The 72,089-nt window shown below is 42.4% G+C and overlaps 2 protein-coding genes across 2 annotated transcripts; both read right to left on the reverse strand.

Annotated features, from left to right (window-relative positions):
- Positions 1-16,569: 16,569 nt before the first annotated feature.
- On the reverse strand, positions 16,570-55,287 carry LOC130106606 (homeodomain-interacting protein kinase 1-like). The gene is made up of 18 exons (XM_056272783.1): positions 55,075-55,287; positions 51,981-52,717; positions 51,610-51,801; positions 51,264-51,445; positions 51,000-51,123; positions 41,175-41,294; positions 37,708-37,794; positions 37,214-37,398; positions 36,850-37,003; positions 34,715-34,901; positions 29,940-30,058; positions 24,469-24,603; positions 23,124-23,278; positions 22,502-22,573; positions 21,844-22,011; positions 21,224-21,438; positions 20,896-21,008; positions 16,570-20,023 (listed from the first exon to the last, which is right to left on the reverse strand). Exons 2-18 carry the CDS (start codon positions 52,713-52,715, stop codon positions 19,556-19,558), a joined length of 3,411 nt encoding a protein of 1,136 aa, XP_056128758.1. The 5' UTR covers positions 52,716-52,717; positions 55,075-55,287; the 3' UTR covers positions 16,570-19,555.
- Positions 55,288-60,513: 5,226 nt separating this feature from the next.
- LOC130132136 (calmodulin-binding transcription activator 1-like) lies at positions 60,514-70,346 on the reverse strand. The gene is made up of 13 exons (XM_056301742.1): positions 70,274-70,346; positions 68,619-68,767; positions 67,917-68,101; positions 67,744-67,822; positions 67,352-67,589; positions 66,184-66,674; positions 65,433-65,587; positions 64,783-65,014; positions 63,019-63,111; positions 61,625-61,811; positions 61,466-61,547; positions 61,193-61,223; positions 60,514-60,546 (listed from the first exon to the last, which is right to left on the reverse strand). The coding sequence occupies exons 1-13, from the start codon at positions 70,344-70,346 to the stop codon at positions 60,514-60,516; spliced, it is 2,028 nt and encodes a 675-aa protein (XP_056157717.1).
- Positions 70,347-72,089: the final 1,743 nt, after the last annotated feature.

Genomic DNA, 72,089 nt, shown 5'->3' on the forward strand with positions numbered 1-72,089 from the left:
TACCTTTTATACATGTAACCCACTCAAAAATAACCTACAAGCAGGGTTAGGTTATTTACAGTCTAATTTCCCATTTCTAGGTATATTTTAATTATATGTTTCATCTGCATATTATTTTAGTCCAGCAGAGGGCAGTAGTGGTGCTGCAGATAATGAAACCTACCGCAACGTTTCTCAGGGAGAGGAAGAGCGAAGTCGGAAAACAGCGGGGAGTAGTAAAATGAAGTTGAAACGCGAGCTCTAAGAAAAAATGGAATTAAAGAAATAGTTAGAGGGTTTTCTCCACAGAAGCCACCTCTAAGCAAATAACAAACAGAACGGGGTTGAAATTCTGACGGGGATTTTCGAGAATTGTATTCTTTTCTCCGGCAAGTGTCTTACTAAGTGTTCACCATGTGCGTTGCTAGCAAACATAGCATAATGGATTTGTTTCACAAGTAGATGAGCTGTACCAACGTAAGCAAAAAAAAAACAATCGGAGTTAATCTCAAGTTAAACTAACGAAAGTGTTATTAGAAGCTATTTCACATGTGCAGCGATTGAGAGAATCGAATGTATACCAATTGTAAGCTGCTATATGTTCGTGGATATGGATTTTTGAGTGATATTAGTGTCAGATCTGGTCACGTTTAGTTGATAAGTCATTGAACGTTGCCCTGCTATGCAGGTTGTTTTTTTCTTCTTGAGATGATTTGGGACAGTCCATTGAACCAGTCGCCAACGGACCCGCGGCAGACGAACAGAGGGCGTGAAGAGGAACATCTCGCCAGCAACCGGAACTGTCCTACTCCACATGTCTTCATTTCATCGGGCAGATAAGTGCTGAGATCTCACCACACTTACTACAAAAACATACTACCCGGGTAGATGAACATTGTTTACTTTTATTTTTTGGGGGGCTATTTCGTCAGAGCTCTGAAAGGTTTTTTTTTTCATTTTCTATTTTGTGTTTAATGTTGCAGTAAAATAAATGTCGGCCGTTGAGTAAAATGTAATAGGTGTTTTCGTTCCTCTACTCCTCTTTGAAAAGTACCTTAAACAAGCACTTGTAGTTTATTGTGTAACAATAGGAACTATTGTTAGGAACCATTGTTTAGTTCCTTGTTTACACAGGGGTCGTTTAGGTTGTTGCACCTGGAATAACGGACCGAGCATGATGCATAACCTTACGTGCCGAAGTTATTATTAAAGTTTATAGCCCCGTGGGGTTGAAACGAGTTGTAACGTCTCATTGGTAGAAGGTAACAACACACTTTAACATGGTGGCAGCGGCGGACGACTCGGTTTTAAGTTTGGTGCAGAAAAGTTTCTAGGAGCGGGAGAGCGGTTAGTGTTCCTAAGCAACGTTCAGTATATGTTAGCATTAGCTGCTAGCGTGAGACTGCCGTGTGACATGGATGGGCTTAAACCACCGCAAACGTTATGTCTGGACTCAAGCAACCTTTCGAGGACATGGAAGACCTGGAGGGACGAGTTTGCTCTGTATGTGGATTTAGCCATGGCTGACGCCGATGACAAACAGAAGGTGAAACTGTTCAGCTATCTTGTCGGGGAGAGCGGCAGGGAACTTATGGACACGTTACCGGGCGACACACCGAAGGATGCATGGACGTTAGATGACGTTATCGAGAAGTTTGATGATCACTGCGACCCCAGCGTTAACGAGACTGTGGAACGTTATCGTTTTTTTACAAAAACCCAGGGCACCAGTGAAAATATAGACCATTATGTCATGGAACTGAGAGTGTTGGCAAGAACATGCAACTTTGGGACAGTGAGAGACTCGCTCATTCGGGATCGGATTGTGTGTGGAGGTAACAACACAATCGTAAGAGAAAGACTGCTCCGAGAGAAAAACTTGACACTGGACACATGTTTGCAGCTGTGCAGAGCCGCTGAGCTCTCAAACGACAATGTGAAAACCATCTCGGGATCGATGGTGGAAGAGGTACATGCAGTGCAAGGAGCACAGTATCGGAAACAGACGAGCAACACTGTGGAGTGCAGATATTGTGGAAAAACGCATGAGAAAAGTAAACAAAAGTGCCCAGCGTTTGGGAAGAAGTGCACAAAGTGTGGAAGAGAGAACCACTTTGCAACAAAATGCAGAGTAAAACCGGAACTAAGGAAAAAGAAATATGTGAGTAAAATAACAACTGAATCTGAGAGTGATGAATATGAAGATATTATCACCTGTGTAAAAGAAACTGAGAAAATGAAGAAAACTCAGCTTCTCTATGCTGGCATGCTTCTAGGCAAGGACAGGATCAAATTCCAAATAGACTGTGGTGCCAGTTGCAATATCATCCCAATTAACCTGCTGAATCCAGATGCCAAATTAGAACACACGAAGAGTGTACTAGTAATGTACAATAAAACCAAATTAAAACCACTGGGAAAATGTAAAGTGAAAATAAGAAACCCGAGAAACAACAAGCTATATTGCTTAGAGTTCCAGGTGGTGAATGCAGCTGGTACAGTGCCTCTGCTGGGTAGGAGAGCCAGTGAGGCCATGAAATTTATAAAAGTGCAATATGAAAACATCATGACAATAGACAGTATTGTCACAACAGAAACAACAACAGGACAGTGGATAATGGGACAAATTAAAGATGAGTATGCTGATGTGTTCATTGGCGATGGCTGCCTCGAGGGAAAATACAAAATAGAGGTGGACAGCACAGTGAAACCAGTACAGCTGCCAAAGAGGCGGGTCCCAGTCGCCATGATGAAACCACTGAAGGACGAGCTACAGGACCTACAGCAAAGAGGGATCATAACACCTGTGGAATGCAGTACAGATTGGATCAGTGCAATGGTGGTGGTACAGAAACCAAGTGGGAAACCAAGAGTGTGTATCGATCCCAAGCCTTTGAACAAAGCTCTAAAGCGCAGTCACTTCCCACTGCCAACCATTGAGGACATTTTACCGGACTTGTCAAAAGCAAAAGTGTTCACAGTGTGTGATGTCAAGAGTGGATTCTGGCATGTGCAGCTGGAGGAGGAGTCCAGCTATTTAACAACATTTGCCACTCCATTCGGACGTTACAGGTGGCTGAGGATGCCAATGGGGATAAGTCCGGCCCCAGAAATCTTTCAGAGAAAGCTCACACAAGCGCTGGACGGTGTACCGGGCTTGTACATTATAGCTGACGATGTACTGATCACAGGCCAAGGGGAAACACAGGAGGAAGCTGAGCGTGACCATGATGGAAAACTGAGACTGTTTCTTGAAAGATGCAGACAAAAGAACATCAAGCTGAACAAAGACAAATTCAAGCTGAGACAAAAGGAGACCACATACATTGGACACCGCCTGACGGCTGATGGACTCAGGGCGGATCCAGAGAAAGTGCTTGCCGTTGAGAAGATGCCGGCACCGACTGATGTGAAAGGAGTGCAAAGGCTGCTAGGTATGGTAAATTATCTAGCCAAGTTTTGTCCCCACCTCTCAGACCAGTGCATAGTGTTGAGAGATTTGACACACAAAAACAGGGAGTGGAACTGGACAGCACAGCACGAGGAGGCTTTCCTCAAATTGAAAGAGACTATAGCAAAGGTCCCAGTACTGAAATATTACAACCCAGATGAGGAACTCACAGTGCAGTGTGACGCTTCAGACACAGGTTTAGGCGCAGCGCTCATGCAGATGGGTAAGCCAATAGCATTTGCAAGCAGAGCACTCACTCAAACAGAGCGTGGGTATGCACAAATAGAAAAGGAGTTCTTAGCAATGGTTTTTAGCATGGAAAGATTTCACCAGTACACATACGGCCGAAAAGTGACGGTGCAAAGTGATCACAAGCCGTTGGAAACAATAGTGAGAAAACCTCTACTAAGTGCACCCAAAAGGCTGCAGGGAATGATGCTGCGCATACAAAAGTATGATCTAGATGTAGTATATGTGCCAGGTAGAGACATGCTGCTAGCAGACACTCTGAGCAGAGCTTATCTTCCTGAGAGTGCACCGGATGCAGAACTAGAGACTGTCAACATGGCACAACACTTACCTATCGCAGCAGACAGGCTACATGATATACGATCTGCCACAAAAGAGGATGAAACACTGCAGCTTCTCATCAAAATGATGCAGCAAGGATGGCCTGACGATAAGTCAAAAACACCAAGGGAAATCAAGCCCTACTTCTCATTCCAAGAGGAGTTAAGCCACCAAGATGGAATAGTGTTCAGGAGTGAGCGCGCTGTCATCCCTGATTCATTGAGGAAAGACATCACTTGCCGCCTACACGCATCACATCTGGGTGTGGAAGGATGCCTACGGAGGGCTAGGGAGTGTGTCTATTGGCAGGGCATGAACGACCAAATAAAATCATATATAGCAAAGTGTGACATCTGCAGATCAATGGACATTAAACAACAAAAAGAAACACTAATGTCACATGATGTGCCAAGCAGGCCGTGGGCAAAGGTGGGCACGGATCTGTTCATGTTTGAAAACAAAGACTACCTCATAATTGTTGATTTTTTCTCAAATTTTTGGGAAATAGATTACCTGGCAGATACCAAGTCAACCACAGTGATACGGAAGCTGAAAGCTCATTTTGCCCGCCAAGGTATCCCAGATATTGTAATCTCGGACAATGGCCCACAGTATTCGTCACAAGAATTCCAGAAGTTCAGTCGACTGTGGGGATTTCAACATAAAACCTCATCACCAGGTTACCCGCAAAGCAACGGCAAAGCTGAGTCAGCTGTTAAGACAGCAAAAAGACTCTTGCTCAAAGCCAAGGCTGCTGGACGGGATCCTTATCTCGCCCTTCTGGACCACCGCAACACACCATCACAGGGTACTGATACCACACCAGCACAGCGGCTGCTCAGTCGCCGTACCAAAACACTACTGCCAACCAAGGCAAGCCTGTTACAGCCGAAAGTTGTGCAGGTGAAACAGGATTTACAAAATAACCAACAACGGCAGAGGGCATACTACGACAGGTCGGCTAAAGACTTGGACACGCTTGCCCCAGGTGAATGTGTGAGAGTTCAGCCTCTCGCACCCCACACTGGCTGGAGAGTGGGCAAGGTGCTGAGGCCGGTCGATAGGAGATCCTATGAGGTCCAGCTGCACACGGGTGGTGTCATCAGGAGAAATCGCAGACACCTCAGGCATGCACCAGGGGCAATCTTCACTGACACTATGGACATGGAGATCAGCAGCCCCAGTCAGCCAGAGAGTGTTGAACCCGGACATTCAGAGAGTGTTCCTTCTTGCAGTGTCTTAGCAGGAAACAAAACCAAGGACACTGGTGACAGGGCCAACCCTGTTACCACCAGATCAGGCCGCTCTGTTGTGCAGCCGCAGCGATACAAAGACTTTGTGACCTCACATAGATGAATGGATCTGTAGCACTAATGGACTTTGGGGGGGGCATGAATGAAAAAGAAAAAAAAGTGAATCACAAATGTTGTGCAAATGTATTAAAGGTTCTAAAAAAAAAGAGAAGAAACTGAAAAGAGAAAGGATGTAACAATAGGAACTATTGTTAGGAACCATTGTTTAGTTCCTTGTTTACACAGGGGTCGTTTAGGTTGTTGCACCTGGAATAACGGACCGAGCATGATGCATAACCTTACGTGCCGAAGTTATTATTAAAGTTTATAGCCCCGTGGGGTTGAAACGAGTTGTAACGTCTCATTGGTAGAAGGTAACAACACACTTTAACATATTGTATACCTATCAAGTGCCCACCTTACATACATGTATACCTTTTTATACATATTGTAGCGAATTCAGGGGGCAACCACAGGAACTGCCGCAGCCGGGACGCGAACCCGTATTTCCCTCACCGCGGACGACAACGTCAACCAGTCGACTAAAGGGTCCGACCGGTTAGCCAAGGGCTATGCATCCGTGATCGTTACATTGCCCCCTTCCTTCGGGATTCGCGTCCCCGCGAATCGCCACAGCCAGGATGCGAATCTGGGGCTCCCGCAGCACGGGCGACAACATTAACCAGTCGACTAAAGGTTCCGACCCGTTAGCCAAGGGCTATCGAGCCTATTCATCCGTGATCGTTACAATGTGTAACGTACATGATTAAGTACGGGTTAGACGCTATAGTCGAGCGGTTAGCGATATCTCCCGCGGCGCGGAAAATATAGGTTCGCGTCCCGGCTGCGGCAGTCAGTGTTGTGTAGTTGGTTCAGCATCAGACATCAACACACGAAGTAGGAGAGCATGTACTTTACTTAGCATTGTTTTTCAGCGACACGTTTTCTTCTTCTACTCCTTCTACACATTGCGTAACTCACAGTACCTGGAACATATAAACCACAGTAGTGCCACCTAGCGGTCTCCAACGTAAATAGCATTAGCAGAACACAATGTATCACTATGTACACTACCGTTCAAAAGTTTGGGATCACCCAAACAATTTTGTGTTTTCCATGAAAAGTCACACTTATTCACCACCATATGTTGTGAAATGAATAGAAAATAGAGTCAAGACATTGACAAGGTTAGAAATAATGATTTGTATTTGAAATAAGATTTTTTTTACATCAAACTTTGCTTTCGTCAAGAATCCTCCATTTGCAGCAATTACAGCATTGCAGACCTTTGGCATTCTAGCTGTTAATTTGTTGAGGTAATCTGGAGAAATTGCACCCCACGCTTCCAGAAGCAGCTCCCACAAGTTGGATTGGTTGGATGGGCACTTCTTTGAGCAGATTGAGTTTCTGGAGCATCACATTTGTGGGGTCAATTAAACGCTCAAAATGGCCAGAAAAAGAGAACTTTCATCTGAAACTCGACAGTCTATTCTTGTTCTTAGAAATGAAGGCTATTCCATGTGAGAAGTTGCTAAGAAATTGAAGATTTCCTACACCGGTGTGTACTACTCCCTTCAGAGGACAGCACAAACAGGCTCTAACCAGAGTAGAAAAAGAAGTGGGAGGCCGCGTTGCACAACTGAGCAAGAAGATAAGTACATTAGAGTCTCTAGTTTGAGAAACAGACGCCTCACAGGTCCCCAACTGGCATCTTCATTAAATAGTACCTGTTAGAGCCTGTTTGTGCTGTCCTCTGAAGGGAGTAGTACACACCGGTGTAGGAAATCTTCAATTTCTTAGCAATTTCTCGCATGGAATAGCCTTCATTTCTAAGAACAAGAATAGACTGTCGAGTTTCAGATGAAAGTTCTCTTTTTCTGGCCATTTTGAGCGTTTAATTGACCCCACAAATGTGATGCTCCAGAAACTCAATCTGCTCAAAGAAGTGCCCATCCAACCAATCCAACTTGTGGGAGCTGCTTCTGGAAGCGTGGGGTGCAATTTCTCCAGATTACCTCAACAAATTAACAGCTAGAATGCCAAAGGTCTGCAATGCTGTAATTGCTGCAAATGGAGGATTCTTTGACGAAAGCAAAGTTTGATGTAAAAAAAATCTTATTTCAAATACAAATCATTATTTCTAACCTTGTCAATGTCTTGACTCTATTTTCTATTCATTTCACAACATATGGTGGTGAATAAGTGTGACTTTTCATGGAAAACACGAAATTGTTTGGGTGATCCCAAACTTTTGAACGGTAGTGTATGTATATGGACACAACATCTTCCCCTTTTGAACAAAGAATACTTCTAGTACCTTAGATTAGAACTGACAGTAATACACTCTGAATAATGTATGTAACCCAATAACGTCATTCACTTTTTACATTTTCTTTTTCCTCCCCACATTAGTCAGCAGTATTTTTTTTCCACTTTCCCATGACAAAGTCATTGGTCCAGCTAGGTGGATTTCTAATCCTGGTAAACCTGAGCTGGTTAGCAGAGTTAGAGTCAGGTGGTTTATCAGTCTCTGGTTTAGTACAGTCCATTGCTCTGTCAGAGTCAGTATCCGGGATCAACTCTGGCAGTGCAGATAAGCGTGAGGCGTTCCAGATCCTTCCATCATCCAGCAAGTAAGTGTTTGGTCCTTTCTTTGTCACGACAGTCCTTATTTTTGTGAACTTCAGTTCTCCTTTCTTTACTTTCCATGGCTTCCTAATCCGTACTTTGTCACCGGACTGGAAGTCAGTTGATTTAGCGTGTCTGTGAGCATCTGTGTATTCTTTTGTCTTTACTTGTTTTTGCTTCACTCTTTCACGCGCAGCGTGTCCATCTTTTGGAGATACTGGTATCTCCATCACCTGTAGCTTTGTTCTCATTCGTCGACCATGGAGCAGTTCTGAAGGGGATACTCCAGTCGTAGAATGAGGCGTTGCTCTCTAATCCATCAGGTAAATTCTCAGGAATGATTTCCAGGGTTCTCTTTGGATTGATGCGGTCTGTAGGCAGTCTTTAAGGCTCCTGTTGAATCTCTCAACTTCTCCATTGGCTCTTGGATAATAAACTGAAGATCTCAGGTGTTTGATTTCCCTCTTTTTAAGAAAGTCAGAGAACTCAAAGTAGAGGAATTGAGGTCCATTATCACTGACCAGTTCTTTTGGATTCCCTTCTCGAGAGAAAACAGTGGTCAGGAACTTGATGACAGTAGCTGTGTCAGCACGGGGAGCAAAGGCTACTTCAGGCCATTTACTATAGTAGTCTATCAGTGTTATAGCATATCTGCAGTCAGCAGGTGCTATCTCAAATGGACCTACGATGTCCACGGAAACCCTTTCCCAGGCAGCAGCTGGTAGGGGAACGGTTTGGAGTGGAGCATCATGGGTTACAGTCAACTTATCATTCTGTCTGCAGGTTGTACAATTCTTAATCAATGTCTCTATCTGGGAGTCTTATTTTGGGCAACCAATACAGTTCTCTGAGGCGTTGTTTAGTGCGCACAATGCCTTGGTGGGTTTCATGAGCGATATGAGTCTTTTCTGCAATGACTCAGGCACCAGCAACCGATGAGTACCTCTGACAATACAGTCATCCATGACTGCAAGCTCATGGCGGATCAGGAAGAATGCCTGTAAGTCAGGCTCAGTTGCTTTCTTTCGTGAGGGCCAGCCCTTCCATATCTGTGCATGGAGCTTTGTGAGCACTGGGCAGGCACAGCACTCAGACTGGAAGTCATCCACAGACACAGCACTCAGATCAGTGAGAATGGTTGCAACGGACTCCACATTCTCTGCACATGCAGTGTCTGTCTCGGGAAGTGGGAGTCTAGATAGACAGTCAGCGACATAGTTCAAAGATCCAGTTCTGTATTCAACACCATAGTCTAACTCCATCAGGCAAGCCGACCATCTGGCTATCCGGAGACCAGCACGGTTATTGCCTTTGGTAGTCAGGAGTGTTTTAAGTGCTTGATGATCAGTGCGTAACAGGAATTTCCTTCCCCAGAGCCATGTACGCCATTTCTCAGCAGACCAGATGCAGGCCAGCGCTTCCTTCTCGACGATGGAATATTTTCTCTCAGCGTCCGACAGACTGCGAGATGCAAAAGCAACAGTCTGTTCCTCACCAGTACTGTCCAGCTGAGTCAAGATGGCACCTAGCCCATAGTCTGAAGCGTCTGTAGAGACTATGGTAGGCTTGTTGGGGTCAAACAGCACTAGAGCAGGGCTACTCACGATCATCTTCTTGACTCGGTCAAATGCAGCTTGAGCTGCATCATTCCTCTGGAATGAACTGTCCTTTCGCAGCAGAGCTCTCATAGGTTCAACAACAGTTGCGTAGTTGGGCACAAGCTTGCTGTACCATGCACTCAGACCAAGAAATGAGCGCAGGGTTGCAGGATCAGTAGGGGGTGGGGCATTCAGGATAGCAGTGACATGAGAGTCATCTGGCTGCAGACCTTCTGTACTGATCTTTTGGCCAAGAAAGCTCAGAGTAGTTTGACAGAGCTGACATTTGTCAACATTGAGTTTCAGTCCCGCTTCATTGATTTTGTGCATCATAGCACAGCGATTGGCCTCATGTTCAGCTTCTGAGGATCCGTAGATGATTACATCATCGAGGTAACATTGCACCCCTTTGAGGCCGCTGAGGATCATTGTCATCATCTTCTGAAATGAAGCAGGGGCAGAACTCAGTTCATAAGGAACTCTGCAGTATTGGTACAGGCCTTCATGCATAATGAAAGCGGTGAGCCCTCTGCTCTCTTCATGCAGCTTCAGTTGATGGTATGCAGATTTGAGATCCAGCGTAGAGAACATGACAGATCCACGCAGCTCAGACAGTATGTCCTCCATCAGTGGTAAGGGATGGCTGTCAACGACTACTGCTTTGTTAGGTTCCCTCAAATCGACGCACATGCGTATGCCACCTGTCTTCTTCTTAGTGACTACAGTTGGGAATACCCATTCAGATGCATCAATTTTCTCAATAATCCTATTTTCCTCCAGATTCTTGAGTTCATCGGAAACGGCATCACGGACTGAAAGTGGTAAGCGTCTAAGCTTTTGTTGTACTGGCTTCACTTCTGGTCATACCTTCACTTTGTGTACAAAGTCCTTTACACATCCAACGCAGCTAGAGTCTCACTTTTCTGTTTGCTGGTAGTGGCTGGAGCTTCAGTTTGGTGGAGTGTCGCACAGACATTGGCAGTCTCGGGTATTAACTGTCCTCCTTTGATCTGTAGCTGGAGAGCAGTCACCAGGTCCATACCTAGTATAGGTGTCCCTGTTTTCACTATGTAAAAGTCTGTGGAGGCACTCTTGTCATTGTAAGTAATGTCAGCTTTAAGACATCCTAGCACATTCAACTTCTCTCTGGAATATGTAACAAGCTGCATTCTAGTTTCACTTAGCTTACTTGAACCAAAATATTCACTGTAAACATTCTAAAGCAGTATAGAAACACCAACAAGTAACTCAACAGTGCATGCCTGTGCAGTAGTAGGTACAGTAATAGTAGCAGTACACTGGCTTAGCAGCTGTTTCAGTAGTAGAACTAACAGTTAAGACAGTAACATCAGGCACAGTCACTTCATTAACAGACTTTTGGGAGGATTTGCACACTCTAGTATAATGTCCTATCTTACCACAGGTTTTACATTTGCAGTCCTTCGCAGGGCAGGATTTATCGTTGGCTAGGTGGTCAGCTGAACCACAACGATAGCATGTGTGGGTTGCATCCGTTTTCTGAACGGTCTTTGTATTTTGGCTTGCGCGCCTTCTTTTGCACCTGAACGGCGGCGACGTGCTTTGTGTCACCATCAGCAATGACTTTTGCATCAGCTATGGCAGCTTCAGTACGCCTAGCTACATCCAAAGCTCTATCAAGTGTCAGGTCCTCCTCCATTAACAGTCTCTCAGGTATACGAGGATTTTTTGTCTTCTCTACGATCTGATCACGCAGCATTTCACTTTCCATATTGCCAAATTTACATTTCTTCACGAGCTCGCGCAGCGCTGCCACATAATGATCCGTTGACTCACCCACAGCTTGAGCTCGTTGCCTAAAGCGGTACCTCTCGGCGACAACGTTCAGTTTCGGTGTGAAATGAGCCTCCAAAGCCATCGTAGGTATCAGCCGTGAGCGGCAAGGTGCTGTAGATTCTTTGTCCCCCTGTTCCTAAGCAGTGAACAAGCAAGGCTCTCTTTCTCTCGGCAGGAAAGTCACTTCCCCCGATAGCAAGCAGGTAATCGTCGAACTTTTTCCACACAGCAAATGCGGTTTTCGGTTCACCTGGGCACTCCAGGAACGCGGCAGGAGGTCGCAAGGAGAGCAAAGCCATTTCTTCGTCACTACTACTCTCGTTGCCACTTTGTTGTGTAGTTGGTTCAGTATCCGACATCAACACACGAAGCAGAGGAACAGGGGAGCATGTACACTGCTCAAAAAAATAAAGGGAACACCTAAAAACACAATATAGACCTCGATGAATGAAATATTTCAGCTGAAAATCTTTATTTATTAGACAGAGGAATGTGTTTAGAGCAAAATAACCTAAGAATGATCAATGGAAATCAAAATCATTAGCCCATTAAGGTCTGGATTCAGAATCATACTCAAAATCAAAGTGGAAAATGAGAACATAGGCTGATCCAACTTCTGTGGAAATTCTTCAAGACGATTCAAAATGAGGCTCAGTAGTGTGTGTGGCCTCCACGTGCCTGTATGCACTCCCTACAATGTCTGGGCATGCTCCTGATGAGACGACGGATGGTCTCCTGAGGGATCTCCTCCCAGACCTGGATCAGGGCATCGGTCAACTCCTGGACAGTCTGTGGTGCAACATCGCGTTGGCGGATGGTACGAGACATGATGTCCCAGAGGTGCTCGATTGGATTCAGGTCTGGGGAACGTGCAGGCCAGTCCATAGCATCAATGCCCTCGACATACAGGAACTGCTAACACACTGGCCACATGAGGACGAGCATTGTCATGCATGAGCAGGAACCCAGGGCCCACTGCACCAGCATATGGTCTGACAATGGGTCTGAGGATCTCATCCCGGTACCTAATGGCAGTCATGGTACCTCTGGCTAGCACGTAGAGGTCTGTGCGGCCCTCCAAGGATATGCCTCCCCAGACCATCACTGACCCACCGCCAAACCGGTCATGCTGGAGGATGTTGCAGGCAGCAGAACGTTCTCCACAGCGTCTCCAGACTCTCTCACGTCTGTCACATGTGTTCAGTGTGAACCTGCTCTCATCTGTGAAGAGCACAGGGCGCCAATGGCGAATCTGCCAACCAAGATGTTCTCTGGCAAAGGTCAATCGGGCTGCACGGTGTTGGGCTGTGAGCACAGGCCCCAATTGTGGACGTCGGGCCCTCATACCATCCTCATGCATTCTGTTTCTCACTGTTTGAGCAGAAACCTGCACATTAGTGGCCTGTTGAATGTCATTTTGTAGGGCTCCGGCAGTGCTCCTCCTGTTCCTCCTTGCACAAAGGACCAGATAGCGGTCCTGCTGCGGGGTTGTTGTCCTCCTGCGGCCCCCTCCACGTCTCCTGGTGTACTGGCCTGTCTCCTGGTACCTCCTCCATGCTCTGGACACTGTGCTGGGAGACACATCAAATCTTCTTGCCACAGCACGCATTGATGTGCCATCCTGGATGAGCTGCACTACCTGAGCAACTTCTGTAGGTTGCAGATACCGCCTCATGCCACCTCTAGTGGTGAGGGCACTAGCAAAATGAAAAACTAACCAAAGATCGGCCAGAAAAGATGAGGACAGGCAAATGGTCTGTGGCCACCACCTGCAAATCCATTCCTTTTATAGGGGTTGTCTTGCAAATTGTCTAATTTCCGCCTGGTGGAAATTAGACAATTTACCAACAGGTGAAATTGATTCACAAGTCAGTGTTGCTTCCTAACTGGACAGGTTGATATCTCAAAAGTGTGATTGACTTGGAGCTACATTGCATTGCTTATGTGTTCCCTTTATTTTTTTGAGCAGTGTACTTTACTTAGCACTGTTTTTCATCGACATTTTCTTCTTCTACTCCTTCTACAAACGCGCAACTCACAGTACCTAGAACATATAAACCATAGTAGTGCCACCTAGCGGTCTCCAACGTAAATAGCATTAACAGAACACTATGTATGTATATGGACATAACAGTCAGCATGTGGGCAGTGGAGAGGTAAGAGCAGTAAGACCATTCATAAAAAAACGTGCTACTTTTTTGAGTATCATCACTGATGAAAATGGTCTGATCTTGGCCAAATTCTTCGAAGGATAAGACGGTTTTGGCTACTTTATGTCCTGTGTAACCCATAGCATTGCTTTTTTGTCTTCTTTAAGGTACACCTGGGGGGGGGGATCAGTTTCGGGTAAAGCCCATGTAGCGCTGAAAGCGTTTGTAAGGAAGCTTTTGATAACATCTATGTCCATGTTATAGAAATCAAAGCTATGCCATTTGGGCGTCATTTTGCAAATTGGCTACAGACGACTGCTGTTAGTCTGAGGGGATTTGCCTTTTTTCTCTTCAGTATTTATGTCCGTGATTGATTTTAAAACCTTAGATGCCATCAGAAAACCATCCTTAAGCAACCATAACGAGGGAGCAGTTGTATGAATATATGGTTGTTTGATAATAAACACAGGAGTCACAATTGTGGACTTGAAGTTACTTTATTGAAAACAGTGATTATGGATCATTTGAGCTGAAAGTACTTCCCTGAAACAATTAGAACTATCAGATGACATGTTGACTTCTAAAATGCAAGGATTAAAAAAAAAAAATCTAAAATTTTTAGACATGACAACACGCGAAATGATGCAAACACAACTAGGCAGGAATTATTCATTTATCTTCTTGGCTCATCACACTCTCTACGACTCGCCGGCTGCATTCTGGATTGTGGGAGGGAAATGTGTAGGCTGCTAGCCATAATTTATGACTGGACGTTTACTGCCCTCTACTGTTATGTATCAAATAAAAATGACCTGTGATTAGACTGTGGTGACACACACCACTAATAAGTACTACCTATAGCAACTATGCTGTACAGCCCATAGCATGTGAAAAATATCAATAAGGTAGATGACAATTATAGTATACTGCATTCAATCCATACTAAAGCGTGTATAAACAGCATCATATTGTTTTGACTGGTTGGAAAATTTGATGAGTCGACTTTGTATTATGTATTTTAACTCAACTCAACATGGCGACTTGTTTTGTTCGAGCTTGCTGTGTGTTAAGTGGACGGTACGAGGTATCAGTGTTATTTAACGTGTGTATATTTACCATACTGGTTACAGAGATGAAATTATCACTGAGCGCCTCTGCCAAGACACTGAAAACCTTATGAAAAGAAGTTTTGTTTTTGTTTTTTGCCTAAATGTGGGTATACCTTAAGGCTTTCCAGTTTGACAGTATTTTTCAGCAGTATTGGTTAAAAAAACAACCCCCCTTCCCACAAAACATAATACCAAAACATAATTCTGACACTTTTTTTTTCTTGGATTAATTGATTGAATGAAGGAAGGAAATTACCAACATCACCATTTGCAACACATTTCAGCAGGTACCACAATGATGTGGTATTCAAGGACATGAAGTACTCTTGAAGACAAGGAGAATCAAAATAATAAACCTAAGTCCATTTTCTATGCACAGTAAAACGTGTGCTTTTCAATCGGATCGTGACGATATTCTCAATTATTCAGTATTCCTCTGATCTTGATAAATACATTCAACACTCACAGTTAAGTTCAAACATTTCTATTGCATGGGGACTTGACTTGTCCCCCCCTAAACACAGTCACTACATCATTAAAGCATGAAACTATCACGTGCATTTAAATTAAACATTTACCCATCACAGTTTAACCATACCTTTCTAAACTGAAATGTAACCCTTTTAGGAGCTCTTTGTTAGCTGCTTTAAAATGCTGACAGCAACCTCTGACTCTGCAATGCCTCACACCGAAAAAACAATAACAATGTATGCATACTAAAGAAACGTGGGTAAAATTTAGACATGTTAACAGGGACTACTATTGGATTAGTGTGTAACATTTAACATAATACATTAAAAAAAAACAAAAAAAAAACAGGACAAATCCTCTTTGTTAGCTAGCAGCAAACTAGCTTTGTGTGCCTGGTTCTTTACCTGCGCTCACACAAAAACAGATGCTCATGATTGGTTCTTCTAGTCGCTAGCTGCCTGCCAGGTTGTTCAAGCTGTGCAGACATCAAGTATAATTGTGCCTAACTGCCTATCACGTTTATGATAGAAATGTGACAGCGGGAAGAAATTCCTGTCTGCAACTGGTTGCTGCGTCAGTTATTAGTTATTCGCATGAAGTTAACTTCAGCTGATATTCACAAACTGACACTGGGTTCTGGCATCCTGCCACTCACTTGCTGCTGCTATATATGTATGTCTAGGGCAGCTCTGTGTCCTCAGCTCTCATGGGAAAAACTAGTTTTGCCACGCGCGATGCTTTCGGAGTGAGCGCAGGGTGAGGCTCACCAAAGAGGTGTCACAGCTTGTGACAGGAGAATAACCTCTCTTCAATGAAGCCACAACATATAAAATAGTGTCAAATACATGTCATAATAACTTTTTCTACATCTGAAAACAAAGGTAAAATATGGGCTTTAAAACAGAAACACTTTGCTAAATGGAAAATATGCCAACACAATATCAAATAATACCCAATGGCATTTCATAAAACATACTAATGTAGTCCAAAAGAGCACGTAAAACTAGTTGGAAGTGAAATGCCAAAGGCAGAAATCAAATAAGTGACCTAATCCCCATTTAAAATCTACCAAAAAGTTGTTTCACAAGTGTGGTTTGAGGTTTTTTATAATAGTGTGAGGGGAAGTAGTTTTTTTTCTTCTTTTTTTCATTAAGTGTGTGCATGAAACATCAGTCTGAGTGTCAGAAAAAGGTGAATTACTTCATCTGGACACAACATTTATTGAGAGAAACGTTTCATCACTCATCTACATGACCGCTTCAGTCTCAACTGACTGCAGGTATCCCCACCCTTATAAACTACACAGTGGCAAAACGACCATTGGTTTCATATGCAAACTGCCGTGAGTATTAATTAAAGTTATAATGGCAATGTGTACTACTTAGACTGGGGAATAGTTGCAAACACAGCATTGTTAAGATGGCGACAGATGTACTCTTAGCCCCACCAACCCCCATCCCACCCTTCGGTTCAGGGATCGTCGTTCCCTTTTCACATAGATGGCCTCTGACTCCCCATTCAAACCAGCGTTCCACCCTGTCAAGGATGTGCACGTCCTCATCCTTGAAGGAGTGGCCACTGTCCTGCTGCTTCTCCCTCTCGTAGCCCCCCCTTCCCATCCACCCCTGTATGTTTGTGCTATGTTTATCTGTTGTCTTGTTTCACCCCGTTTATTGTAAAGCAACTTTGAGTGGTAGAAAAGCACTATATAAGATTGATTTATTATTAAGATGGGTGTAGACTGGGGAGTCCTGGCCTGACATGTTAGCTCTTCTGTGTTGTGCCATCCTCTTGGCCAGCATCTGTTTGGTTTCCCCGATGTCGTGGCAATCCTCCTGGCACTTAACAGCATACACTATATTGCTCTGTTTATAATATAATAATAATAACTTTATTTATATAGCCCATTTCTAAAACAATGTTAAAAAGTGCTTTACAAAGAAATAAAGCCAGACAAGGCAAAAACAAGAATAAGACCAAATAAGTAAGAGTAAAAACAAAAACAGTATGAATAAATAAAAACATTTGTAAGCTTTCACAAAAATCAAAGTTTTATGATGAGATAGATTTAAAAGAAGCTAGAGGCTTGGTTTGTCTTAGTTCAATAGGAAGAGAGTTCTATAGTGTGGGGCTCTAACGGCAAAAGCCCGATCACCCTTTGTGACAAACCCAGACCTAGGAATAACCACCAGGGCTCCATCTGCGGATCTTAATGGTGCAGAGTGCGTATATCAGGTCAATAAATCAGAAATATATGTAGGAGTAAGACTGTTTAAAGCCTTAAAAGTGAGCAATAAAATTTTAAAATCAATTCGAAATGTATCAGGGAGCCAGTGTAGGGAGGCAAGCACAGAAGTGCCCCTTTGTTCTGGTAATGAGCCGAGCAGCGGCGTTTTGTACCAACTGCAGACGGTGGAGCGATCCCTTGCTGATAACCCAAGTAAAGTGCGTTGCAATAGTCAAGCCGAGAATAAATAAAAGCATATACAATTTTTAGCAGATTGTCAATTGATAAAAATGACCCAATTCTGGAGATTATCTTGATCTTGAGAAAGCATGACAGAACAATATATTGGATTTGATTATCAAAACTGAGATTAGCATTGAATATTACCCCAAGATTCCTAGCAGCCTGTTTAAGACTACCTGATGATTAGTACCAAAATGGCTGATGGAATTTGGGGGACCGAACAGAATGACCTCAGACTTATCATCATTGAATTTAAGAAAAATTTCAGACATCCAGGATTTAATGTCAGAGAGGCAAGTTGTGAGATTTGCTAGGGTGCTAGGATCTGTGGGTTTTCGTAGCATGTATAACAATGTTGTAAGCATAAAAATGGTAAAACACAGCTGTGATTTTGAATGACCTGGCCAAGGGGCAGCATGTATATAGAAAAGACAAGGGGGCCAAGCACTGAGCCTTGAGGAAAACCACAACTCAACTGAGCCACTGAGGAAATAGAGTTACCCAGAACAACAGAAAAAGTTCTGTTGGTAAGAGCATAATAAACTAAGAGCCGAGCCCTTGATGCCAATCCAAGTTTCTAAGCGATGTAAGAGGATGTTGTGATCAACTGGGTCAAAGGCAGCACTTAAGTCTAAAAGAACTAAAATCGAGCAGTCACCTCTGTCTGCAGTCAGACTGAGGTTTGTGCCGGGGGACCCGATCCTTGGGGTGGACCAATTTCTGGTGCAGTGTGTTTTGGGGTTTGAAAGCAACCGAGACGCAGAGTTTGGAAAGTATAAGTCTCAACTGTTCCGAAACCCCCACCACATCCAACATCAACACTGGTTTACACTTAGGCAGATGTTGTCCTTCTCTTCGATCAGCTGGTGCACTGTTTGGGCATCTTCCTGGCTTTGACAAACGCCCAGTTATGATAACCACACTTAACCAGGGCCTGTTTAATGTGGGATTTCTCCTCTTCCCCGATCGCTGTCGGTGCTCCAGTGGATGATGAGAGTAAAACCTTAAGTACTGATCTGTATGTGTTGGTTTACAGTAAACATCAACAATCAAATGTCCCCTTCATCAATTGCAATGTCACAGTATAAGGCGGCTAACCTGTAATTTTTCACATCCTCCCTGGTGAACTTGATGTGGTTGGTGAAATGTGGTACATCCTGAGATTTAACTGTAACCCAGGTATCATCCACAAATCTGAACCAATGACTAGGTGGTGTCCCTGGAAAGGACATCAGTGCCCTCTTTTCCACTTCCTCCATTATACAAGTTGGCCACTATAGGTGAAACTGGGGAACCCATTGCACAGCCCATGCTTCTGCCTATAGTACTGCCCCCCGTATGTGAAGTACGTGGACTGGAGACAGCTTCAAGAGCAGACACACTTGGTCAGTGTTGAGGGTGGTCTTATTGCTAAGGCTGGATTCGTTTTGTAATTTCATACAGACTACCTCCACTGCTTCATCAACAGGAACGCATGTGAAGAGAGACGTAACATCATAAGAGACCATTGTTTCATCCCCCTCCATAATGATGTCCCTCACCTTATCCACAGAATCCAGTGTTCTGAATGTGACGTTCATTACTGCCTACTAACAGGTTAAGAATAGATGCCAGAAACTCAAGAGATGTTATAGGTCATTAAGTTAATCATACAAACTACTACTACTACTTTAGGCTGCTCCCGTTAGGGGTCGCCACAGCGGATCAATTGTTTCCATTTCTTCCTGTCTTCTGCATCTTCCTCTGTCACACCAGCCACCTGCATGTCTTCCCTCACCAATGTAACTCTAGTTAATGGTCACAGCAATATACATATGAAATCGATCGTTGTTTTCGGTCGTTATGCCACTGTATTGTTTATAAGGGGTTTACCTGCAGTCAAGTGAGACTGAAGAGGTTACTTAGATGAGTGATGAAACGTTTTTCTCAATAAACGTTGTGTCCAGATGAACCTATTCAACTTTCTGTGAGTTCCTTACCTGGATTATTGAGCATGCATAAAGACATCAGTTTGAGTGCTCCTCATAGGTAGGGGTACTGTGTCAAGTGCCTGGGGCTGAGCTGATAAGCGCTGTAAGCCTCAGCCCGGGGTGTCACACTAACATAGGGTGAACCAGTGGCAAACTGATGCTGATAGGCAGCGGGAAGGCCATGGAGCAGACTGCTTACTGAATCCTTCCGACTGGCTGAATCTCTCCTGGAGGAAGATGATGAGGCATATGTTGCTGCATAGGTGGATGGGGAGCGTCCGTGGCTGTTGTGACCACGGCCTAGCAGCTGCTCCATGGCTTGGGAAGCTGACAGCGCAGCAGAGCCTGGGTAAGTGTACAGACTGGGGCCTGAGGCTGATGTTGACACCAAGGTAGACACCTCCTGGAAGTTATAGTGGGAGGCTGAGCCAGCTGGGGGGAAGGTCTGCTGGCGACGCAAAGATGAACCACTATGGGAATCGCCCAGACGTTCCTGAGATGAGGGCACAACAGACTGCACCTAGAGAGCACAAATATCCAATAAAAGTTCATATTTAGAGTACGCTTTAAAAGGAAGTTTGCTTTTGATAAACTTAGCATATTAGTTTGATGTCCACAGACAGGCAGTTCTTTTAAACAATTCTCTCACTTTAAGTTTAAATTCATTACTTTCTGGAGGGACTCGTGTGGTTTAAAGCAAAATTGTACTGCGCTGCTTTCAGTTGGCAAGATGATTATGACAACTGTAAGATGTCTGAAATGGAGGACTCCGTGGCAAACTTTTTAGCTCATGTGTGTGAGGGACTAAAACAATAGCAAAACCAGTGGATCTTAAATTCTGAATGTGCAAGGTGAACAAGCTATTTCTTCGTCTCTCCAAAATACATGTGGAGAGTTCAAAGCCAAAATCTGGGATTTTTCTCCATTAATAGTCATTTTAGCCATCTGAACCATACAGTGAAGTTGCATATTGCTAAATGACATCTTTATCATGGTTGGGGACACTCCATGTACTGCTCTTGAGATTTTTGAACAAGTAAGGACTAACACTGGTGCAGCAGCAAACCCATTTCTATTGAAACACGATGATGTGGTGATTGTTCTGTTGAATGTAATTTACCAATTCAACTGTCAATATTAGAGTAGAACAATGTCCAAGGATGCCATTTTTACAAGGCTGGGAACTGTCAACTGCAGAGCTAGTGTCACATAAGAGAAAATGGCTGCTAAACCTTTTTTTGCTGTTCTCGCTGCCAGGGGGAGAGACTAGGGAAACCACAGATTTCAGTTTTAAGATTAAGGAAACACTGACCACAATAATTACATATATCGACTGCCATATAAAGCATCATGATACTGACACAAAACATGCAAATGGCAGTGATCCCTCACCTGGCTGAGGTTTAATGGATGTGACTGGCTCGGCACAATCCTGTGCTGTTCAATGCTCTCTCCTGAGTTGCAGGGCTGCCGATTAGCTGATCTCTTGGTCTTCATGTAGTTTACTGAATATACAAATAAGCTGTTTAACGACAATTTTCAAACCCCAGGACACCGTTGGCTGTTATCAATTCTATTGCAATAAAACAGGGGTGATAGCAGAGCTTCAAAGAAACTTGTAGGAGATTCACCAATAATAAGCTTGACTCAGAATTCTGAGTTTAATGTTGATAACACTATACAGTCTAAAATGAAGGAAACCCCCAGAATTGACTCTCACCGGCCTCTAGTCGGGAACGGGATGCAGAGCCCCGCTCTGATATCTGGGTTTTGACAGAGGGTGCCACCACTGCCAGAGACTTGGCATGCCGTGATGACACAGCACTGGGAAGGATGTGTGTGCGGGGCAGAGGAGTCAGGGGGCTGGCTGTGGACGAGTCTGAATCGTGCACTGTCACACAGCTAATTACATTAGTCCGTTGGCTTAACCCCATGCTACAGCAAAAAAAACAAAAACAAACAAGCAAACTGTCAATCAACAGGCGAAAACGGATATGAAGATAAGAATACAGATGATTAGTTAGATAGTCTATAGAGGATCCCCTGTATGCCAGGTTTCTATCCTGCCAGGTAGTTTATTATGTTCATGTACAACAGGTGAACATAATACACTCCCCAATTAGACAATGGCAGAATAGAAAACCAGCAGAACTTGGAGGTCCTCAAGGAGCAGATTGACAAGCACTAATACAGTCAATGGACAATCACCACTTTGACAACTCTGAAGGGGTAGTAATAAGAAATGAAACCAAAACATGCAAGTCAAGTGCAGGGGAGTGCTGCTCCAACCTTGCTGGATGGAACTTGCGGGAGTTAAGTGCAGGGGAGTGCTGCTCCAACCTTGCCGGATGGAACTTGCGCTCATCTTCTGTGTCTGTGTCGCTGTGAATGGTGATGATGCTGACTGCTGGGCTAGGCGTGTCTGAGATGATGATTGGCTGGGACAATGTGCTGCAGGTGGGCGGGCTCACATCGTTATTGCTGATCAACGATGCATTGGAAATACCCCTTCGTAAAAACAGAGACAATTTGAGTTTTCCCCTCACAGAAAAAAAATGTGACAAAGAGGGGGGGAAATGCATAATTTGCATACATTTTTCAGTGAATGTGTGTTTATGAATGTGTAATATTTAACATGGGTTTAATGTCACCTCTGTGAACTTATTGCAACACTGCCCCCGCCCCCCAATTTCACTGCCCTTCAAAGGGAGGTTGAACAAGACGGTAAACAACTTCACAATGGTATAGTATGACACAAATTTACATTTCAACAAAATCATGATATTTCTTTGCAACACTTGTGCAATACAATGTCTTAGCTGACTGCTATTAGATGCGTTAAATGGCCACCTGACCTGAAGCACTAACCTCAAAACATTTTAAGATAAAACCAAATGATGCTCTTTTTCTTTAGAATTTATAGTTTAACTGTTGTTAAATGGAGTTTTGGAACTCGTCTGAGTGCTGGCTGTAACAGAAAGCAGAAGGCTTCACAAACCTGTTTTTGCTCTCGCCACGTCTGGCTTTGACCTTCTTCCTCTCCTGGACAGACCTACCCTGGGTTGAGCTCCTGTCAAAGGAAACATGGTTATACTGCTGAATGACCAGTGAAATGATGTGCAATGCTGGTAAAGTGAGAATATTTAATCAAGATACAAACTGAAGAAAACCTGCTTTTCTACATTTGTGTTAGGATCATGACAGCACCAAAGTTTTTTACTTTCATCCCAATACCAACCCAATTATCTCCACTTTGATTTAAACCTGAGTACACCGCAGCAAATAAATGAAGTTGGGAGATAATGAAAAAACATGCTGAGTAGATTCTGAAATGCAACAGATAAAAAGTAAAATAGGCGTGTTACAAAAGTTAATGTCCCAATTCAATTAACTGCTGAATATTTTTTTCATGTAGCTGAACAGATTAAAAGCAGCAACCATCTGACACTATGAGGGAGCCAATTTTAGCAAAACTAACATGAAAACAACACGTATCACATTCTGAAAAACTGTAGGACAGAACTTCTCATATTAGGGGACCGCAGTCAGATACAAGTGCAAGTACGTCATTTAACATTATGCGTATATGTCTGGGTTTCAACACCAGTCAGCTGACCTACCTCCAGTTGTGTCCCTGCTGGTCATCTGAATGAAATGTTTCCAGGGGTGACTCTGCTACGGCTGACTGGTGGGCTGAACCGTGGATAGCCACACCTGGGACCTGCTGCCAAGATGACGGGATTAGGATCTGTTGTGTGCCGGTGGGCCAGGCCTGCTGAGGGGAAAGAACACACACACACCCACACGTCTAATTAAATAAAAAAATAATAATCACATACCTGTCAATATAATCTGTTAGCCGGAACAGGCAAGAAAAAAAAAAAATCGAGCCATGCTGAGGAATGAGGACTGAAAACAGAGGTAAACCAATGGCCAATCTCGTCTACAGGCAAAAGCACAAAGCTAGAAAAGCTAGCAGCCTTGGCCAAGCCATTCCCTCATTATAGCACAGCCCTGCAACAAATCTACAAGACCACGTCATGCAGTGTATTAAGATGACAAAACACTGGAAACACTCAGCTTGGGTACAGACAAGTATACACATATGACCATGGAGCCTGTTAAAAAGAAGAAACGTTGAAAAGATTAGTTTAGTTCATCAATGCCAAGCTGTCTGCTGACAAGCCATCTTAGGAAAAGCCATGCCGCATATTCTGAGGCTGCAACAAAGAAGTATCAGAGGGTCAAGTGGTTTTCCTTTTTGTGTTTTTTTTTTTTTTTTTTTTTTTACATTTATCAGGAGACGTGTGTTTGTGCAGGAGGGACGTTAGAGTTCTTCCATGGCTGCAGCTTCCTTCACGTAAACCAAGGGATAACGGGACAAGAGCAACAACAGACTGCAAGCAAAGCACAGACCAAGTCAGCAAAACATGCACTCCATGCCCTCAGCAGACCTACAGGAAAGGATGGAAAGACCACAGGAAAGGGATGGAGGGGTGTGATGGTGATGTAGGGAGTGGTAACACATTCCATCTTTAGTCAATTAAAATGCACTTTCACAAGATGTGTTAAAAGTAACCTGATTAGGCCTCTGCTGCACAGCATACCAAGAAGGGTCATGATGATACAAGATCAAAGAAGCAATTTGTATTTCCTAATATGTATCTGCTAATCAACCAGATTAATTTCAGCCTGTGCGAAGGCCCTGTCTGGAGTTAAAAATTTTGAATGCACCCCCAAAATAGTAAAAAGTTAGGAGATGTGTGCAAGAAAATGGAAATGCATGGAAAGCATGGAAGTGCAATAAACCTGGACTAAAGAAGGACCTGAGTGTAGCACAGAAGGAGATGAAAACAGCAAACAGGTAGAAGGGAGAAGGAAAATTGGGCCAGGAGATAAATGGTATTGTTAGTTTTATGGGAAGGCAAAATGTATCTCTCTCCAGGACTGTGGTCATGAGTTTACCAGCACTGTGGCTGTGTGCTCCAGGAGGGTGGGCCGGCCCACCCCAGTGCCCAGTCCCAGAGGCAAAGAGTACTGGGGGGCCATGCCTGCAGAAGGGGGGTGAAGGGTGGCCACCATCAGGGGTGTACAGGAGCCCTACGGGGAGGGAGGGAAGGATAGGGGAGGACAGGGTTAGGGCAGGATGAAAAAAGTGTCATCTTTCAGGGCTGTAACTGGTTCAAATTCTTTGAGATGCAGTGGGTGAATATCGAAATATAAAAAGGTAAATACGAGCAGTGCAAAGGGGATGCGAAGCCATTTTCTGCAGTATGAAAAACAATATCTTAACACCCGCAGTATGCAATATGTTTCCATCTTTGAATAGTGAAAGTAGCTGAACATGTAACAAACATCTGTTAGTAAATCAGATTAATATTAGTATAATCGCAAACAATGTATATTCACAAGCCACTTTATTTTTTTTTATTTTTTTATTTTGTCACTGTACAGTTGTTTGGTTACAATGAATGTGTTCTCGGCATTTAACCCATCCTATTGTACAGGAGGAGTGGGCAGCTGCAGTACCCCGGGAACAACTCCTGTTCTTCTTTCCATTGCCTTGCTCAGGGGCACGGACAGGAGTAACCCTAACATGCATGTCTTTTGATGGTGGGAGGAAACCGGAGCACCCAGAAGAAACCCACACAGACACGGGGAGAACATGCAAACTCCACACAGAAAGGACCTGGGATGGCCTGGGGTTCGAACCCAGGACCTTATTGCTGTGAGGCAACAGTGCTAACCACTGGGCCACCATGCTGCCCATTCTGTGTAGTTTATCAGAAACATCTCCGTTTACTGCTTTCTGCACTTCAGTTCAATTTTGTTTTGTTCTTTCAATGGTTTTATAGATAAAGTTGACTTGCTGATGGTTGACATTTTGTTCATCTTTTCTTTATTGAACACTGTATATGAGGACAACAATAAAAAGACCTTTAGGTTTGAGAGCCGCAACTGAACTTTAAGCAAGGAATAGAACAAACCAAACAAGTCTACAATAATAAAAAAAAAGCATAAAGGCTCAATTGTTATTGTGAGCACTGCTTCACTCAATAAAACAATTAAAACCCAGTGTAGCTATTAGCTAGTTTGTTACTGGTTCAGTGACAATGGAATAAAATGTTCAAAAGTTAAACAATGGGAGGCAAGGTACTTTACTCATTTTGTATCTTGAGTAACAAGCACTTTGAAGCCTTGTCATCAGAGAATAAAGTCTCATGATTTAGTGGGTTTTAGATTTTTTTTTTATGCGTTAAATCTAGACAAAATTTTGCAGATCTTGAGCTTTTAATTTTTGATGAGTAAATTGGAGAAAGTTGTAATCCATAATGATCATTTGTCAATTTCAGAAGTACTTTGATCTCAAAGGTTTAGTGCAATGCCAAACAGGCTGTTTTAAGCCTGAGGGGCAGTCATCCCAGAACATCTGCTTGGCCAGATGTTTTTGTTTCATCCGTCTATTTTCTTCTTTTATTATTCCCTCATTTTTACTGTGCACCCTTAATGTAAAGCACATTGCATTTCAAGTGTATGACATATGCTTTATACATAAAGTTTGAGTGATGGATCCAATCAGCCTGTGGTTGCTGAGATTGAAGGTGAGGTTGGAAAAGACTGGGTCAGATGTTATAGCCTAAGGGTAAATCCACGTGCAGATGGGCAAAGGTTTCAACATTGTTGAGCAGGTGCAGCATAACTTAGGCTTTCAATAAGTGGTAACACAAACCGAAAAAATCTTTTCAATATTCAAAACATTGGGTTTTTTCTTGCATATTTTATGTTGAATGTTTAATAAGATATTAACACTTGAGGCATTTATCTGATGCTCTTATTTAGAAAAAAAACGCTTCATCATAACCCAAGTAAGCAAACTCTTGAGTTCTGTAATGCTTGAGTGTGAAGTAAAGTGACCCATGTGTGTAGGTAGCATTGGAATGTTCTAGTTCAGGCATACCAGTAAAGAATGAATCATATGCTGCATCCGAGATCACATATGGCATATGTATATCTTCCAGTGTTCTATTAGTATGTGAGTAAAAAGTATAATGGGTGTTCAGAAATACTATTTCATCACAGAGCAGTGCCACTTCCTTTAAGCTCTTTGCGGATTAATGATGACAAGCTGTGTAGAAAAACTTCCACTGATGTGGAAGTTATTAAAAACACAAAAATAACCTTTGATTTTGACTACTTTCTGCTTAGCATAATGAAAGTTAACATTTACATTTAAATGGTTCTACTGTTCTGCCAGATGGGTTTGAATTAGGGATGCATGATATTGGATTTTTGCCGATATGATATATGCCGATATTTTCCAAATCATATACGCCAATTTTTTTCTGCCTAATTGCAGAGAACATCAAGTCTCTCCTGAAGCAGACTGAACTGAAGCTGCTACACTGACCATAGAAGCCACACGCACCTGTGCGGGCATCGTGCTGCTGATCTTTATTTATATGTGGCTGGTCTTGTTTTTTATCTATGCACGGCTATGTGGCCCTCAAACAGGTGTAAACTACATAGAACTGTGTAAAAAATGAGTACAATCTGTTTTAAAATTATTAAAATTAATACCTCATTGCACCAAAGGCAATGCAACGCAGCAATGCAACCTATGTGTTTTTTTTCCATTGCACATTAAAATACTAAATCAATCAAATCAATGTGTATCCATGATCCTGTGGTTAAAAACGATCTAGTTAGCTAATTACTTCAGTACCAGTTAAAGCATTTGTTACTTGTCCATTTTCCAAAGTAGCCTCTACTACTAGCTTTGGTTGCTCCCGTTAGGGTTCGCCACAGCGGATCATCCGTTTCCATCTCTTCCTGTCCTGTGAATCTTCCTCTGTCACGCCAACCACCTGCATGTCCTCCCTCACCACATCCATAAACCTCTTTGGCCTTCCTCTTGCCTGGCAGCTTCAGCATCCTTCTCCCAACATACCCAGCATCTCTCCTCTGCACATGTCCAAACCATCTCAATCTTACCTCTCTTGCTTTGTCTTTAAACCACCCAACCTGAGCTGTCCCTCTAATATAATCGTTCCTGAACTTGTCCTTCTTCGTCACTCCCAACAAAAATTTTAGCATCTTCAACTCTGCCACCATCAGTGGCAGAGTGCCGCTGTCTCCAAACCATACAAAATAGCTGGTCTAACTACCAACTTGTAAACCTTCCCTTTCACTCTTGCTGATACCCTTCAGTCGCAAATCACTCCGGACACTCTTCTCCACCTACTCCATCTGCCCACACTCTCTTCTTTACTTCTCTTCCACACTCCCCATTACTTTGAATAGTTGACCTAAAATATTTAAATTCATCCAAATGTGTCACCTCTATTCCTTGCATCCTCCCCATTCCACTGTCCTCCCTCTCATTCATGCACATGTATTCCGTCTTGCTCCTACTGACTTTCATTCCTCTTCTCTCCAGTGCATACCTCAACCTCTTCAGGCTCTCCTCAACCTGGTCCCTACTCTCACTACAGATCAAATTGTAATCCGCGAACATAGTCAATGGAGACTCCTGCCTGATCTCGTCCGTCAACCTGTCCACCACCACTGCAAACAAGAAAGGGCTCAGAAACGATCCTTGATGTAATCCCACCTCCATCTTGAACCCATCCGTCATTCCTACTACACACCTCACCATTGTCACCCTTCCCTCATACATAATCCTGCACCACTCCTACATACTTCTCTGCCACTCCCGACGTCTTCATACAATACCACACCTCCTCTCTCAGCACCCTGTCATATGCTTTCTCGAAATCCACAAAGACACAATGTAACTCCTTCTGACCTTCTCTAAATTTCTCCAATATTCTCAAAGTAATCATTGCATCTGTAGTGCTCTTTCGTGGCAGGAAACCATACTGCTGCTCGCTAATCGTCAACTCTCCTTTTAACCTAACTTGCACTACTCTTTCCCATATCCTCATGCAGTGGCTGATCAACTTTATACCTCTGTAGTTACTACAGTTCTGCACATCACTCTTATTCTTGAAAATCGGTACCAGCATGCTTCTTCTCCACTCCTCAGGCATCCTCTCACTTTCCCAGATTGTGTTAAACAATCTCGTTAAAAACCCCACTGCCATCTCTCCTAAACACCTCCATGCCTCCACAGGTATGTCATCTGGACCAACTGCCTTTCCACTCTTCATCCTCTTCATAGCTGCCCTCACTTCCTCCTTGCTAATCCACCGTACTTCCTGATTCGCTATCCCCACATCATCCAACCTTCTCTCTCTCATTTTCTTCATTCATCAGTACCTCAAAGTACTTCTTTCACCTTTTCAACACACTCTCCTCACTTGTCAGAATAGTTCCATCTCCATCCTTGATCGCCTTAACCTGCTGCACATCCTCCTCAGCTCGGTCCCTCTGTCTAGCCAATCGGTACAAGTCCTTTTCTCCTTCCTTAGTGTCCAACCTCTAATACAACTCATGATACATCTTTTTGTTTGCCTTTACCACCTCTCTTCACTTTATGCTGCATCTCCTTGTACTCCTGTCTACTTTCTTCATCACTGACTATCCCACTTCTTCTTTGCCAAATTCTTCCTCTGTATAATTTGCTGTACTTCCTTATTTCACCACCAAGTCTCCTTGTCTTCCTTTTTCTGTCCATATGATATACTAAGTACCTTCCTTGCTGTCTCCCTCACTATTTCTGCAGCGGTTGCCCAGCCATCCGGCAACTCTTCACTACCACCCAGTACCTGCCTTAACTCTTCCCTGACCTCCACACAATAGCCTTCCTTCTTCAATTTCCACCATTTGATCCTTGGCTCTGTCTTCACTGTCTTCCTCTTCTTGATCTTCATAGTCATCCCACAGACCACCATCCGATGCTGCCTAGTTACGTTCTCCCCTGTCACCACCGTGCAATCAATAATCCCTTTCAGATCGTGCCTACTGCATACGCTATAGTCCACCTGTCTGCACCTTCCTCCACTCTTATGTCACCCTGTGTTCCTCCCTCTTCTTGAAATATGTATTCCTCACAGCCATTTCCATCCTTTTCGCAAAATCCACCACCATTTGTCCTTCCACATTTCTCTCCTTGCCACCATACCTAACCATCACCTCCTAATCACCCCTGTTCCCTTCACCAATATGTCCACTGAAGTCCGCTCCTATCACCACTCTCTCCTCCTTGGGTACACTCTCTGCCACTTCATCTAGTTGTCTTCATCTAGTCTACTTGTTGATGCAGACCATGGTTTTGGACATACTATTAACACTCATTATTTTTGGCGTATCAAATAGTATGCTTCGTATGCGATTTGGACACAGCCATGGATTCTTATTTTGGCGTACTAAATATTATGCTCATATGCGATTTTGGACACAGCCATGAATTCTTAATTTAACCATTCTTCTGTTCTAGATAGAACAAACATGGAAACACAAATCACAACTCTTACCTGTGTGAGCATACTTGGTTGAATTTGTAATGACTGAGCAGACTGGTTCTGAGGTACTATAGGTACTGAGTTCTCCATTCTCACAGGAAAACTGGAGCCCTTATTAGATGATTGTAGCCCTGGCAAACAAAAACAACACACAGGTCATCATACAAATGGAAAATAACTGGATGCAAGATGTAATGAACAAAAAAAACAAAAACAACAACAACAAAAAGTTGCTGATCGATGTTCCACTGATTAAAGTAGAAGGTCTAAAGCTAAAATCTCCATCAAACTAAATGTCTCTTGAAGATACACTCCTGAAGACTGTTTAGTTTAATTTACTGTCACCTGTAGTGGTACTGGATATAGCAGTGGTGTTTAAGCCTTCCAAATTCCAGATATCTATTTAAAATAAAATGGAGTCACAATGCTGTTGTGTCAGCACCTTACTCACTACCCAACTAAAAAAAAAAACAGTTGAACCAGAGTTTAAGATACTGGTGTTGAGGCGTCTGTTGGTTAAGGTCTTCTATGAGATCAGTCTGCCATATCGGCTTGTTAGCCACAACAACTTCACAAACTGATAGCTTTATTGCCTTCATCTTCCACATTTGGCTGGTATGGTGAAGAAATGAAATGCTATGTGCTTAACATTTTACCAAAAAAGATCTATGCAACAGTAACAACTGAAATGAGCAATTTGAAAAGCCATCATGATTGGGAAATTCAACTTCACCAGTTGTCTTAACCCATTAAGATTATTTGTGTGCATCTCCCTGTAAGACTGGGTGTGACGTTTGCGTGCTTCTCCCTTTAGCAAGTATATCCAGCTTCCGGTTGCAGCCGTAGCACCATCTACATGACACACCCACTTGCTTATGTTTAGGCATGCAGAGTGAGATGGTTAGGGTTAAAGGTGTGTGTCATGTAAAATGCCGTTAGAGTAACAACATCAGTGGGTGTGTGTTGTGAAGTGGATGTGTCTTGTAGTACTGTAACACTGCAGCTGGCCCCTTCTCCCCTTTAAAGCCAGATGAGACGTGACCGCATTTTAAATGACATCATCGTTTTCAAGACAGATGACCGATGAAATGCATCCTGATTTGCTGATATGTTTTTGATGGCTCATAGTCGTTTTAGGTAGATCCTGTAACTTTTTGTGCAATTGATCTAAAACTAATTTTAATGCAAATATATGCAATTTCAGGGGCACTCACAGAACAGCAGGTCCTTATCTTTTTTTCCCGCAGTTATTAAACTTTGAAAATCCAAAATTGTCAAAATAACGGCCTTGGTTGTTCTAGTGTTAAAAGAAATTATTACCAAGAACTGCAATAGTAATAGTTTAATTTCATTAATATACAACTGGCTTGCATCTGGCTCTAATAAGACCTCAGTATCCAAATTTGATGCATGGAGGGCAGATTTAAAAGGACATTTCAAATATTAATTGGAACACAGCTTGTGAGAAGGCACAAATACAAACAGCCAACACTAACATAAAGCTACTTCAATACAATAGGTTGATGCGGACTTAAACCCTGTCAAACTGAAAAAATAGCAATATACAGGACACTTGTTTTAAATGTAATGAGGCTCAAGGAACATTGTATTTGGGACTGTGACAAAATAAAGAAATTCTGGAGGGAGGTGATCAATAAAATCATGATAATTTTGTCCGTGAATATTCCACTAGACTCCAAGATGATATTGCTACACTTGTATCCAACAGATCTCAATTTGAAAACCAAAGAATACTAATTTATTGATTTTGCTATATTACAGGCAAAACAAATGATAGCTTTTAACTGGAAGAAAACTGTGGCACCTACAATCGGTACTTGGATCAAAAATATGGTGCAATGTATGTCAATGGAGAGAATAACAATATACCTTGAAAAACAAATTGGGTGTTTATAAGGGAATCTGGAAACCATTTAATGATTTTATAAAATGTGGTGATAGGAGAGCTTCTACAAGAGGAAAACCCCAAGACAGGATACTTAAAGAATCAAAGTAGTGGTAAACCCCAAAAGTGGACGTGGGCAAGTTTTGAAAATGTGTTGCAATGGTTTAACTTTTTGTTTATGTATATCCTTACTTTGTTTGAGGTGCCATTGAATTGTATGATTGATATTGTCATATGCTTTATACTGACTTTGGCTCTAAATGCAAGGGAGATGTCGAGAGAGGGAATGAGTAGGTGTATGTGTGTGTGTGGGGGGGGTGGGGTTATGATTGTTAATGTTGAAAATTGCATTAATATTGCATAATAATACTTAAGTTTGTATAATGAAAAATTAATAAAGACATTGTAAAAAAAATAACGTGTGGGTCAGAATTCCCTGAATTGTACAACCCAAGTTTACACTTGTATCGAGACCTTGGGAGGAAAGCCCCATCTTGGAAAACATGTTTCCAACCAAGTAGGCATATCGGGGACAGATGCATCTGCTGGCAACAACAAAATGATGAACTTGTCCTGCCAGAAGTTTTGTAAAGTCCTGCTAGAAGTTTTGAAAACTCTGCCTATTTTGCTCCATCCTCCACGCTGAAACCAGTGGCAAGCACAGCACAAATCGTTTTGTGTCTTAAAGCCCCATTAGCCTCTGAGTGTCCATATGGACCGCAAAATGTTTTGCTTCAGACATAGTGAGGGGCGCAACATTGAAGCTGAATATAGCAGTTACTTTGAGGATGAAAACAACAATGAGTTAGAAGAGTCAGACCCAGAATGACTGGTGACCCTTTAGCTGAGTTTCAGTGGGTGAGAGACATGTTTGAAGATGATTTTTTTGTTCATTGATTGTTTAAAAAAAAATCAATAAAAAAGACTAGGTCAAAACCTAGTACATGGCTGGACTGTGTATGGTCGATGTTCCAAAGTGTGGCCAATTTGTTATGGAGATAGTCAGCGGTAGTGTCTATAATGTGAATTCCTTGAGATTAAATGTTCTATAGTGGTCCCAGTAATATCTGTTGTTGAAGTGTATGGAAGTAGCATATCACATGACATGGTTCAGCTACGGTCTGAGTATTCAAAAAAAAAGGGCTATAAATGCAGTTACAAGAACAATACTTTCCACACATATCTTTGGATGTTTGATTTGAAAGAATTTATTGTAAGTATACCGATTCTAAAAATCTGTTAACTCCCCCTCCTCTTTCGTCTGTTTCTATCTGTAGATGTCTCGTTTTTCTAAGACTCACTCTGTATTGACAGGCGAATTCACAAAGAATGCGGCCACTGATAGCACCGTGAATTGTGCATCACTTGCAACCACTATCTGCCTCGTCTCAAGGTCCATTTCGCAAAAGATATTGTGTTAATGATATTACAGTGCAAACACGCCAATAAAGTTCTGTAGCCGAGTGCAGTTTGCCCTTGTTTTGGGTCTGCCTGAATCGGAATCAGAATCAGAAATACTTTATTCATCCCCGAGGGGATACTGGATCCTATTAGACACTCGCGCTCTAGTAAAGAAAAACTAACAAGATACAAGATAAGAAAATAGAAATTAATAGAAATAAGAAAAACAGAAATAAATAGAAATAGAAGATAAATTAAGAAATAGAAATAATACAAGCAGCATGCTCCAGCATCTAACACACTATCTATACTGTATTACTGCAGCATGAAACAAACAGCACAAAATTATCTAAGAACACAGTAGGCAGGTTCAATATCATCCTTGATGTCATCAAGTACAGCAGGAATTGTTAGACCTGGCAACCTGTATCTGCGAATGATTTCGGTCTCAGTTAAATAAAAAATGATATTCTCCTGCGAAATATCCGCTAACGAGCATGCCTGGCATGATGATGCCTTTGCCTGACTACCATCACTGCTGTCATGATCACTGGCAGTTCTGGGCATGGACACCCCTGATATATATGCACTTCAGTTACCACCAACTCTCTGAAGACGCTAATAATTTTCACTCTAACTGCATGTGGCTATTAGTGCTGGTGTTTGTGAATTGGACTTTTTTTTTGTTGCAATGAGGTTCATTTGCATAGAAAGGGGGTCAATTTTGTGCCAAATGTATGCATATTAAATACATGCAAATAGCACCGAGACGCTATTTGCTAGGCAGCGCAGTTAGGGGTGCATTTCACCCTTTGCGGGTGCTTAGAGAATTAAATGGTTTCTTTTTGTCTTATTTGTACCAGTTTAGCAGGTGCAAAAGCTGCACAAACCTTTTGTGAATTCGCCAGTGATTGTTTTGTCACAGTGATTGTTATTTGGGGTGCTTTAACTGTGCGCTTTCCCTCATGCCCCTCGGCGCTCAGCCGACCAATCGTGTAACTTCAGTGACTGGTTGGTCACCTGATCCGGCAGACCAATTGTGTCAAACTGATCACTCAGTCAAGTCACTCTAAACATGATCAGTCAGTCAGTCACGCTAACGTGGTCATTCAGTCACTCAGTCAGTCAGGGACAATTGCATTTGTAGGGCTGGCCTACCGGCCAAAAGTGTTAATAAACATTAGGGCAAGGGAATAATTTCCAATTAAAGCCAACAATTTAAGCTCTCAAATGGTTTTCCTTTCATGTTTCTATCTGCTACAGAGGCTGAGAAATTTAGTCAACGTTGACAATTCTGTCAAGTTTTTCAGAAAACCCTCAGGTTTCAGGAGGTTGTTTTCAAACAATGCCTTAGATTTTAGAATATTTTTAGAGCGCGCTTTAGGACTGTGTTTGAATGTGAATCTCCAGGATTGTAGTTTTAAATAATTCAGAATCAGATACACACAAAAAGGACCCAAGTCCAAATTGTACCTCTTACCTTGGATGGTGGAGGGAGGGCAGACGATGAGAGTCTGCTGGAAGGGTTCTGTCTGGCTACAAAGCCCAGCTGGGCGCGCTTGAATGGGAACGCTCTGCTGAGCCAGCCCAGGAATGTTGATAGTAGCCTGCTGGTACAGTGCGGGTTGATAATTGAGCAGAGGCACAGCTCCCCCTGCCGAAGGCACCTATGGGGGGGGGGGATTCCACAGTTGATTAACAACACGATGCTTATGGAGCCGAAAGCTGGCAGTATACTTCAAAAGAAATTAGTCTTGTGTAAAATCGAATGGCTTTTGAGCTACTGCTGAATATGGTGAAGCAAACAAATGTCCATGTACTCAAACACTCAGTGCTACTTGAGGTCTATTCGTTTAATGATGCACCACGCCAGATGGAGGAAATTGTGAGTTACGGTGGGAGATGATGACAGAACAAGAAATAAATAACAACATTGAAACCCAAAACAAAGAAAACATTGGCAAAGACTGCAGTGTAGGAACAGTAAAGATACAGGGGGAAGATGATTTAGAAATGGCCCTGGTCTCTTCTTTTACAGCAAATAAGTTAAAACACACAAAGAGACAGATCTTCACACCTTAAACCAAACGAGGACAGGAAAGTTTACTTTTTGTATAACAGATCAAAAGAATGGATGAGAAAATGCACTTTCCCAATTTCAGAATATGTGCCAGAAAGTTTAATGATCAGCCAACAAGATTCTGGGTTCTTGGGTGTCTGACAAGACAGCTTGCTAGACAAGGCTGAGCATATAGTCAAAGCATATGTGGCATGACAATTTTTTGATTGCAACAGATGCACCGTCTGGACAGGCCACAAGATACATCACCCCAGACCTCTGTGATACCATCACAGCAGCTGGAAAAATCAAGTGTGGATGGTGGAGAATTGCAATTGGAGACTCCAATTTGGTGGACCCCAGTAGACTGTCTGGTGTCAACAAGATGTTGCTGTGGCAACATGTGCTGCCACAGCAACAAGAGATTGTCTGAGATACTTCTTAACACCTGAGGGTTGTGTTTCTTGGTGTGAGGACAATGGTGTGAGGCGTGGACTCGATGACTGATTGGGTTACTGGATGTGGTTACATTTAGGGTTGTGGGACATTTTGGTTGAGAGACGTGACTAAATAAAACCATAATTTGATTACATATTGAAATGCCTGGCTGTGCTCCATAGCAGATGTGGATACATTATTTAGGAATAAAGCAACGTTCAGGTGAAAGGGGGAAATGGATTACCAGTAGAAATTGACATGACATTTACTATGTGCTGAACAAAGCAATTGTAAATGTCAATAGATGGGACTCTGCTCTTTCTCCTCAAAAATACTGTTTATGTCCCGTACAGAATTGTCCTTGTCGCTTCTTCTTCTCTTCTGATGGAGTACAATAGCTGAAGATGTGAATGCTGCAGGTGGTGTTGCAGAATATGGAGTAGATGCTCTTGACTTTAATAGCACCCTATCAAAGTTAACTACAGAGATTGTGGGGAAATCCAGGTGCAGCACTGATCTAAACAACTATGGTTGCCATATTTGTCTCCATTTGCCAGTGTTAAACAAACAGCTCTATCCAGAACGGCTCAGTGTACAACTTCAGGGTTGTTCCAAAAGCACCATCCCAATCTTGCCCTTCATTTTTTTTTGCCATAACAAATTTCCTGCACAGCTGCTTCCATGTCATCTTGCACAAAATGAGATCAGTGACGTTCAACTTGTCTGAGATTCCTTTCAGCTCTGTGTCTTTGTAGTTACTGTTTGCGTGAACATAACTTCTCACAACTTCAGCATGTCTACCTTAGTACTGACTCATCTTGAAAATAAGCACAGGAAAGCTAGACACAATGTAATCAAAAAGTAAAATAGAAACATGCAGCCCAAAAACACACATTAGAAACAACCAATCATGTGGCATTATTGACCAACTGTAGGACACATGAACAAAATTTCAACTTGTTTGGCTAGGCAACCTGCTCACACTGCCGCAATCAAACCTTAATTTTAGCTGAAAATCCCCCCTTTTTGCCTGTGCAAACACAGCAAATTCATTTCGTTTGAAATATACTGCCAGCTTAACCATGTGTGAGATTATGTGGGAGTGGAATGGAGTGTACCTGGTTGTGCTGGTTGAGCTGGCTGCTGAAGGTAACTGTAAGGTTGCCGGCTGCAGTGTTTGGGACAGTGTTAGTGGAGTACAGGGATTTACTGCTGTCATAGGATGAGCTCCGCCGCTTGCAGATCTCCATGTTCTGGAAGCATGATTTCACACTGGAGAGGATGGGATATGGAAATCAGTTGTTTTATCGACAGAAATTTAAAATCGGATCCACAAAATTCAACAGCATGTTCTCCAATACCAATCAGGACTCTATATGTCTGTCACGTGGATTACTGATCACTTTTTCCAAACTGGGCAACTGGTTTTGCAGTTAGAAAATACAAAGCACAGACAAAAAAAGCTAAAAATACTACACTTACTGAGAGCTGTGGGGGTAATCCATGAGGTGGCTCATTGTGACAAAGGGATGACCCAGTGTCTTTGTGGGAGTGATCCTCTTGTCAGCATCCAGTCGGAGCATTCGTTTCACAAGGTCTATAAACTCACGCCTATCAGCTTTCTCAGCTAGCATGTCTGTGCCTTCCAAATGAGAAGACAGGTTTACCTGGAAACCCAACAATATAGAAATGGACAAGACGACCATTAAAATTGGCAAGCACAATTTCAAACAATTAATCAATAGCATGATTATGATGGAAAAACACAGAAATTTACATTAATGGATATTTTGAATTAGTTTTTAATATAAAGAACTGGACAACATACCAAGTATATGAGTATTTTCTGATGTAGTGAATGTCCTGGTTTGTGTGTCTAATGACTCAAAGTTGTAGTCCCCCCCCCTAAAATGGTTAAATTAATTTACCCCTTTGTAGTAATTTTGGACTTATTAGTAAAATTAAATGCCATTTACCTGCATCATATCATCCAGACAGTTGAAAATATATTTCCTGGCCTCCTTGGACTTGATGCCCATTTCCACCTCATGTTCTGAAGGGGTCTGGAACACACAGTGCAAGTTCCTGATTACATATATACCAAATGTAATATTTATATACCAAAACTATTGTTCAAAAAATAAGATGAGCTTCAGTGATCCCTGTGTGTAAACTGAATCACTGCTCCAACAACAGAGATGCCAATGAAAATGTATTAAAATTGAAATAAGTCTAAAAATGACAAACAAAAAAAGAAGTAGGTTGGAAATAAGATTTCAGGATAATATAACTTGACATTGAGAAAGCTGAAAGGTAGCACTTGAATATGCAGAACAGAAATGTTGACTTGTGGAATGTGGACAAAGATAAAACTAATAAGTGTCTCACAATAAATGGTAAATGGAATAAAAAAAATCATATACAACATCAACAACAAATATCTTACTTTTACCATGTCATCAACATATGGATTGTAGATTACATGAAAATATTGGAATTATCATTAATACATTAAATTCTAAATGTTAGATATTACAAACAGTGGTAGTAAAATTATGTACTGATTTGAGATGGCAAATGCTTGGCATGCAAGCATTTAATACAATTCTCACAGAATGATGTTCTGACAGCAATCTAATCTGATTGGCTTTCACCTGAGAGTCTGTATTCAGCAACAACAACAACAACCTTTATTTATATAGCACATTTTCATACACGGGCAACATAATGTGATTTACATAAAATAACAAAACAATTGTAACAATTTTAAAAGTGCAAATGTAGAAAAATGTGTACATCAACAGTTGTTAGTGCAGTGCAGGAATCGGGGCAGAATATACAAATGACCAAAATATATAAAACACACACACACACACACCAAGAACTTAGCTGTAGGCTGTTGTGAAAAGTAAGGTTACCTACTTTTAAAAGTGCCAAGCAATTAAAAACAGTTTTAAAAATGTGGTAGAGAGAGGATCCAAGCAGCAATGGAAGGACCACAGCTGCCCAACAATACTGTCTGTTGGTTTTTTTTAGAGCCTAGCAAGTCAAAGTGGGACATGGCGCCAGTGATATTTTTTTTTCAGCATTTTCCGCCTTTATTTTGACAGTGACAATAGAGAGAGAGGCAGGAAAGGCAGGGGGGAGAGAGGGGATGACATGCAGATAAGGGCCCGGGCCAGATTCGAACCCAGGCCGCTGCAGTAAGGACTCAAGCCTTGTGTGGTACACACTCTATCAGGTGAGCCACCGGGGCGCTCCTGTGCCAGTGATATTTTTGGAGAACTGGAGGGTAGGTTCACCTCTGGATCTTGAGGCACTAATGTTCTGTCTAATGGCAATAATTTTGTTATTGAAGAATCATGTGAACTGGTCACATTTTTCAGTGGACAGCATCTCTGATGGGGTTGGAGATGATGGATTAATAAGTCAATCAACAGTAGAGAAAAGCACTTTACGATTGTTCATATTTTCATTATGATTTTAGAGAAAAAAAACACCCGTTTAATTTTTGTTGTTGTTCTTATTCAGTCTATCCTTGTAGATTTCATGGTGAACCTGAAGTTTAGTCTTTCTCCACTGTTGTTCCACCTGGCGACAGTCTCTCTTCAAGCTGCCCTAACAACAACTCCATTTCTCCAGGGTTTTTTTGTTTTGTTTTTAGTTTTAACAGGTGCAATGTTGTCAAAGACATTTCGTATTTTTGAGTTAAGTTGTTCACAAGAGCCTCAGTTTGTGATGCCATGAACAATGATAACTCATTTACAGTTTTATTAAATGTTTCAATTGTATTATTGTCAATGTAACATTTTTTGATTGTTCAAGTACCCTTCTGTTGTACAGGAAAAGCAGACAAATCAAAAGATAAGCAACAATGATCTGAAATAGGAACAACCACGACAAAGGGTACATACAGCATTCAGACCCTTTTGGAAAAAAAAATTAACGGTGTGGCTGGCACATTTCAACTATAGTTTGCCATTTAAACAATAGACGTATAACAAAATAAGTGAATACAAACTTGACATGATTGCACAATACAATATTTTATCTTACAGCCCACCACAAAGTTAATTTCCAACTGTTGTTTTCCTGCGTTACTCATTATTTCCACAAAAGATAACAACTAAACTGTTGGTTTTAGAAAAGTGCCATGGTGGAAACAAAGTTACCATACAAAATAGCTAAGGTACTCTCTTTTATTTGAAAATATTAGTGTTAGTTTATGAAATACTGTTTTTTTAACTAGTTTATTGCTTTGAAACAACTGGGTGGGAAATGTTTTGTTTAGGCGGCATGGTGGGGAAGTGGTTAGAGCGGTCGCCTCACAGCAAGAGGTCCTGGGTTCAAACCCCGGGGTTGTCCAACCTTGGGGGTCATCTCAGGTCGTCCTCTGTGGGGCATTTGCATGTTCTCCCTGTGTCTGCATGGGTTTCCTCTGGGTGCTCCAGTTTCCTCCCAATGTCCAGACAGGTAGGTCAGGTGAATCAGCCATACTAACTTCTCCCTAGGTGTGAATGTGTCAGCCCTGTAATGGCCTGGCAGCCTGTCCAGGGTGTCTCTCCGCCTGCCGTCCAATTACTGCTGGGATAGGCTCCAGCATCCCGTGGCCCCGATTGGGATAAGCAGGTTGGATAATGGATAGATGGATGGATGTTTTAACACTAGAACGACCAAGATGGTCATTATGACCGTTCTGGATTTTCAAAGTTTAATAACTTTGTGGAAGAAGAAAAAAAAGATACAGACCTGCCGCTTCCTGAATTCTCCTAAAATTGCATCTATTTGCATTAAAACGAGTTTTAGACCAATTGCACAAAAAAAAGTTATAAGATTTACCTAAAACGACTATGACAGGTCAAAATGACCGCTCGTAATTTGCGCGTGATCGTGCACGTCATGTCACTATTTATGACATGTTTTGGTTACATCATTTCCTTCGTGAAGTTCATTGCTCTGTCCTAGGAAAAAAAACTAGCAGTCTCCAGTGCAGAGTAATAGTCTTAACAACATTTCTGATTATTGCCAACATGTCTGGGTACAGACGCTGTTTCAGATGCACCATGATTACCACCGAGGCATTGCAGTATTTACAGGTGTTGGATAGCGGCCATTTTAAATTGTTTGCAAAATAGTATTGGTGTTGTTAAAATTTTAATTTTGGTGTCAGTTGTTTCCTAACAGACATACTAACATATGCAATGATTAATATCTCAATTGGGTATTTACCTTGACAGAATATAGAGTTTAAAAAATGGCAGTCATTTTGACCGCCTATGGTCGTTTTAGGTAGGGGTGAAATCCCAGTCGTTCTAGTGTTAACAGATTTAGGCATAAACAAATAATCACATACAGACTATTTTCTTGAAAATCCGTAATAATCAATTACAGCGTACCTAGCCAAAGATGTTTATTATTAAATTAAACATTCCATTTCATTTACCTTAAGCCTCCAGAGAGGGTAGCTAGAGTCAGCGCCTCGGTTGAAAAAGCGGCTGGTCTTGGTGCCAGCACTCAGCAGGTACTCTGCTGGTAGGCCCTGGGTCTGGGAGATGTATCGGATCTGGAAACACAAAAAAATAATTTGTCACTCTTTGACTAGAATACATTGACAAGAACACAACAAGCACCTGTTAAAAGCATACAGTATGAGTATTTCACTTGCATTTGCCCCTAAAAACAGATAGGTGCGAACCGGAAAAATAATTTAAGAGCACAGTGTGAGAGTAAAGATTAAACCTACCATAGTCAGTCAGGGACAGATTTAAAAAGTGCTGCTTTAAAAAGTATCACAAAAAATGAAGCCCATTAATTATTGTTTTTACCAAAAAAGAGACAAGGAGAGAGAGGAATCTGGCGAGAGGGATTTGCAAGGTTTACCTAACGAGGCTTCGCAAGTAATGTTGTTCGTGAACAATTCTAATCTTCTGGGTGAATAAACTGAACTGAATCACTTCCTTAAACGGTCAGTTCAGTTGAGCTCTCAGTCAGTTGTGAGTGAACGTTCAGGGATATACTCAATCACTGATTCAAGTCATTCATTTGCAGGAGGAATGGGGTTCAAGAAAGCAAATAACAGCTGATTTGGGTTGCTAACAACATTAAGCTGCAATGATTCAACAATATTGGTCTTACACTGCAATGCAGATATGAAAAAAAAAATCCAGATTGATATTATATGCAAAGGCTAATGTTTAACGTTACTGTGCACAGTGTCCTGCACGCACGCACGCACGCACGCACGCATGCATGCACACACACACACACACACACACACACACACACACTGAAGCAGGAAGTAGTACGAAATGTTTAGTTGTCATGAAAAAATAAATGCTGTACATAATCGGGTGGGACTTTGTTACAGCAGCTTTCAGTTTACAAACAGTATTTTTAATTCAACCAAATTCTCAGCTCACTGGCCTATCCTTCATGAACGACCGTTCTCAGTTCACTAGTTAGCGATCTGAACTGAACGATCGGCCGTGTTTCAGTTCAGTGAGTGGGACTACGCAGTCGAAGCTCTAGTCAAGCGCTAAACAATACCGTGAACAAATCTTTTGAACAAGTCTTTTTAATGAACAGATTCTAATGATTCAGTACACTGAAAAGAATTGCTTTGCCTATCACTATTTGCAAGGTTTAACTGAGGTGGCTAACGTTAATGTTAACATGGTGGTGTTCGATCCCACTCCTGCTGTGGACCACTGGCAGGGAACGCCAGAGGGCCAACATACAAAAAGCAGCTGGACAAATGTGTGATTTTGGTGGCATGTGTTATTGCACAGATGTGTGTCCCTTAGTACATACATGCACACACACGTACACACACAGAGAAAACCTGTACTGGGGAACCAATACGTCTGTTAAAATGCAGTGTCAATATTTTAAAAACTATTACAATGTTTCAAAAAGTTGTTTCAGTCCTTCAATGTTAAAAAAACTTTCAAATATTTAAAAAGCTCTTGCGCTATTTCGTTCAAAAGCTGTGTTTCAACATTTCAGTGTTTTAAAAAGCGATGTCAAAGTTGTTGTCAATATTTTCGGGCGCATGCCAAGTGTCTCAATTCCTGAACCCCAATAGACCGCGAGAGCCAAATGTCTGGCCCGTGCCGACCCAATGGCACTAACACACCTGTCATAACATGTGAAATAAAGTCTGCAATATGCGAAATAAAGTGAGTGCTGCTCTACTTTATTGTGACCTCACCCTATGTGACAAAGTGGGTGAGAACACCCCATTTGTCCTATCATCTCAATCATTACCAGGTATTGGATTTCCCTGCCACAGTGGTGCAGCCTAAACTCAGGTGCTGCTGATTGACACCAGGAGTATTTAAGCAGTTGCTTTGGAGGTGTTAGGGTTGTAGGACATCAGGGTGTAGATATGTGCTGACCAAGCCCTTGTGTTGTTCCATCATTGCCGGAGCCCTATCGGTGACAACGGACACAATTTTGCACACAGCCAAGCCATTCTTCTTGAAGAACTGTGTTAATTCATTAAAGATGATTTCCCCAGTTGTGTGCCAAGGCAGAGGAGCAAACAAAGTAGCTCTTCCCGAAATGTCTTCCCATCAAAAAAATCGTGAGAACAAAGATAGCAGTTCCACATCGCTTCGGTCACAGGATGAGTCTATCGCTAGTGATATGGCTTCTGACATAAACAAACACTAGAAAAGAAGAGTTGGTAGGTGCTGTCATTCAGGCTGTTATGCTAGACTATTGAAGATCCGAAGCTCAGGAGGTAAAACTGATAAGACAGAACATGCGCACTACTGCACATGCAGAGCCTTCATATACAGGGATCTTATATGGGGGCCATGTGGCAGACAGGCAGCGAAACCCGCGCCCGATGCACGCAGACACAAGGCATACCATTACTGTGACACCCTACCAGGGGGAGCTGGTCAACATAATTGATCAATGGTCTCCAGTAAGAGTAAAATCTATCGGAGGAACCTCTCAGTGTAAATTTAATTTTCTCCAGTTTTAGGAGAGACAGAATATCGAGCAGCCAGGAATTAAATGAAGGTAGCAGGGTGGACTTCCATAGATGGTGAATTTTCCCACGGGCGATCAAGGAGGTGAACATGATAACGTTGGTTTGGATGGTTGTTGTGATTTTGTCTGGAGGTCTACCAAAAATAGCTACATGAGGGGGGGGGGGCGGATTTTGATTTTTAAAATTTCTGACAGTGCATCAAAAAATGATTGCCAGAATCGACTCAATTTGAGTCACAGCCAGAACATGTGGGTCAGATCACAGGGGGCTTGTGTGTATCTATTACATCTATCATCTAGTCTATCTGGGTAAAATATGGAAAGTTTCGCCTTGCAATAATGGAGTCTATGAAGTGTATAAGGAGAGTCTATGAAGTGTATAATAGAGAAGGCCAGGAGTTACACCTTGAACTGTATAAGGCTAAGCCTGGTACATCTGGAGGATGAGTTGACAGCTCTTAGGGCTTCTTCCCAGAAATGATCAGAGAAGGCAATCTGCAATTCATTCTCCCAATCGGTTCTGGTCTTGCTAATGATACTCATCCAATGGTGATAAGAGGCCATAAAGTAGGAGACATGGCCCTTGGGTAAGGATCTGGCTCTAAGTATAACATCTACGCCACTGGGGGGAGTGGATTCTAGCATAATCCCGTAGCTTAAAATATCTTAAAAAAAGTATTTATTAATCTAATTTTATTTAGATTATTTAATTCTTATTTTATTTAAAAATTACTTTTATTAAATAGAAACAGTTTTGAGTCTGTCTCAAAACTGCCTTGAGAGTGAAAGCAGAGCCAAGGATCAAATGGTGGAAGCTGAAGAAGGAAGACTGTAGTGTGCAGTTCAGGGGGGAGTGAAGAGCTGCCGGATGGCTGGGCAAGCACTGCAGAAATGGTGAGGGAGACAGCTAGGAAGGTACTTGGTGTGTCATCAGGACTGAGGAAGGAAGACAAAGAGACTTGGTGGTGGAATGAGGAAGCACAGCCAAGTATACAGAGGAAGAGGTTGGCAAAGATGAAGAAAGTAGACAGGAGTACAAGGAGATGTAGCATAAAGCGAAGAGAAAGGTGGCAAAGGAAAAGGCATATGTTGAGTTATATGAGAGATTAGACACTAAGGAATGAGAAAAGGACCTGTACGGATTGGCTAGACAGAGGGACAGAGCTGGGAAAGATGTGCAGCAGCTAAGGGTGATCAAGGATAGCGATGGAAATGTGCTGACAAGTGAGGAGAGAGTGTTGAGAAGGTGGAAGGAGTACTTTGAGGGGCTGATGAATGTAGAAAATGAGAGCGAGAAGGTTGGATGATGGAAGGGGAAAGTGAATCAGGAAGTGCAGTGGATTAGCAAGGAGAAAGTGACAGCAGCTATGAAGAGGATGAAGAGTGGAAAGGCAGTTGGTCCAGATGACATACCTGTGGAGGAATGGAGATGTTTAGGCGAGATGGCAGAGGAGTTTTGAACTAGATTGTTTAACACAATCTTGGAAAGTGAGAGGATGCCTTAAAAGTGGAGAAGTATACTGGTGCCAATTTTCAAGAATAAGGGTGATGTGCAGAACTTTAGCAAGCACAGAGGTATAAAGTTGATCAGCCACAGCATGAAGATATGGGAAAGAGTAATAGAAGCTAGGTTAAGAGGATAGGTGATGATTAGTGAGCAGCAAGGTGGTTTCATGCCACGAAAGAGCATTACAGATGCGATGTTTGCTTTGCGAATGTTGATTGAGAAGTATACACGGGTTTCCTGTTTACAAACATTACTGGATGCGTGCGCAGCCAGGAGGCAAAACCGCTTTGGTAGCTCTCAAAAAGATTATGAGATGCATAATCTTTAGAGAGCTACCAAAGCGGTTCAACAATGAAAATGTTCAACATTTGGTAGCTCTCAAAAGATTATGAGATGCATAATCTTTTGAGAGCTACCAAAGCGGTTCAACAATGAAAATGTTGAACATTCCAAAGCATGTGACCCCTTTGGAATGTTCAACATTTTCCACCCATCCTTTTGGCGGTTTGTGCAGTTTATTGCTCAACAACTGTGCGTCATCTCTGCTGTATCTGAGCTCTATCTTGGTTAAAATCTCTAGGCTGTAGCTGCTTTCTGCCCCCTAGTTGTGAACACATCTCTGTGATGACGTTGCACGGAAACCCTCCTATAGAGAAGGCCAAGAGTTACACTGTGTCTTTGTAGATTAGAGAAAGCATGTAACAGGGTGACAAGAGAGGAGGTATAGTATTGTATGAGGAAGTCGGGAGTTGCAGAGATGTATGTAGGAGTGGTGCAGGATATGTTTGAGGAAATTGTGACAGTGGTGAGCTGTGCAGTTGGAATGACAGATGGGTTCAAAGTGGAGGTGGGATTACATCAAGGATCGGCTCTGAGCCCTTTCTCGTTTGCAATGGTGATGGACGAGATCAGGCAGGCATCTCTGTGGACTATGTTTGTGGATGACATTGTGATCTGTAGTGAGAGTAGGGTGCAGGTTGAGGAGAGCCTGGAGAGGAGGAGGTATGCACTGGAGAGAAGAGGAATGAAAGTAAGTAGCAGCAAGGCGGAATACATATGCATGGATGAGAGGGAGGACAGTGGAATGCTGAGGCTGCAAGGAGTAGAGGTGACGAAGGCATATGAGTCTAAATATTGGTGTCAACTATCCAAAGTAACGGGGAGTGCAGAAGAGAGGTGAAGAAGAGAGTGCAGGCAGGTTGGAGAAGAGTGTCAGGAGTGAATTGCGACAGAAGGGTACCAGCAAGAGTTAAAGGGAAAGTTTACAAGATGGTTGTGAGACCAGCTATGTCATATAGTTTGGAGACAGTGGCACTGATGAAGAGACAGGAGGCAGAGCTGGAGGTGGCAGAGTTGAAGATACTAAGATTTTAATTAGGCGTGACGAAGAAGGACAGGATTAGGAACAATTATATTAGAGGGACCACTCAGGTTGGATGGTTTGGAGACAAAGCAAGAGAGGTAAAATTGAGATGGCTTGGACATTTGTGGAGGAGAGTTGCTGGGTATATTGGGAGAAGGATGCTGAATATGGAGCTGCCAGGGAAGAGGAAAAGAGAAGGTTTATGGATGTGGTGAGGGAGGACATGCATGTGGCTGGTGTGACAGAGGAAGATGTAGAGGACAGGAAGAAATGGAAATGAATGATCTGCTCTGGCGACCCCTAACGGGAGCAGCCGAAAGCTGTAGTAGTAGAGATGAGACAATGTCACACAAAAATTAACATATGCCATCACCTTATTGTTACTTAAAAACCTCTGATTCTTGGGCTTCTTGGCTCCGCTGTCCAGATAAAAATGACACAAGCTCGTCGCACACTCTCTCCAACACACAGCCTTTGCTCAGCCAGCAAACATTATGCAGCAAAAGATCCTTGTGTTCCACTGACAATTCCTCCAGCAATGCACTGAAAAGGCAATGTTGCAGACTAGAACTCTCATGAACTTAATTTACCAGTCTTGTCACAGTATCCATCACCTCTTTCATGTCCCTACACAGTTTAGTGCACAACACTGATTTGTGAATAATGCGATGTAATTCTAAGAGTGCTGGGTTAACAGCGGCAAGCCTGCTGACCAAGCCCTTGTGTTGTCCCACCATTGACAGAGCCCCATCGGTGACAACGGACACAATTTTACACACTGCCAAGCCATTCTTACCAAAGAACTGTGTTAATTCATTAAAGATTATTTCCCCAGTTGTGCACCAAGGCAGAGGAAGCAAACAAAATAGCTCTTCCTGAAAGGTCTTCCCATCCAAAAAATCATGCGAACACATAGCTGTTCCATATCAGATCAGTCACAGGACGAGTCTATGGCTAGTGATATGGCTTCTGCTTTCTTCAAATCAGTGAGTAGATTGGAAAAAACACTCCTCTGCTAAAAGTTCTATTCTTGTTGCTGTGTTAGCCAACAGTGGCACCTGCTTTAATAGCTCCACAAACATTTTCTTGTTTTTCTCATGACTTAAAACTTGGCCAACCATATCAGTTGCACATGTTTTAATCAACTCAGCATCAGTGAATGGCTTCTTAGCTTTAGCAAGGTTCCATGAAACATGTAATGCTGCAGTTGTTGCACTCCGTTGTGCCAATATTGATTTACAGATTGTAGAAACTGAGTACTTGTATGATATATTTGCTATTTTGATTGCGGTGATCTGATTTTGTAGGGTAGTTCAAACTGGCAGCATGCATAGAGTTGAAGTGCCACTTGAGATTGTCTGCTTTGCAGAAAGTTACAGTCTGCATACATACCAAGCATGTCAGTTTGGCATTGGTGTGGTCCAGTAAAATAAAACTGATCAGTCCAGTGAGATTTGAACTGATGGTTTTCCTGGTCGACTTTCCACTTTTTCATGCAGGCATGTTCTTGGTTTTGGACAGTTAACTGACTTAGCTGGTGAGTGGCTCTGTCTAGTCAAGGACCATAGAGAGAGCAGAGTACATCTTAGGTCTACGCATGCTATACGGAAAAGGTCACGTGTACGGTGTGGGGAACCCTGGCAAGAGTGGCTAAAATGTAGGAGGCAGACTGAAAACTGTTTCCACTAAATACGTGATTCACTGACATGGTGTAGCTACTACATGTGAAAAAAAACGTATACAAAGCAAAAGAAACAAATTAACATTTGACTCGGCTTAACTGAACAATTGAGCTTAAATTAACATCACATGCACACATGTACACCCTGAAGTCCTACAACCCTAACAACTCCATAACAACTGCTTAAATACTCCTGGAGTCAAATCAGCAGCACCTGAGTTTAGGCTGCACCACTGTGGTAGGGAAAGCCAACACCTGGTAATGACTGAGATGATGGGACAAATGGTTGTGTTCTCACTCATTTTGCCCCCCCAGACCATTACTCCTCAGAGTCATGGGACAGGAAGTCAGCAATGACAGTCTTGTGTCCTGGTCTGTTCCAGACCTGAAAACATGGCTGAATAAAAGATACCAGCGGGTCATCCTTGCATTAGTGAGTCCTTCTGTGGCCTCACTGCAGACATGATCAGCCTCAAAGTCTCTACCAATGAGGTCATACTTCAAAGTGTCTAAAGCCCATCTAACCGCTAAAGCACCCTTTTCACAATGAAGTATCTCACTTCCCTTGGAAGGAGTCTGTGGCGTATGTACTGCACCAGCATCTGGCTCTTCCAATCTTTATGAATCTTTGAACCTCTCCAGTCAGGAAACCTCACTTGACTGAAATGTTCTCCACTGGATGCCCCCAATGGCTGGGCATCAGGCCTCTCTCTCCCAAATAGCTAGGTTGTCAGAGTACTCTGCCTTGAGCTCAGCAGAGGGGTTAGAGACGGTTGCTGCACCTTCCAACAGCTGTGGACACTACTGCTGGTCCTGCTGAGGCTGGACACTGCTGCCGGACTCGATTCCACCTCTGCTCCTGCTGCTTGCCTTCCTACGCCATCCTGGCACCCCTGTCAGACTGCTTCTGCATGAAATGTCCCCAAAGACTGGACAGTTTAGCACAACCTAGTTCATCTGGCAGTTCACTGTTGCCCTGTGCTGGTCAAGGACATCATGAACTTCAGGCACATCAGTTGCTTGAATTTTCTTTTCTCAAGTTGGCATTTCCTTCACTGCCTCCTACTGGCCTGGATCCCACCAACTGTGGGGAAGCCTGACCTGAGTGGCTAAAATGTAGGAGGCAGACTAAAAACTGGTTCCGTTAAATAAAATGATTTAGTTACAAGGTGTAGCTATATGTGAAACAAAAGAATATATACAAAGCAAAGAAACAACTCGGCTTAACTGAACAAAACTCATATAACAACTGAGCTTAAATTAACATCAGGTGCACACATCTACAATCTGACGTCCTAAAGAATATGTACAAATCAAACTGAACAAATTAACAGTTTACTTGGCTTAACTGAACAAAAACCGACTCATATCAACTGAGCTTAAATCAACATCATGGGCACACATCTACACCCTCCAAAGCAACTGCTTAAATACTCTTGGAGTCAATCAGCAGCACTGTAAAGTCAACACCTCTCCTGAAAACAGTTAAATAACAAAGTTATTCATTCTCAACATTAATGTTGAAAATGCCTTCACTTAACCTACCAGATAACAAGGGATTTGCAAATTTACCAACAAATCAACATTAAACAACATCTAATAAACCAATTAGCCTTCCCCCATACCTGATCTAATCCTGTGACATCACTAATGATGTCACCTAGTGTACAAACAGAGGAAGTGCGTGAGCCCCTCCTCCTTTTGTCCCTGGAACACATGGAGGTGGCAAGTAATGAGAAAGAAAATGATCAACTTATGTAACACATGTAACTGAACCAATAAACAATAACTGTCTTTGTTTTGATTTAACCAGAAATATTGCTGTATGTTAACTATAATCAAACATAAAACAAACACAAACAAACCCAAGATAGTATGTGTGCTCACATTACGGATAAATGATGGAAATATGGCTAAAACAAGCATGGTCAAATCTGTTAGACTGGTATGTAATGACTGAGATGATGGGACAAATAGTGTGTTCTCACCCACTTTGTCACAGTGACTCTCAACACAGGCTTTAAGAATCCCGGGACTAAATTACTATTACTACAACTACCATCACCACTTACTACTACTACTACTACTACTACTAATAATAATAATGATAATAATAATAGCAGCAACAACAACATCTGCACATAAAACAACTTTTGCTGGGACAATGGAAAAAACACCCCGGACATTTTGGCCCTTGGCTTGGCATGCCTGACATGATTTGGCTCTTGGGGAAAACTAATTGGGGAACCATGGTCTAGACACTAGAGTCTTCCACTTTCATAGTCCTACAGTGGTTCTCACATCTTAATTGCACACAAGGAGAAGGAACACACATGCATACACATGCACTTTTACGGCGAGTTTGTTTGTTAATAAATTGTGTTACTTGGAACATTTTTCACTGTGCTCCTACATTTTTTTATGTGCTCCTAAATGTTTTCATGTAGAACCACATGTAATCCTTGGGAAAAAAAGTTAGTGTAGAGCCCCGTAGAGGTAGCTTTTGTTAAGAACATTTGTGTTACTCGGCTTTTCCAATTATCGAATAGTTGCTCACTTTGGATTTTAATGGTTATTTCTAATCAGCTACATAGTATATTAGTAACCGACTGAACTTAAAGGCAGAAATCCACCCAGTCGTCAACACAAGTAATATTTCAGAATTTTTATGTCATTTTAATTGAGAATAAAAACAGGCTTTTTGTAGTGCACCGACCTGGTCATACTCTGAGGCTCCAGGGTAGAGAGGCCAACCCAGAAACAGCTCAGCAATCACACAGCCCAAGGACCACATATCAATGGCCTCACAAAATGGGAGGCCCAAGATGATTTCTGGAGCTCTGTGGAAGTAAAAAAGTAACAAAAAGTTGCCAATCTTGTAGTTTCAGTTGATACAAATATTTAAAATATACCAAATACAGAGAAGAAAATTAATGCATTTTTAGACTACCAAAATGTAAAAGCACTGTTGGCGTCCAACCTGTAGTATCTGGACTGCAAGTAGGTGGAGCAGACAGCCTTGGAGACATGGCTGGCTGAGCCGAAGTCAATGACCTTCACCCTGTAGGGCTGTCTGAGGGGATCCACCAGCATAATATTTTCAGGCTTCAGGTCTGCATGGATAAGACCCAAGCTCTTCAGCTTCATCAAAGCAGTTGCCACCTAACAATGCAAACACAATAATTAATCAACGCAAAAAAGACAGGGATGACCTTGAGCTGATGAAATCATAAAAAAAGAAATTCATTTGAAAGAATATGTTGAGATAAAAATTGAGTTTTTCCATTCAGCTGAATAGTTTTATAAATATATTTCCCAATAAACACCTGTTGTAGGATAGGTCTGATGTGCCGAAGGGGGAGTGGGCTGAACTTGCTGTGCTTGAGAAAGTCATACAGGTTCTGCTCCAACATTTCAAACACCAAGCAGGTGTGACCCTTGTGTTGGAAGCATTCATATGAGCGCACAAAGTTGTATTCATCCGCATTCTCTGCACTCAGGCGGTTCAGGATACCCACCTGTGGATGGTAAAGTATAAACTGTGCATTAATTGTCAATGCACTAAGGGTAGGTAATTCAAATGTTTCCTTACACAGCATATTATGTTAATGCACCCACACACAGAGCAAACAGCTTCACTCCAACAATTAACTCTGTATGCCACACAAACTAAATCAATATAGTTGTGTTCACCTACCTCAATTTGGCCCTGACGAGCATAAGAGGGATGGTTCTTGAGGATTTTGATAGCCACAATCTCATTGGTGCCCCTCTTCCAGCACTTGGCAACTTGTCCAAAAGTACCTCTGCCAAGAAACTCCAATACTTCATAGCTGGAGGACACGGAGCATAGGATTTCATGCTGAACAAGCTGGTAATCCCCCTCACCGTTAGAGCTACTACTCTTAGTGGTGGGTGCTGAGTGGGGGATAGATTGACCAGTGCCCCCTCCTCCTCCGCCACCTGTGCGGGTGGAGTAAGCAGCTGCAGGAGCCGAGAGCTCTTCTAATATCTGGACGCTGCCACATCCACTCCCACTACCTTCATTAGCCTCCTCAATCTTCCTTTTCTGTCCATGCCGGTTGCTCCTATTTTCAGATGACACCTCAACATGGGAATGGGCATAAGAGGAGGTTGCCTGCTCACTGATGCGCCGGCTGGAACCACGGGGAAGGCTGCCTGTGCTGTCAGCTGCCCGCACCACTACTTGGCCCCTAGATCCAGGTGCAGCAGGAGGGAAGACCAAAGACGGTGCAAAGGGAGGAACAGCCATTGCCGGAGCAAAGGTATACCCAGACTGGCCTGTTAGAGAGCTATAAGCTTCCGAGGTGGAAACATCCCAAACATTGCTCTCTACCTTTAGCTTCTTGACACGACAAAAGGCACTGGATGAGATAGAAGGGGGAGAGAAGACCTGCAGCTGGGAGCTCATAGCTTAAAAAAAAAAAAGGGAAAGGGAAATAGAAATAGAAATATATTAGAAAACGTAAGAGCTACATCTCTATTGCATGTATTCAATGTACCAAAACGTCGAGGAATTTTCTTGGACTTAAAAACACTGACCAAAATAGGTTATGATCAACAATCAACAGGGAAAAGTTGACGAACACTTTACTCATTTCTACTACTACTACTTTCAGCTGCTCCCATTAGGGTTCGCCATAGCGTATCATCTGTTTCCATCTCTTCAGGTCCTCTGCATCTTCCTCTGTCACACCAGCCACCTGCTTGTCCTCCCTCACCACATCCATAAACCTCCTCTTTGCCCTCTTCTTTTCCTCTTGCTTGGCACCTCCATATTTAGCATCCTTCTCCCAAATATAACCAGCATCTCTTCTCTGCACATGTCCAAACCATCTCAATCTTTGTCTCCAAACCGTCCAACCTGAACTGTGCCTCTAATATACTCGTTCCTAATCCTGTCCTTCTTCATCACTCCCAACAGAAATCTTAGCATCTTCAACTCTGCCACCTCCAGCTCCACCTCCTATCTTTTCGTCAGTGCCACAGTCTCTAAACCACACAACATAGCTGGTCTCACTACCAACTTGTAAGCCTTCCCTTTCACTCTTGCTGGTACCCTTCTGTCGCAAATCACTCCTGACACTCTTCTCCACCCACTCCACCTGCCTGCACTCTCTTCTTCACCTCTCTTCTGCACTCCCCATTACTTTGAACAGCTGACCTTAAGTATTTAAACTCATCCACCTTCATCACCTCTACTCCTTGCATCCTCGCCATTCTGCTGTCCTCCCTCTCATTCATGCATATGTATTCCATCTTGCTCCTACCAACTTTCATTTCTCTTCTCTCCAGTGCATACCTCCACCTCTCCAGGCTCTCCTCAACCTGCTCCCTGCTCTTGCTTCAGATCACAATATCATCTGTGAACATCATAGTTCCACGGAGACTCCTGCCTGATCTCGTCCGTCAACCTGTCCATCATCATTGCAAACAAGAAAGGGCTCAGAACTAATCCTTGATGTAATCCCACCTCGACCTTGAACCCATCCGTCATTCCACGGCACACCTTACCACTGTCACACTGCCCTCATACATATATCCTGCACTACTCCTACATACTTCTCTGCAACTCCCGACTTCCTCATACAATACCACACCTCCTCTCTCGGCACCCTGTCATATGCTTTCTCTCTGCATCAGTGTTCAAACTCTGCATCAGTTTTCAGTGTAAACTGTTGCTTATCTCCATTAGTATTAAAATTAAGAAATCTGTTTTTGTTGCAAAGTGTGTTGGGATACCTCGGTGTGATAATAGACTTTAAATGAACTGACTTGACTTCTCTAAATCCACAGACACAATGTAACTCATTCTGGCCTCATTAATTCTCCATCAACATTCTCAAAGCAAACATCGCATCTGTAGTGCTCTTTCCTGGCATGAAACCATACTGATGCTCGCTAATCATCACCTCTCCTCTTAACCCAAGCTTCCACTACTCTTTCCCGTATCTTCATAACATCTTACTCAGTATGAATTAAAAAAAAGAAGGATTACAGCAATTACGTCAACAGTCAAGGGGCAAGTTAATCTTTCTTGGGGGAAAATTAGCCTTGATTGCTCACCGGCTATACTGACTTCTAGCTAGAGCAGTTGTCACTAAAAATATTCACAGGTAAATCTCCGCAAATCTGTGTCCTGCGACAAGAATGTGCTTATACATGAATGCCAGTTTGAAAATGTTTAAAGACATCGGGGTTAAAAGCCTGCGCTGACGGTATATTGGACTTAATCTACGACAAGAAGTTACCTAACAACAGACTTCTTAATCTGTGTATCTTCCTGTTGTTATGCACAACAAACTCATCCGGTAAATACTAAGTGGCAAGAGAGCTCCTGAAGTTGTGTCACAAATGTTGACCTCCCCGCATAAGAAATTATTACTGCCGGGAAACTTTCCACACATTTGACCTTCGCTTTTTGGTCATCGACACCAAAAACTAATGACGTTGTGCGGGTCCACCGCCTTACTGTCAAAGCCATCAAATTTCGGCAGCAGTTCAGCAAAAGGCTCCAACGATCATTTACACCAGTTGGCGACACAGCTACTAAAACAGAATAAACGGATCTATCAAGTCAACAAATCGGTTAACCAAAGCCAAAACGCTATTACTAGCAAGATAACCTAACGTAAAACAGTAAACCGAGTTAGCTTAAAATGTGTGACCCCACTGTTTTATAAAGTTATATAAGAACTTCCACATGATCTTACATTTTGAAAACTGGGTGACCCAACCCGTAAAGTAGCAAAGAGAAATAGAAAGCATACCGGACCGTATCTTGTTGCTGCGTCGAAAAACAGTGTCACCGCAGGTTTAAATCCCAGCGTAGTCCGTCAGACTGTCTTGCTAATGTTAGCCGCTAGCTAGGCCCGCATTGTTTCTCTAGTCGAGTGGAGGCTAAGCAGCGGGCACATCCGCTATCAGATAAGGCGAACGGGTTGAATATCCTCACGAATGATAGTCGACAGGGTCATCGTAGAGTTACAGGGGGGAACTCCGATGTGAAAAAAACGCAATTCAGTTCGTCAAACTAAAATATATTCCATAGTAAAACCGGCCGTTCTTTGGGGAGCGACAGCCACTTCTCGCCGGAAGAAAACGCGAGTGTGTCAGCTCCGAAACTCGCGGCATTTCCGGTGAATACCGTAATAACCATAATAACAAATATGCGTTTTCCTAAAGATTACATGTAAGGAAACGTTTTGTTGTTTGTTGATGTAGGTCAGTTTATATATTTGAGCTCCCCATTTCACATCCACGGACATGACGATTGAGGATGTTGGTCTTGTTCAAACGACAAAATATACCATCTCTTATAAGTGCAATGGACTTTTGGTCACTGGTAGAACTGACATGCCTCTAACGACCTGTCATCTAAGTTTATCATGGATAGAACACATGGTTCATCCCACTGTCATGTTTATAGAAAAGAAGAAATGAATATCAGACGAAAAAGTTAAAGTGCAAATTTTCTTTTTATTCTGATTTCATTTTACAGCAGAAATTATGTAAAGCATTCAGAAGACATTTTCCACATATAAGGGCAATTCAAAACACTTTGCATGGCCTCAGCAACAAAATATTATTTTAAAAACATCAACATTTTAGTGATGCTTGTGCATGCACAATTGTGAAAATAAAAACCAAAAACTACAAAAAAGGGATGACAGCGATAGAGCGAATGAGAGGAAGAGAGTGGATGGAGAAAATAACAGCAGGCAGGATGGGAACACAGCAGGAAATGGGAGCATAGGGACAGTTTAAAAGAGAAGGAAGGTAAGGAGAAGTCTAGCCATAGAATTTATCTATAAGGGTCTACCATTCTAGCATGCAATGTTATGTTTGGCCATGCTTTCCTTAAACTAGGCCTGTAGAATTATATCATTCTTCTCGGATTTGTCTTCTGAGGACAAAAATCATCTTTTGAGCATGTCAATAAACTGTCTCTTGGCAATTTTTTTCTACTCTACAAATTCTTTCAACAGTCTCCATCCTCTCCATGAATATATTTCCATTTATGGGGTGTGTGTGTGTGTGTGCGTGTGTGTGTGGGCGCACGCGTGCGCAAGTGCATGATAGTCTGTACATCATGTAAATGTTTTAGACCAGTGTCCAAGTTTCTCTGTGATGGAGGTGTTGTAATGGGAGGGGTAGTTACATGAAGAGGATAAGGTGAGCCACAAGGCATTTACCATACCAATAGCAAGGATGCCCCTGACAGAACTGTCCAGATTAAGACCATGGCTATTGCTCAGTATGGTCAAAATTAAAAGGAGCATGTGAAACTCAAACCGTAAAGATGCTCCAATTGGAATTCTTTGAACTTATAAAACTGTGTAAAACAGGAAAATTGGCTGATAATGCTCTGATTTTCATCTTTTTACAGTAGCATTGCAAATTCTGTTGTTCTAAAAACAACTTGTGCGTTTACTAACCTTCACTACTGTTTTATTTCTACGATACCATTAAAATTGCTTGATTATAAAAATCACTTATTACTTACTTTGAATTGATATGTGATTGAAATGACTTAAAATGGGGAATTAAAGATTTTTTTTGTAGAAAAAAGTTTTGCTATATGCAGCACAAATGGTGACCAATGGATGACATGTGCAGATCATGTTCTCTGCTTCATAAAATCAGATCTGAATACGTGAGTTGGCCAATCAGTGATCTTATTTTTTCATTTTTCAGTGACTATTTGCCAGTAATAGATTCATTTGTAATGTTTTATAGAAGTATCTTAATTGCACAATGTTAAAGAAAAAAATCATTTTATCGTAAAAGCTATTTAGGGTACCGATTAATTGGAGCATCTTGAACACACACACACACACATGCACACACACACACATGCATACACACAGGCACACGCACTAACAGATGTATAACCCTGTGTGTCAGTGGATCGTTACTCCATCTACCTGTTCTTAAACCCTGAGTAAAATCCAAGGGAGAGCTTTAACTGCTCCCAAAGACAGAAGCACAGAGAGAAGGAGCGTGGCATCTGTATGTGAGTGTGTCGAGTGTCTTTGCATGTGGGATTCAGAGACAGATCACAACTACGTACTGGTGTGTGTGTGTGTCTGTGTGTCTGTGTGTGTGTGTGTGTGTGTGTGTCTGTGTGTGTGTGTCTGTGTGTGTCTGTGTGTGTGTCTGTGTCTGTGCACATGTAGGAGAGAGTGAGTGAAGAGAAAGAGAAGAGACAAAGAAAAGAAGAAGGTGGGCATGACAGTACTTTTTAAGGAAACCTGCTTGTTTACGCTTTATGTCAAACATTGGAAGAACAGTTTTGAGGCAATAAAGACGAAGTAACAAGTCCATGCAGAAAAACACACCTTCCTTTCAACGATGACACTGTAACTTCAGTTAAATGCATTTGACAGAGGCTATCAAACACAGAGGCTGAATTTATGGTTTTCTTGAAATAACACTGCAAAATGCACATATAGGTATGGGGCAAAAGGTCAAACTGTAATTACTATTTTCTGCTATAAAGCAACACAAAGCATCATACTAGACATTCATTCATACATCAACAAATTAGAGGGGTTTTTTTCTTTTTAATTGGACCTGGATCATCAGGTTTTACATTTTCCTTGAGCATAGTCTTTAACACACAATTTAGGAAAATAAACAAGTACCTGTTTACCTTTTGGAGGATATACAGCAGATGGTTCTTGATATTAGCTTGCACTTTTTGTCTGTGAGCAGGCACTTTCTAAACAGAGCAGTCTAGAATTTAGGGTATAGCTTAAACAATGGCAGTGACATGAGGAGACTGGAGAAGAATTAAACAATATGTAAAAAGTGGGGGCAAGACATTCTGTCTTCGAATGGAGAGCTTTGGCTGGAGGCCAGGCTGGATCAGCAGTAGGTCTGGTAATGATCCTAATAAAATCTATTGTGTTGCTGAAGCAAAACCCTATTGTAAAGAAAGTAGTGCAGTAGTGCCCTCTTCCATTTACGGGTCATTTGTCATTGTAGTCACATTAAAAACATTGTCGTCGTCATCCACATTAGTCTGATAAGGACAAACCTCGAAGCATTTAGAAGGTCTACGGTTGAACTATATCACTAGGTCTTCTACACTGTTATCCTGTTTGTGTTGCCACTGTGGATGTTACATGTACTGATATCTCCAGGGAATTAGTTCTTAAAAAATAACATATTGGAAGGCAAAATAGCATTCATTAAAATTGGCACCACTGGCAAAAAGGGTTTAATTTTTGCTAGCCAAAAAACAAAAGCATAAAGTATAAATGTTTTGTTTGAATGATAATTGTTTCAGCTAACGTTGTTATCCCACTTATATTTCTAACATTAGTTTTTCAATTGCATGCTTTAACAAAATTTTCTTTTCTGTAACACTAATATTGGATACTCTTAAAGTGAAGCAGTTAAAATCCTCTCACAGTCCATAGCCACTAACTGTTCTTTTTGCTGTTTCTTTGTCTTTAATCTCATGCACATGACTCCGTTTGTAATATCTACATTATTTACAAGCGATACAGCCGCCCTGTATTCCCAGGTCTCTGTCTTTTAAGTTTTCATTATGGGAGTAAAATAATTTATAATCTTAAATACAGTCATTTTATGAAAAAAGATTCAGGGTCATAACCCCTTACCTCGTCAGTTTATATACAGGAATATGCAATAGTCCAAAATATGGATTTGATTGCCCATACGGGCTAATATGGGGACCAAAGCCCTGTATAGGGGCAAGTATAGGACCCATGTCCTGTACAGAGCAAGCATAGAGACCTCTCAGAGTCAAGAAAAAGTCAAGGCAATGGCATTGTGACACTCTCCTCATAAACCCCAAGTGGGTTTTCGAGGTTCACGCATAGAACAAACTAACAGAGACAGTTAACCATTGGAACATGTCACATTTTACCACACAAGAGGGGCAAACCAGTCTCAAGCTAAACCACCCTTGAGCCAATGAAATAAATAATCAGAACCTTAAATAAATAGTCAAAGTAAAAAAATAATAAAAAAAGCACCCAACGTGAAAAGAAGTCATTTGTCCTTACACAATTCACATTACACAGGGCAAGGATAAGTTAATGAGGACATAAGTGAGACACAACTACACATAGAAATACAAAAGAAACAACACTAAAGCAGTTTGGCAAGCATGCAGGAGCTCGTGGCTCAAACACATGCATTGAATTCAACAAACACGGACACACCACATCAGGCTAGCAAAGTGCTGCCTCTGAGAATGACTCCATACAAAGTCCATATAACAAATTAAGACATCGTTATTCAGACCCCCAACCCTTATCTGATAATGTCCCTCTTACATTCAAGTGTAGTTCCTCCCCTATTGATTGGGTGACTAATTAACAGGTTTGTAAGCCTGTGAGTCAAAGTGGCTGATGGTAATGTCTTATAATAAGTCAGAGAAAAATGATTTGCCGTGATTGGTTATCAGGGCCATGGAGAGGAGGAGTAAGCGAACATATCTTGCATGCAAATGCAACATGGAAGTGATATTTGGTTTATGTTCTCCTATTCTTACATGGATTTCTGTTTAGATACAAAACACAGCAGGTTTTGTACAGACTCAGCATGTCGGTGTATCCTTCATCTCGAGCCAGTCATTCATAACAGGGGCCTCTGCACAGCCAATCTCTACCATGAACAGTAGGACCTCATCATCATCATCATCATCATTATCATCATCAATCTTCAGTTCCTCTCTTACTCCTTGTTTACTTGCTCTCATAAAAAAACATACCCATGAAGAGTGCAAAGATGCCATGAGGTTAATGTGATGGCCTTCCAGTGGGACTGTGAAGGAGGATCGGTAGCGCTGCGGTAAGAGCCAGTTGTATGTGCTCCACCCAGCTGTCTTTCTGTCCGTCTGTCCGTCCGTCCGTCCGTCCGTCCGTCCGTCCGTCTGTTTGTCTGTCTGTCTGTCTGAGCTGCCATGATGGACACCTGTCCAGTCCTCAGTCTGTCTGAGACAAGTTTGTCCCTCTTGAGGAGAAGAGGGGGAGACAGGGTGAGAGAAAAGAAGGAGGGAAAAGGGTACAGATAGAGTGTAGAGCATGTGGAAAGGGGAGAGGGAGAATGCACATGTTTGGAGGAAGGTGTCGGGGGGAGAAGAGGACAGAGAAGGGGGAAAGGCGAGATGGGTGGATGTAGAGTTTGCTCACAGGCTGAGGGGGCTGTGGGTGGGGCCTGGTGGTGGGCTCTCAGGACCCCTGGCCTTTCTCTGCTCTCTGACCCTGGTGGAAAAACCAAACACATGTCAGAGACACACTCAGTGACTGTATGTGTGTGTGTGTGTGTGTGTGTGTGTGTGTGTGTGTGTGTGTGTGTGTGTGTGTGTGTGTGTGTGTGTGTGTGTGTGTGTGAGTTTGGACATTTAGTTCCTTTGAATAATGACCATTCTCAGAGAGAGGAGGAGAGTTTTCTCGTGACACCCGCCCCACCCCATATTTTAATGTACACGTGTGCGCTCTCTCTCTCACTCTTGTTCATTCTAAGACGCATGCACACACACATACACATTTTGTCCCATTACTCTTCCCCAGTCATTAACGCAAACAAGAGCAGGAGACCAGCAGGCCAAGCAAGACAGAGTCCCTGAAATAGCTCAAAACATGCCCCCAGGAAGACTGTATGCAAGATTCCCTATTCTCTCACTGTACATCATGCACAAGTACCATGTACCATCATTCAGCAGTCCTCAGAGAAAGAGTGAGGCCAAGAGAGAGACAAAGAGAAAGAGTTCAAAAGAAAAAGAGGGAGGCATGATAATCCTAGGTCACCTCCCCCCTTCCTCTGCTGACATGCAAACAGGTATCAGCCACTGGAAGGAGAGGGAGAGAGAGAAGAAGCGAGAGAGAGAGAGAGAGAGAGAGGACTCACCCGTTTCAGAGGCCTATGGTCCATCAAGGGGCTTCACAGGAACAGTAAAACAATACCAATCACTATTAGCGCAAATCGAGGGAGGGGAGGTTTGGCAGTGGAGTGTGAGAGTGTGTGTGTGTGTGTGTGTGTGTGTGTGTGTGTGTGTGTGTGTGTGTGTGTGTGTTATACATATGTGTGCAATTGCACCTGGATATGGTAATTCACATGAGTGAGTGTGCATCATTTTTGTGTGTTTGGCGTGTACGTACAGGGTAGGGTATAATCTCTCACCTGTGGCGGCATCGGAGCAGGAACCGCAGAATCTTGCGGGCAGCCTGATTCTGTTTCTTTGTGAGGAGACTGCTGTGAGAGCAAATACATGATTAAGATTAAAACATAAATTATTGACTTACACTCTGTGTGTGTGTGTGTGTGTGTGTGTGTGTGTGTGTGTGTGTGTGTGTGTGTGTGTGTGTGTGTGTGTGTGATACCTGAGGGAGTGTCTGTACGAGCGATAGTATTGCTGAATGAGGACAGCTGCTCTGCGACTCTGCTGGAACTTCTTCTGCTCATGGAAACTCCGGAAACGACTCTGGATCAGGATGGCTGCCAGGGTCATCCTCTTATAAAGTGCATACTGACACAGAAGACCACCATGTTAGTAATGCCTTTCCGCAGCACTACAGAAACAACCTCACATAGATTCATTAGTTTCTTTTCTGTTCACTTTGTCCCTGTACAAGTGGCAATAATTCATCGGTTTCGATGCACTTTGCATGGCCTCGGTGTATTTTAAATCAGTGTCACAGCGTAAGCAAAACTGAACGACATAAACTCATGAAAACATATGTTCAGGTAAAAAAAATGAAATCACGTTTAGATTTTTTTTTACCTAGTGTTCAGCTGCTACAACAAAGTAGTAGGAAACTACAAAAAGCCATTTACTGAGGCAAATGCGCAGCCTGCTTAGCAAAAAAAGAAGTATTTTCTTGAAAAATATTCAGCAAAATTAATCCATCCATTATCCAGCTCTCAGGGTTGCGGGATGCTGGAGCCTATCCCAGCAGTCATTGGGCGGCAGGTGGGAAGACACCCTGGACAGGCCACCAGGCCATCACAGGGCGCACGCGCGCGCGCACAGACACACACACACACACACACACACACACACACACACACACACACACACACACACACACACCTAGGGACAATTCAGTATGACCGATTCACCTGACCTACATGTCTGGACTGTGGGAGGAAACCGGAGCACCAGGAGGAAACCCACACAGACACGGGGAGAACATGCAAACTCCACACAGAGGACGACCCAGGACGACCCCCAAGGGTGGACTACCCCGCGGCTCGAACCCAGGACTTTCTTGCTGTGAGGCGACTGCATTAACCACTGCGCCACCGTGCCCAGCAAAACTAAGCTGTATGTAAATAAATTACTTTCATCAATGGAGTAACTATGTGAATGGGAGGGTTTCGTTTAACTTTGAACAGAGAAAATAATTTATAAAATGTTGAAATACAAAAGTCCTTGGAAAACCTGAATCTGGAGGTATAGTTACCGACACAAAAAAACACATAACATAAGACTCAACTTCCTTTTAGATTAAATAAGAAGCAAAAAAAATATAGATGATAAAAAATGGTTTCAAATAGCAAGGGGAATAAAACACAATAAGACAGTCCTGGTACACTACATTTATAAATCCCAAGGTTACCTTTACAGACTTCTGTTTTATGACTTAAGCTTTAGCAACAGAAATGATACATGGATTCAGTGCTGGATATTGAGGTTTCCATATGTGGGACTTTTATTTCCCAGTTTGGTCGACGTTCAGTAGCTGTTTGCTGGCAGTTACCTGCTTGTATCTCTTGTAACAGCACTGGACCACTGCTGCAATCTCTTTGCGTTCCTGAATGGGACCCTGGAGACAGTGACAACACAGTTTATATCTTGAACTGTGTTCAGACACGAGGTGACTTATTGCAGAAGTTGCTGGCGTTGGCAGCTTATGGGCATATCCTCCTCTGTGTTTTTAATTCCTCCACGTTGCCCCAATGTGCTTACAGCATTCATCAACTCATATATAACCTACCAATGCATTTACTGTTCATCACCTTTTCCTCATTGTTTTTTTTTTGGGGGGGGGGTCAAGGGGTCAATGCAATAGCCCTGAATCTACAGCCTCTAAATGATGAGCGTCTCCTTTATTTTTGCTTTAGCAGGCAATGGGAACAAAAATGCGGTTTATTGTTTCTGTGTGGTAGCTAAGGAGTGAAACGCTTGAATCCGATTGGCTTTTGCCCGCCGATATGTTGTTTATATCGCCCAGAAGTTGAGCATTTCTCAAGCTTTTAATAGGTCGCCGTGCTAGGATGTCATCATTTTCATGCTGCTATTGGTCACGCACCAGGATGGTGTCATAGGCTTTACGTCTGTTATCGTATCCCCTGTTACAGTATACCATCACAGCCCAGGTTTTCTGACACCGCTAAAACTCCATCAGAGCGAACAGCTCCGTGGATCAAATGTCGTTACCCCTGTCACACTGAATGACCCGAGATAGCTGACCATCCTTCATGATAGGGATAGTCCGATACAGAATTTTTGAGTTCAATATCGATACAAATTATTTAAAACTGAAACTAATAGATTATTTGAAACTGAACCGATATATCTGCCAATATTCTTTTTTTTATCTTTATCTGCCAATACATTTTATATATATATATATATATGTGTGTGTGTGTGTATATATGTGTGTGTGTGTGTATATATATATATATATGTGTGTGTGTGTGTGTGTGTGTGTGTATATAGCTGTTTTTCTACTTTTAATTCTCTTATGAAGCTACGTTTAAATATATATATATATATATATATATATACACACACACACACACACACACACACTACACACACACACACACACACACATATATATATATATATATATACACACACACATATTTTCTTATTCCTTGTCATTTCTATTGTAAAGAAGCTAAATAATCATATATGCTATAATCAAATATGCTAATAATGTTAATAATAAAAGCTAATAATCATTAATGTTGTTCAGGAATTGTAAAAATGTGTCCAAGACTCAAATATCAACTTGTTTCTGATGTAAAAATACAGGAATCTATACAGGAATCTAAAATACTGTTTAGATAAACACTTTTGTGAACAACACTTAAGTAAACAATTTCTTTGAATAACAAAAAAATGCATCTTCTGGACAGCTTGTATAATATAGAATAACTGGTCTGCAGGCATCCTGGGCTTACTGCACTATCATTACAGATTATAACTGAAAGTGCTTAGTGCGTTGTCTTGATCGAGCGCATTCATATCCAGGGGCTATCGGCAAGAAAATAGCCGATACCGATAAATTGACAGAATACGAAAACCTGCCAATGAATATTGGTAAACCGATTATCGGTCTATCCCAAGTTTGTGTCATGACAAATGATTTTGTCCACATCTCGAAAAATTTACCAGGGAAAGCCCTAAGATGGACACAATCACAGTGTGTGGAGGCTTTGAATTCTGAGGAAATGTAGGCTGCTGACCTTGTGTGTGGGTCATATACCTTGCGTTTTTTGAGGGAGTGTAGAGCGTGCCTGATGGTCTCATACAGTTCTCTCTGCTCTGCCTCAGTCATGGCTAGACAGGAGGGGTCAGTCTTCAATCTCTCCTCTTTCATAGCTGCACAGAGGAAGGAGCTCAAGTCGGACGGATGGGACAGGCCTTGCTTTGCCTGGGGACTGTCCTGATCCTCGGGTCCTGAGAGAGGCTTTGGTCTGGGACAAGGGTTCTGAGACCTTGAATATAGAAACCTGAAGAAATGGGTGACCAGGTTGTGCAGTCGGCTCACAGAAGGTTTCATTTGATAAGTCAGCGTTTCCCAAACCAGTCCTTGAGGAACCCCTATCCTGCAGATTTTCATTGTAACCCTGCATAGGTATCCCTGCTTGTACTTACTCAACCAATCTTCTCACAGCACTTAATTATGCAAGGTGTGCAACATCTGACATAATTCATTGCTGATTGGTTGAATAACTACAAACAGGTACTACCTATTCAGGGTTGCAAAGAAAATCTGCAGGATAGGGGTTCCTTCGAGGACTGGGTTGGGAAACACTGTGATAAGTAACGTCAAAAAAATAAAAATAAAAAAAATAAATGGGGAATGGTAAGAATATAAGTAGGGTATTAAAGTGAGATGCTTTTCAGACTCACCTCTCCACATGACTGAGGTAACCAGCCGGGAAACTGAGACCACTGCTGATTGACTTCTCTGAGGCAATTTCAGTCTCTATAGTGACTGTGGACTCTTGTTTGATCCTGCCATGTGAAGCCTCCATGATGTGATCAGCTATCATCGCCATGTCCGTCTACAATACATACACAAGATGCATTACTCACCTCACAGACACAGACAAAAAGACTGACATGCATAGGCACACATTCGATGGGGCTGAACCTGAACATTATATTTTTTCAGTATCAACATCACTATGTACAAGTCACATTGCAAGAGATGCAATATAAGGCAAATTGGACCAATCAATCATTTAAAGCTGAAACTCTTATTGCTTGATAGAAAAGGAAATCTAGCAAGTCCACTTTTTTGTAATCACTCTTGCTATTCTGGCACATTTTACAAATATGATTCAGTCTGATTTAATGACCTCTTGGACAGCTGCCCTCTAAAATCTTGCTAATCACTGCTAGAGTGATAAATTCTTTGCAAATTGAGTTTTGAAAGTTTAAAGCTACATATATCTGGTAAAACCACATAACTCCTTTTTATTAGCTAATATTGCAATACATATCTCAAACAAACAAAAAAATCTCAATGCTGATTTTTTTCAATATCTTTCAGCCCATATATGCAAACAAGCACAATATGTTGTTCACTACTTACTATAATCTAGATTTGGGTTAGGAATAAGATTAGAAATTACACTTAATAACCAGCTCCTCCTACCTGCAAGTCCTCTGCGTTACCATGATAGGTGAGCAGCTCGGACTCCTCGCCCCTGTCTGACAACACTCTCTGGTGGAGATGAATGGCTGGTCTTTCCTTCCCCAGAATTCTTCTGGCGAGGCTGTGCCGTCCCAGAGCCTGTCTCAGAGTCCACCTGGTGCCACCTTCAGACCCCCCTAACCTGGCCTGCAGGTAGGAGAGTGGGGTGCTGTGGTGCTGTGGATGGCTTGGGCTGGAGCTGTTAGGAGGCATGTTTTCTAAGCTGGGTTGGGGGGCCTGGGTGTGTGGGAGGATGGGTAGAAGAGAATCACTGCTATTGGGATCTGGGGTTGAGTTCGCTAGCTGTTGCTGGGTGTCTGTGTTTGGTTTGAGTCTCTTGGTTGGAGGAGGCCCACCCTGGTCTCCCTGTGGGCCCCTGTGTCTGGTCTGACTCCAGTTCTGGGTCTTGGCCTGGCTCCCTGGCTGGCACTCTGTCCTGCGTCTCCTCAGCTCTGGAAAAACAGAAAAACAATGAAATTGGACTGATAAATAAGAAATGGCAAGAATTCCTTTCCTTGTTCCTCAGAAACATACATGAAATATCTTCTCCCTTCATACAGGAGGACATGCAGACTGTTACTGTTGTGCATTTATACTATACTATTATTATCATCATTATTATCATTATTATTGTCTACTACTAAAACCTTTACTGAGTCAGATTCAGATTTTTCTACTTGCACTTGATATATTTATGCCCTCGTGGCATAATGTGCTTGTTTTACTGTTTTGTAGAAACATTAACCTGTGTTTTACTTTGAATCTCATATTTTCTTCCTCTTAATGACCTAAACTAAGAGCACTCTACACTAAGAGCACCTAAAATATATGTGCTCTTCTTGAAATGCACTCATGGCTATAATATGATTACTATGTAGCGCTCCATGATGCCAGTTGGAAAACAATCAAATTTATCTGCTGACTGCTGACTCTCTTGTAGAAAGTCACTTTGGATAAAAGCATCTGCCAAATGAATAGATGTAAATGTTTCTAGGACATAATACCTTATGAAAACGAGACAAAATCTTTCTCATCAGCTGCAAACGATAGCTGAAAGGTCATCAGATTATAAACCCCACTAGACAATATGCTCCCTCACCTGAGTTCGCGTTAGTGGTTGAACTCTCACTTATACCACTAGGCTGTGATTCGCCACTCCACCTGTCCATCCAAGTATCAGTAGGTTGGCCATGAGCTGGAAGAGCTTGTTGCAGCTGCTCTAAGAGCTCAGCTAATCGGGTGTGGCCCCGGGAACGAGCAATGTTCAGTGGCAGGCGGCCCAGCGAATCAGGAATATTGAGAGCTCTTGGGTCCCATTGGTAAAGTACCAATGCCGCCTCAGTGTGGCCCAAAGCACATGCCCACATCTGTAGAAGGCAACAAGAACGCAAGTCTCATATGCATATTTAAACACACACACACACACGCACACACGCACACACACGCACACATACGCACACATACAGTACACATAAACCCAGATGGCACATGCAGAAAAATACAAAAAACTTGAGCACTTACAAGTGGGGTGCAAGAGAAATGGTCAACATTAAGAGGGTCCACCTCTAGCTCCAGATCTAAACTGTCAGCGTGCTTGGTACTACAGAAGGAGACAAACAGAACTGAATATCACACCAATGTCTGTGCACTGTATGCATGTGTGCAAGTCTTTATGTATGTGTGTGCAATCTTACCGCCAACGAATGAGAGTTTGAATAAGCCCAGCGTAGCCCTGAGCTGCAGCCAGATGCAGTAAGGTCATTCCTCGGGAGCTCTTGCTGTGGACCAGCTGATTGGATGACACCCAGCATGGCTGAGACATCATCTTTTCACACACCACCACCACACGCCCTTCAAATGAATCCTGCTCAGGGGAGTGCTGAGGAAACGAGAGAGTAAGAAGAGAAAAAAAGATGCCAGGGCAAGTTAGGTAGTTACACTCTTAAGGCAGTGGTTTTAACATCCAGTGGTTTTAACATCCGTATTTTGCAGAATTTTAATTTGATTCTGATGTGGAACACATTTTAAAATGTACTTTTACAGACTTGCTTTTCAGTAAAATGTCATCCCCAACATTTTCTCTTCATCCATTAACATGTTATTACTTTGTGTTTTGAAGTTTGTTTAAAAAAAGCAACAAAATGACCACTTAGGATGAGCACTTTCATTTTTTCTTTTCAAATTATAAAACACTTTTAAAACAAGTGATGCCAAATACAGCAGATAAACCTTCCATTCCTTCTTCTTTCCTTTTTTTCCCCTTCCTTTTTTTTAATCTTAACATAATTACTCACTAAAGCAGCCATAGCAGCATCGATCCTGTTGGAGCAAACACCCTTAGACTTGCCACAGCATCCAACTCTAGAGGGGAAATACTTTCTCTCCTCTCTTATTACCTGGGATTGGTGATCAGTGGCTCCTCCTCCCTCAACGCCTCCACCCTTGGTTGCCATGGTTTCTGAGCCGGGGTTTTGGTTGGTTATCTCGGCCATTCTCTGTTCCATCTGCTCTAAACGCTCCAAGATAGACATCCTGAACTGAGTATCTATGGAAACACAGGAGGAACATACAGTACAGAGCTGTTTTCAAATGGTGCACAAATAGTTGCTGGTTGCACAAAACGTAGGCATCTGTTTGTATTGTAGGTACAGTATTTGAAAACTGTGTTAGTAGATATGCAATATTCAGTGAATTTCCAAATACTTAGACAGAGGGAGGATGGTTTATTAACTGAATGCTATAATTGACCACTTGATAATTTTGGAATCAATAGATTCCAAAATTACTACTATTGCTTTTGGCTGCTCCCGTTAGGGGTTGCCACAGCGGATCATCCGTTTCCATTTCTTCCTGTCCTCTGCATCTTCCTCTGTCACACCAGCCACCTGCATGTCCTCTCTCACCACATCCATAAACCTCCTCTTTGGACTTCCTCTTCCTCTTCCCTGGCAGCTCCATATTCAGCATCCTTCTCCCAATATACCCAGCATCTCTCCTCCACACATGTCCAAGCCATTTCAATCTTGCCTCTCTTGCTTTGTCTCCAAACCATCCAACCTGAGCTGCGCCTCTAATATATTCGTTCCTAATCCTGTCCTTTGTCACACCCAATGAAAATCTTAGCATCTTCAACTCTGCCACCTCCAGCTCCACCTCCTGTCTTTTCGTCAGTGCCACTGTCTCCAAACCATATAACATAGCTGGTCTCACTACCAACTTGTAAGCCTTCCCTTTCACTCTTGCTGGTACCCTTCTGGCGCAAATCACTCCTGACACTCTTCTCCACCCACTCCACCCTGCCTGCACTCTCTTCTTCACCTCTCTTTTGTACTCCCTGTTACTTTGGACAGCTGACCCCAAGTATTTAAACTCATCCACGTTCATCACTTCTACTCCTTGCATCCTCACCATTCCACTGTCCTCCCTTTCATTCATGCATATGTATTCTGTGTTGCTCTTACTGACTTTCATTCCTCTTCTCTCCAGTGCATACCTCCACCTCTCCAGGTTCTCCTCAACCTGCACCCTACTCTTGCTACAGATCACAATGTCATCCATAAACATCATAGTCCACGGAGACTCCTGCCTGATTTCGTCCATCAACCTGTCCATCACCATTGCAAACAGGAAAGGGCTCAGAGCCGATCCTTGATGTAATCCCACCTCCACCTTGAACCCATCTGTCATTCCAACCGCACACCTCACCACTGTCACACTCCCCTCACACATATCCTGCACCACTCTTACATACTTCTCTGCAACTCCCGACTTCCTCATACAATACCGCACATCCTCTCTCGGCACCCTGTCATATGCTTTCGCTAAATCCACAAAGACACAATGTAACTCCTTCTGGCCTTCTCTATACTTCTCCACCATCAACATTCTCAAAGCAAACATCACATCTGTCGTGCTCTTTCGTGGCAGGAAACCATACTGCTGATCGCTAATTATTAGGGCTGGGTTCAAAAATCGATCTCCCAATTCAGATTCGATCTTAATTTCATTGAGCAATTATCGATTCATAAATCCATAAATCGATCTTTTATGCCTTTTCCTGCAGCTTCAACCCGCAACAAGATCTCGCGCAGCAAGCTGTCGTACGAGATCTTGCAGCCCAACATTAGACCGCACTTGAATCATGGCGGGAGCTGCTCCACTCAAGTTCCGCCAGGTATAAAAGCAGATGTCTGGTTGCGTTTCGGATTTAAAAAACAAGACGAAAGAGAGGAGCTGGACAAAAGCAAAGCCATATGTAAGCTGTGCAATGTGGAGGTGAAATATTCTGGAAATACCACAAATCTACGAAACCACTTACTGAGACATCACCCAGACTTGCAATATGGAAAAGCAGATCCGAAACGAGCCTCGCTGGAGAGGACACTTGTTTGTAAGTTAGCATCCACTTCTCAGCGTGCCCAAAAAATAACCAGTGCTGTCACAAGTTTCATATGCAAGGATATACGTCCCTACAGCGTTGTTGAAAATGCTGGCTTTCGAAGCCTCATCAATGTACTAGAGCCACGCTACGTTTTACCGACACGCAAACAGAAGTGAAGTGATAATCCCAAACATGTACGAGGATGTGAAACATGGCATCGCAACATCACTTCAGGCAGCAGAGAGAGTCATCATAACATGTGACAACTGGACATCTAGACGGATTAACGGTGACTGGAGTCTCATGTCTCATGTTCTACAGACTAGGGCGATTGAAACCAGCCACACTTCAAGTAATCTAGCTGACCTGTTGCCCGGGGCGATACAAGAGTGGGAACTTACAAACAAAGACCCAGCCATCACAATGCTGCAAATATGGTCCACGCTGTGCAATCGATGGAGCTGTTGCATATCGGCTGTTTTGCACACATACTAAACTTGGCGTCACAAGCAGCTCTCAAGCAAAGCAGTACCTCTGTGTCCTCGGGACCAGTGTGCCTTCTGAGAGAGTGTTCTCAATCGCTGGCGATATTGTTACCGCACAAAGGAGCTGCCTCACTCCGCAACATGTAGATCAGCTCCTTTTCTTGCAGAAAAACCTTACCATCTCCAAGGAGTGAGAAAGCAGTCATGAAGGGTTTTAGTTTAATGGGCTTTACAGTTACTGTCCAGAGTTTTTTTGTTCCCCAAAATACCCTAATTTCTAATGCAAATAAGCTATTTGGGACAATCACAGTGTATGTTTTCCTGTGATGTCTTGTTTACAGGTATGTTTGCAGCCACCTTATTTACACAGGCTGCACTAAATAAAGCACTTTTTGTAGTGTCTTGAGTTGCACAACTTGTGTTGTTTAATGCTTGTCATGTACAGCATCACATTTTGAATAAAAGTACATTAATGTAACTGCTTTGGGGTCGATTCTTAATGTAAACATTGTTATTTTTAATAATGCAAAAGGTTAGAGGTCTCTTTGTACCATTTACAGCATTAGTTCTCTGAGAATTTCTTTCATATTCAAGCAAAATTGGTATTGTAACTAAAATATCTCTAATCGAATCGACATCGAATCGGAAATCGAATCATGACCTTGTGAACCAGAATCGAATCGTTTTGGGAAATCAGTTGGATACCCAGCCCTACTAATCATTATCTCTCCTCTTAACCTAGCTTCTATTACTCTTTCCCATATCTTCATGCTGTGGCTGATCAACTTTATACCTCTGTAGTTGCTACAGTTCTGCACATCACCCTTGTTCTTGAAAATCGGTACCAGTATGCTTCTTCTCCACTCCTCAGGCGTCCTCTCACTTTCCAAGATTGTGTTAAACAATCTAGTTAAAAACTCCACTGCCATCTCTCCTAAATATCTCCATGCCTCAGCAAGTATGTCATCTGGACCAAATGCCTTTTTACTCTTCATAGCTGC

The sequence above is a fragment of the Lampris incognitus genome, chromosome 2 (assembly GCF_029633865.1).
Source record: "Lampris incognitus isolate fLamInc1 chromosome 2, fLamInc1.hap2, whole genome shotgun sequence".
Taxonomy (NCBI): Eukaryota; Metazoa; Chordata; class Actinopteri; order Lampriformes; family Lampridae; genus Lampris; species Lampris incognitus.

What these genes read in the sequence shown, in the direction of transcription:
- LOC130106606 (XM_056272783.1), bottom strand. Translation starts at nt 52,715, where the DNA reads ATGAGCTCCCAGCTGCAGGTCTTCTCTCCCCCTTCTATCTCATCCAGT. An exon ending in CCCTCCCTCCACCATCCAAG is followed by an intron (nt 30,059 to 34,714) that starts GTAAGAGGTACA and finishes TTTGTTTGCCAG; the next exon opens with GGCTACAATCATCTAATAAG. An exon ending in ATCCATTAAACCTCAGCCAG is followed by an intron (nt 20,024 to 20,895) that starts GTGAGGGATCAC and finishes TGTGCTCTCTAG; the next exon opens with GTGCAGTCTGTTGTGCCCTC.
- LOC130132136 (XM_056301742.1), bottom strand. Translation starts at nt 70,346, where the DNA reads ATGTTGGGCTGCAAGATCTCGTACGACAGCTTGCTGCGCGAGATCTTG. An exon ending in CAAACTCTCATTCGTTGGCG is followed by an intron (nt 67,823 to 67,916) that starts GTAAGATTGCAC and finishes CTCCTTCTGTAG; the next exon opens with TACCAAGCACGCTGACAGTT. An exon ending in GTAACGCAGAGGACTTGCAG is followed by an intron (nt 65,588 to 66,183) that starts GTAGGAGGAGCT and finishes TATGTATTGTAG; the next exon opens with ACGGACATGGCGATGATAGC.